Source organism: Oncorhynchus mykiss, chromosome 13 (assembly GCF_057628025.1).
Source record: "Oncorhynchus mykiss isolate SJ-2025 chromosome 13, ASM5762802v1, whole genome shotgun sequence".
In the NCBI taxonomy this organism is placed as follows: Eukaryota; Metazoa; Chordata; class Actinopteri; order Salmoniformes; family Salmonidae; genus Oncorhynchus; species Oncorhynchus mykiss.
In genome coordinates this window covers 35,659,558-35,731,646 of record NC_143034.1, presented here as the reverse complement: position 1 = coordinate 35,731,646, position 72,089 = coordinate 35,659,558, and the positions used below count along the sequence as shown (strand labels likewise).

General features: G+C 42.6%; 3 protein-coding genes and 3 pseudogenes across 5 annotated transcripts; 2 read left to right on the top strand and 4 right to left on the bottom strand.

Annotated features, from left to right (window-relative positions):
* Positions 1-540: 540 nt before the first annotated feature.
* On the bottom strand, positions 541-11,520 carry LOC110487382 (uncharacterized). The gene is made up of 2 exons (XM_021559313.3): positions 9,401-11,520; positions 541-2,852 (listed from the first exon to the last, which is right to left on the bottom strand). Exons 1-2 carry the CDS (start codon positions 9,813-9,815, stop codon positions 2,158-2,160), a joined length of 1,110 nt encoding a protein of 369 aa, XP_021414988.3. The 5' UTR covers positions 9,816-11,520; the 3' UTR covers positions 541-2,157.
* A 2,423-nt stretch (positions 11,521-13,943) lies between these two features.
* LOC149978850 (uncharacterized) lies at positions 13,944-15,337 on the top strand (annotated as a pseudogene). The gene has a single exon (XR_016485466.1). The product of XR_016485466.1 is annotated as an uncharacterized LOC149978850 (transcript).
* Positions 15,338-16,205: 868 nt separating this feature from the next.
* Positions 16,206-24,577, top strand: LOC118938064 (uncharacterized; annotated as a pseudogene). Its single transcript, XR_016485465.1, has 3 exons — positions 16,206-16,560; positions 16,814-17,013; positions 23,271-24,577. The product of XR_016485465.1 is annotated as an uncharacterized LOC118938064 (transcript).
* A 4,425-nt stretch (positions 24,578-29,002) lies between these two features.
* Positions 29,003-29,848, bottom strand: LOC149978849 (uncharacterized; annotated as a pseudogene).
* Positions 29,849-35,658: 5,810 nt separating this feature from the next.
* Positions 35,659-46,741, bottom strand: LOC110485123 (uncharacterized). Its single transcript, XM_090194339.1, has 3 exons — positions 46,575-46,741; positions 46,270-46,448; positions 35,659-37,686 (listed from the first exon to the last, which is right to left on the bottom strand). Exons 1-3 carry the CDS (start codon positions 46,739-46,741, stop codon positions 36,914-36,916), a joined length of 1,119 nt encoding a protein of 372 aa, XP_090050465.1. The 3' UTR covers positions 35,659-36,913.
* Positions 46,742-65,919: 19,178 nt separating this feature from the next.
* LOC110487381 (uncharacterized) lies at positions 65,920-70,187 on the bottom strand. Its single transcript, XM_021559312.3, has 2 exons — positions 69,601-70,187; positions 65,920-68,181 (listed from the first exon to the last, which is right to left on the bottom strand). Exons 1-2 carry the CDS (start codon positions 69,944-69,946, stop codon positions 67,388-67,390), a joined length of 1,140 nt encoding a protein of 379 aa, XP_021414987.3. The 5' UTR covers positions 69,947-70,187; the 3' UTR covers positions 65,920-67,387.
* Positions 70,188-72,089: the final 1,902 nt, after the last annotated feature.

Here is a 72,089-nt window from a genome sequence, read left to right as displayed (position 1 = left end):
ACCAAAGTAACAACTGTTTGGGGTTTTAGGATGGGGTTCTGTACAGCACTTTGAGATATCAGCTGATGTAAGAAGGGGTATATAAATACATTTGATTTGAAATCTTCTTTGGTTTAGTAGTACTCTTCCATTTCAGAGCCTGCAATTTTCACCTGGGGCTAATATCCATATCATGTTGAAATCAATTCATAAGGGGGAAAACGTTTAGGCTTCTACATTGTGAAATCATTCAAATACTCCTACTACAATGTTAAAACATTCTAAATTGTGACATTCATTGAAATCATGAAACAACTCCATGTATGTATTTTCTAATATTTGATCAGAGATCTTTTATCAGGTTCTCTGGTCACAGCTATAAGATTTCTCTCCAGTGTGTGTCCTCTGGTGTACTGTCAGACCGCTAGATGTAGTAAAACTCCTCCCACATTGATCACAGCTATAAGATTTCTCTCCTGTGTGTGTTCTCTGGTGTACTGTCAGACCGCTAGATGTAGTAAAACTCTTCCCACATTGACCACAGCTTGAAGATTTCTCTCCTGTGTGTGTTCTCTGATTAATTTTAATGCCTGATGAGGTGAATCTCTTCCCACAGTCAGAGCAGCAGCGAGTTCTCTTCCCTGTGGATCTCTGCAGGTGTTTTGATCTGGAGAGGCTCTTCTCAGCCTCTTCAGCATCATGAGGTTGTTGAGGCTCCCCAGAGGATCCACAATAGTCCCGTCTCTCTCCTGTGTGAACAACAAAGTCAGATGATTAAAGGCCCACAACAGCGGAAAACCACTGTAAAAGAAAGGTGAGGCCAAGAGAGTAACCATGATGTTGTACAACAATTGATGTCTGTAATAAATGTTACAATTATTTGGCAATTATCTTATAATGAGCAAGAATAGTCATATTTGCCTTGTTTTCACATTAGTAGTAACATTGATGATTGTAGACTAACGAGCTAAAGTCCAACCTCAAAACATAAATGGAAAAATCAAAGCCTGTAACACCTTCCCCCTTAAGACAACAAATATATCCTATATTTTTGTTGGACAAGTTTGTTCACACCCAACAGAAAACAACTTCCATTTCACATAATCAACTACAATGCTTTTACAATATAAACATAGTGAAAAAACACATATTTCTAAATAATATGAACAAAAAATACATACAGTCAAAATAAATTGTGATCCCTGGCAAAGCACTGGCTAAACGCAGAACTTGCTGACTGCCCACCCTTGAGACAATCAGCAACCAACTCCTGCAATATCCGTAGTAACTTTCCACCTAACTTCTCTCTCTTTTCAGGGTTCACTCGATAGGCATGTTGTTGGAACGGGCCCAGTCCCCAATGTCATACATTTGGTTTGGCACATCTGAGAATGAATCCTGATATTCTAAAAGCAGGGCAACATTGTCAATATAATTGTACCCAAAAATGGTCAGCTGGTTGCAAAAATAATTATGATTACTAATTGTAAATATGAAAATCAAAACCAAATGTACACCCCTTTGTTAATTTGTATTGGTAATACTTCACTTAATATTGAGGCATGGAATAATAAAACGTATATTTTGTCAGGCTGGATGTTTGAAATATGAGGTGATTTGAGTCATGCTTCTTCAGTAGTGGAATAAAAACAATTAGCACTTGAATGTTGTCAAGAAATACTGGAGTGATGTCAGATTGTTAATAAAATTGATTATAGACCAATTTATTATACTGCTTTCATGTGTGTATATACACAAACATCTGCAACAATTATCATATTACATGTATTTTTTTAAACAAGCAGCTTTATAAACTTGTAGAAAACAGCTAGCTACATTTTGAAGTCCTGCATTTTGTGTAACACAGTAAGTGTAACACAGCTCTTTTTTTGTTATTCATTTTTTGTTAAATAATGTTCTTTCAATTCAGAGCCTGGATTTTCCCCTGAGGCTAATATCCATATCATGCTGCAATCAATTGAACAGGGCAAACGATAAGGTAGAACATCATTAAAATACTCCTACTACAATGTTAAAACATTCTACATTGTGACATCATTAAAATACTCCTACTACAATGTTAAAACATTCTACATTGTAACATCATTAAAATATTCCTACTACAATGTTAAAACATTCTACGTTGTGACATTTCATTGATATCATGAAACAACTTCTTCATGTATGTATTTTCTGATGTTTGATCAGACATCTTTTATCAGAGTATCTCTTGTCACATTGATCACAGCTATGCGGTTTCTCTCCTGTGTGTGTTCTCTGGTGTGAAGCCAGCTGGCTAGATGTAGTAAAACTCTTCCTACATTGATTACAAAAATAAGGTTTCTCTCCTGTGTGTGTTCTCTGGTGTGAAGTCAGCTGGCCAGATGTTGGAAAACTCTTCCCACATTGATCACAGCTATAAGGCTTCTCTCCTGTGTGTGATCTCTGGTGTACAACCAGATGGCTTGATGTAGTAAAATTCTTCCCACATTGATCACAGATATTTGGTTTCTCTCCGGTGTGAATTCTCATGTGTATTTTTAGTAAATCTGATCTTAAGAAACTATTCCTGCAGTTAGAGCAGCTATAAGGTTTCTCTCCTGTGTGAATTCTCATGTGTATTTTTAGGGTATCTGATCTTACGAAACTCTTCCCGCAGTTAGAGCAGCTATAAGGTTTCTCCCCGGTGTGTGTTCTCTGGTGTATTTTAAGTTCTGATGAAGATTTGCAACCTTTCCCACAGTCAGAGCAGCAATGAGATTTCTTCCCTGTGGGTCTCTGCTGGTGTTTCGACGTGGAGAGACTCTGCTCTGCCTCGTCATCATCATGTTGTTGAGGCCCCCCAGAGGATCCAGGATAGTCACGTCTCTCTCCTGTGTGAGCAAAAAGTCAGACAGATGGTTTAAGGCCCACAACAGCAAAAATCCACTGTAAAAAGGTGATGCCAACAGCGTAGCCATGATGTTGTACAAACAATGACGTCTGTAATGAATGTTAATTATTTGACATTTGTCTTAAGACAGTCAAGTGAACAACAGTCATATTTTGTCTTGTTTTCACATTAGTAGCAATATCGACAATTGTATGCTAGAAATACATTTTTAAAGTTGTTGAAATCCTAAGCAGCTGTGCCAGACAACTTTTGGTCTCCAATATAGGCACCTTTCTGTAGGTCTATGTTTTTGTTAGGTGAAGTTATGGGTCCTACAGTAGGTCTATGTTGTTAGGTCCTACAGTAGGTCTATGGTATTGGTATAACTAGCAGTTTCCGCATCAGCATGGAGGAGTTTCCTACTATCAAGTCTCGGACCGACAGGTGATAGAACTTGAAACAGTGTATCAACTAATGTAGACAGGCCATAAGCAGCCAAAGTGATTTATTTTTATCTGGATATTTTCTAGATGTTTTTATTTGTTGGCTTTATGTAGGCTATTTTTTACATAGTTGGCAATGGCAATAAAAGTTATTTAGATTTGGATAATTTTTTCGATTTATATTGAATATAGATTAATCACAGATAATGAATATGAGATACAAAGACTATTATAATTACTATTATAAATTAAATGAAATTGTTCCAGTAAAATGTGAATATGAAAATCATAACTGGCAGCAGATCAGTAGAAATGGTCAGATAAATTTGCACTACAAATGGAAAACGTTGCAGACTGCCGTTGTAGCCTATTACTGGAAACTTCAGGAGCATAATGTCAGAATTTACGAAGGCCAGCATTAGCGTGAGGAGAATGCTAAGGAAGAGTTTTTTTCTTATGGTTAGGCTATCTTGATCTCTGGTTCCCTCGAGTCATTTGTGCATCTCAATTATTTAATAAAACGGGGGATTCCTATGGTTGATGATGAAAGAATATTTGCTGCTCTGTGGTGTGTAATGAGGAGCAACCAAACGCTGCACGCATTTATGAAATTGCTTATTCTAGTTACTAATGAGCATGCACCCATTAAGAAAATGACTGTAAAAACTGATAAATTCCAATGGATTGATGAAGAGTTGAAAAATGGTATGGTTGAGAAGGATGAGGGAAAAATAACTGATTGGCAAACATCCTGCAAATTGAGAAAGCATGTGACTAAACTGAATAAAAAGAAGATAAATGACAATTTTGGGAAAAAAGACAAACTCTGCTTCATCATTAACTGACTCAGATGGCTCATTCATCAAAGCCCACTACTTTTATGATTTTTTCATTGGCAAGATTAGCAAACTTAGGCATGACATACCAGCAACAAATGCTGACACTACACATCCAAGTATATCTGACCAATTGAAAGACAAGCATTGTAATTTAGAATTCCGTAAAGTCAGTGTGGAAGAGGTGAAAAAAATATTGTTGTCTATCAACAATGTCAAGCCACCGGGGTCTGACAATCTAGATGGAAAATTACGGAGGATAATAGCGGACGATATTGCCACTCCCATTTTCCAGATCTTTAATTTAAGCCTAGTAGAGAGCGTGTGTCCTCAGGCCTGGAGGGAAGCTAAAGTCATTGGACATGCGCTACGCTCTGCATAGTTAGCTCCAGGTAAAATGTTGCACTTATTCAGACATTCTGTGACCAAAAACAAGCTACATATGGACAGTACCAAAATAAACTGACTCTGGAAATGACAAAGCTTCTCGTAACCTTGCTGGAAATGGGACAAACGGATCCCTTCTGTGGTAACAGACTGGGACGATTTGTAGTCAAATCAAATTCCCAGGAACAGGGTTCAAATGAACCACAGAGACTGTGTGGTATAATAACATGGCCGTATCCAACCCTGCTTGTTCCCTCGACTCAACTACCAACCTCCAACAGGGCCCTTAACCTGTATCACTAGACACTTAATAGTGAGCTACAGGTAGGAATCAGCAATGAATCCCAATAATGAGCCACCTATGCGAGGAGTAACACTTTGCGGACAATCTCTCAACGTATTACTGCTACCCCGGGGCGATTGATATACCCCTTGAACACTGGCGCCGACCCTCGTCAGATGAGGCAGGGCTTGCAAACTATTACAGACAACAAAGAGAAGCACAGCCGATAGCTGCCCAGTGACACGAGCCTACAAGACAAGCTAAATTACTTCTATGCTCGCTTCGAGGAAAGTAACACTGAAACATGCATGACAGCATCAGCTTTTCTGGACGACTTTGTGATCACGCTCTCCGCTGCCGATGTGAGCAAGACCTTTAAAACAGGTTAACATTCACAAAGCCACAGGGCCAAACGGATTACCAGGACATGTACTCCAAGCATGCGCTGACCAACTGGCAAGGGTCTTCACTGACATTTTCATCCCCTGTCGGAGTCTGTAATACCAAGATGTTTCAAGCAGACCACCATAGTGTTTTTGGGCACAGGGACTAAGGTAACCTGCCTAAATGACTACCAACCCGTAGCATTCACGTCTAAGGCCATGAAGTGCTTTGAAAGGCTGGTCGTGGCTCACATCAACACCATTATCCCAGAAACCCTAGACCCACTCCAATTTGCATACCGCCCCAACAGATCCACAGATGATGCAATCTCTATCGCACTCCACACTGCCCTTTCCCACCTGGACAAAAGGAACACCCATGTGAGAATCCTATTCATCGACTACAGCTCAGCGTTCAACACCATAGTACCCTCAAAGCTCATCACTAAGCTGAGGACCCTGGGACTAAACACTGAGCACGCCCCCATTCTCATCGAAGGGGTTGTAGTGGAGCATTTGAAAGCTTCAAGTTCCTTGTTATCCACATCCTTGGTGTCCACATTATAGGCATAGTTAACTGGTGAACTGTTGAAATCATGGAACATAATGACGATTCTAATTCTAGATTTGGAATAGAATGTGCAGCACCTTGAATATATTGTGGTTTGACTACCAATTAATAAACCAGGGAGGAATTACTGACAGAGTAGGAGCGTTGTGGAGACATCCAAGAGAGGAAAATCAGGAAGGGAAATGACAGCAAGTAGTGCAGACGAAAGGGATAACAAGTTGGTGAAGGAACAGATGTGCTGGAATGAGAAGAATATAGATGGAATGACAACAATATAGATGCTACTTTGAAAACACAAACTCTCACAGCAAAGAGCGAGGGAGTCCAGGGAAGACTGGAGGAGCAATGGAGGAAGCATTGTGGAATTTCCTTGGCGTTAGTACAGTTGTTGAGACTGCATGGACGATGGTGAAGAACAGTGACTCTGGACAGTTGTTGAGACTGAGTGGACGATGGTGAAGAACAGTGGAGTGAAAAGGGCTAAAGTTGGTAATGAACAGCAGTTTAGGATCGGAGTGGGAATCATCAGCAAGGATGTTTTTGTGGGTGACCTGTTAATGGTCTCAAAGATGGTGAAGGATGAATTGGGTAAAGTGGAATCGGTTCGAGTGGCCAGGAGCGGTATGATACCGATTGTGTGTCAACAGCGCAAAAGGAGAAAGCTTTCTGGGGCAGGGGTTCCGCTAGCGGAACACCGACAACATTCCGCTGAAAAGGCAGCGTGTGAAATTCAGAAATATGTAACTTTCACACATTGACAAGTCCAATACAGCAAATGAAAGATAAACATCTTGTTAATCTACCCATCATGTCCGATTTAAAAAACGCTTTACAGCGAAAACACAACATATGATTATGTTAGATCACCACCAAGTTGGTTTTTGTCTCATCTAGGGTGTTTGTACTGTCTAGGGTTTTTTTGTAGATTTATGGGGTTGTGTTCATTTTAGGTGTTTATATAAGTCTATGGTTGCCTGGATTGGTTCTCAATCAGAGGCAGGTGTTTATCATTGTCTCTGATTGGGAACCATATTTAGGCAGCCATGTTCTTTGGGTATTTTGTGGGTGATTGTTTCCTGTGTCAGTGTTTGTGCCACACGGGACTGTTTCGGGTTTTCACGTTTCTGTGTGTTCATAGTCACATGAAGCATGTTGTAATTGTGATGGGAATCACGTTCCCGAGTTCCCTGTACGGATGAAGGCTGTCACAGTAGCTAGGATGATCAGGCCCATCCAGCAGGTGTCCTATGTGGAGGCAGTGAAAATAGCTGAAGGAGTTGAGAAGGTAGTTCATGTCCCACAGTCTGCAATGCAGTTGAAGGTTACCAACACACTAATAGTGAACAAGGTGGACTTTGTTGTGTTTATAGAGCAAGTGATAAATTGCATTAATAAATTATTAGTAACCTTAATCCAAAACTAGAATTTCCATATTAGCTTGGAGGAGTTTCTAGAACAAAATTGCATTTCCCTCACTGCAGCAGTCATAAATTGCATTAATAATTAACTAATAAAACATATAAAAAGCTAGACATCATTGTGAAGGCTGCAAATAGATTTCTGGATCTCCAGGACTTCAGACAAAATGTTACAGGGAGTACTGAATGAAGACGTTCCCCCTCCCAGGTTCCTGAACCTGTGTAGGGATCTGAATAGTACCATTTTTGTTTGAAATTCAGGGTAGTGAAGTTGGTTTGTGTTTATTTTACGTAATTAGTATGATTTGTTAATCCCAATTTTTTTGCTTTTTGTTATTTTTTTACAACCCCATACAGTAGGTGGCAGCAATACACCTGATGAGTGTAGTCTGATTATACACCTCTGAGAAGAAGACATGGTAACAACCAAAGTGTTGGTCAGTGTTTCCAGTTGACCCTAATTAGATGTTGCATTACATGTTGTTTGCTTACTTCACGTAGCCGGCTAGCTGGCCAACATATTCATACTTCGCTAACTCCTCTCTGATAAGATACCGCTGCACAAACATGCTTATCTAGGCCTACACCAGCACTGGTAGCAGGCAGCATTAGCTAGCTACATTTGCTCTGACTCTTAATACATTTAGCAAGCTAGCTAGCCCGCTAACTAGAGATTAGCATTAGCAGCTAACATTATTTGAGCAACACCTTGCTAAGAAAAGACAATATTTCACCTTTAATGTAATGGCATGAAAATAATTGCCAGAATATTATGATTTTTGACTTTTCAACAGCTGTAACAATTTGACCCCCACAGGAAATTTACACTTGCAGTTATAGAAAGACCCATTTACTATATAACCATTGATTCTTGAAGAATATAACTTATAAATGCCTCAAATGTTTCAACTGTATTACCCCATCAGAAACCAAAACATAAGCTCGTATAACGCCACTGTTTGTAAACTAATACTATAAGGCTGAGGGGTAGGGTCGATCCAAGCGTTCTGACCTCACAATGACAGTAAAGCACCCAAGCTAACTGGCTAACGTTGGATAGCTTGCTAGACACATGAGAGAGAACCTCACTCTTACCATTTTACTTTCCCTAGCAGCGCTGAATAGGCTGTGTTCATGTTATCCAGAGCATTTGTGACTAACTGTGCTGCTGGCAACAATTTAATTTGAGCGTTTTTGCAGATGTTTACTGACACCTGGACATATTCAACGGGTGTTGAACGTTATTAAATTAATCAGTTATTCTGCGCTCTAATCAAGTCAACAAACATTGGGTAGTTAGTTAGAATATAGTTAGTATACTGGCAAGTTTGATGTACAAGTAGCCAACTAACGTTAGGTAGCTAGTTAGTTAACATACCGACATTCTACTGTAAAGATATGCTATGCGTTTTGTAAGGATGGTGTAGCTAACATAACGTGTAACGTAACTTATTTGAAAAGTCATTACTTTATTACATTGCTCAACATTTGTCATAATTATTTAAAGCAGTTAATTTGTATCGGCTCTCTTGTTGGACTTCGGCTGTATATTTTCCCCCAATTTCTTCAAATGTGAAACCGTTGAAGCCACAACCATTTCCTGAAGAATTGCATTATGGGCCCTAAAGTACTGCGTGTATACTTCGTATTTTGGCAAATTTAGTACGACATCCGGGAACTTTTGGCATACTAACTATATCATACTATGGCCAATAAGCAGACTATATATGTATGAGTATTCTAACACAGCTCAGGACTCTGGGCAGCCATTTTATTGCGGTTTAAAAACTAGGTTGCCCTAATTAACTAAGCCACAACAATCAATCTGCAGTTCAACCAATAACAAAGCTGTAATTCCACCACTGTGTTGGTAATAAGATGATGGATGGGGCTGGAGAAATGTAACTAGTCTCAAATTCATAGACAAACCTATTGATGCAAGGACTGAACATCCATGATAACAACATTATAGTTAACCATGTTGAGGCTATACCGTGTTGGGTTACATTGTTTCTAAACATTGGAGTAAAACAAGCTTATTTGGGGATCTGATGGGGTACAACAGTTGAACTAAGCTCATGAGGCATGTGTTATATTCTTCAAGAATCAATGGCTATAAATAAATAAAAGTAAAAATATGGATGTAGCAATTGCACATTTCCCCTTTAACACCACACATCAGTTCAACAATTGCAGTTTTTTTGCTTCTGTTTTAAGACAGTACTTACGAGTGTTAGTCAGGGAACGGTTTCTCAAAACCATATTATGGCTAAGTTCACCGTTTGAACTATTGGATGCCTTAAGATGCGTTTGGGAAACCGGGACCAGATATCCAGTTTCCTCCTCCTCTTCATTTTTCGATGTGACAGTCATCTCCCCCTCCTCTTCTTTCACTGAAACGTCGTATGCCTCCTCTTTCACTCTGAATGCGTCTTCCTCTTCTTTAACTGAAACATCTTCCTCTTCTTTAACTGAAACATCTTCCTCTTCTTTCACTGTAACAGCCTCGACCTCTACTTGTTTTTGTATTGTAACAGCCTCCTCTTCCTCCTCCTCTTTCACGAGAGCTTCTTTCTCCATCCAGCAGACCTTATCTTCTTCAACAGGAATTGGGTTAAGTTTGAGACTGGAGCTATGAGGCATTTACTGAAGTCGCTAAGCGGTATAATTCAAAGCAGTGTCACTTTATCAGCAGCACGTGATCAATGACGTCTGAAGAATCATTTCGTCGAACACCTGATTGGTTTGGTATTGGGCTCGTTCGACATTGCAGCCGACAGTGCAGGTGGCTGCTGACTGACTAATTTACAAATCAGCTTGCGTCATAAATACCTACCTACTCGTTGTTATTTATAAATCTGTCAGCCATTCACAGTTTACCCACAATGCAGCATGGATTTGATGCTCTCGAACACGGCCAGTGGTTTAATAGATGACGTAAAGGCTACTTTGCGGGACTTCATCTATTATAATGTGTCTGTTCTAAATTCAGTGTCGCTCAAAGTCTTGAGTAATGAACCTATTTTTTTTTTTTACACAATTGGCTGGAAAGAGCCAATGCTTCAGGAAGCTTTGTTTCCCCATCACTACTTTTCAGCATGTTTTCTGTGAATTAGACTACGGGAGTTTTGTAACTTTTTCCAACTTGGCTTACTGTTAGTTGGATTCTAACTGGTCTTCGGTAGTTGGTCTCGCTGACCATAACCGTGCTGATTGGCTATGCTGGTTAGGCTAATAGGTAGTTGGCTAAATAGCTAACGTTAGCTGGCTGGCTAAGATAACTTCATAAAGCTAACGTTAGCTGGCTGGCTAAGCGTTAGCTGGCTGGCTAAGATAACAGCATATAGCTAATGTTAGCTGACTGGCTAAGATAACAGCATATAGCTAATGTTAGCTGGCTGGCTAAGATAACAGCATATAGCTAATGTTAGCTGGCTGGCTAAGATAAGTGCATATAGCTAACATTTTTTGATATTTGGTTAGATGGCCTTATGTATTTACAAAACTGTGGTTTACTTTAATTACTCAAGTCATGAGTGGAAACGATTGGTTTAATATGAAGTTCTACATTTGAAGTTATTTATGTTGTAGTTGACATCGTAGGGAATAGGCTGGTCCTCCATTTTACATCACACCTGACTTTGGCATTCTTCTAAATTCTGATTGGTTTAATGTAATAATTCCAAAAATAGAACTGTGAGGTGTTACTTTGCATTGGAAATGTTTTAATATTTGATTTTATATTTTATAAACAATACAAAATATACACATACAAACAACATCATGGAAACATTAACTACATCACACCTGCCCAGACCCACTAGAACACACCTCCATCGCCATTAACTACATCTTTTTAGGCTGGGTTTCTGTACAGCACTTTGAGATATCAGCTGATGTACGAAGGGCTATATATATACATTTTATTTGATTTGGTGATGACGTCCTATTGGATGAGGTCATCCATCGGGATTCCCCCCAAAAATAAGATGCTCTGAATTGATGACTGGAGCCAGATGTGAAGGAGGAGGTTGATCATCAGGAGTCAGATGTGAAGGAGGAGGTTGATCATCAGGAGTCAGATGTGAAGGAGGAGGTTGATCATCAGGAGTCAGATGTGAAGGAGGAGGTTGATCATCAGTGAACCTCTAGGATTGTGGCTGGGCTGGAGTTTACTTGATATTGTGAATCTATGTTATATATTTGTACCTCCTGTTTCATGAAGTGATGTCACTAAGTACTGCCCCTATATATTCAGTGCATTCGGAAGTTTTCAGACCCCTTCACTTTTTCCACATTTTGTTACGTTACAGCCTTATCCTAAAATGGATTCAACAATTTTTTACCCTCATCAATCTACACAATACCCAATATTGACATCACATTGCCCCATAATGACATCACAATACCCCATAATGACAAAGCAAAAACATGTAAATAAATGAAAAAATTTGATTTTCTTAAAAAAACAAGGACATTTTTAAGTGACCCCAAACTTTTGAATGGTAGTGTATGATGTATTGTTTCACCATGTAGGAGCAGTATAGACCTAGTCTGTTCATGATATACATCTACATGATGTATTGTTTCACCATGTAGGAGCAGCATGGACCTACAGTAGCTAGCTACTTATTTAGATTTAGTTTGACTTAATTAAACTGCTTTAAATGTGCTGTAGTAAACATTTTTTATTCTCAATAATCAATCAACACATTCCTGTCTTTTGTATGTCTCAATATAATAGGCGACGCTGCCAGCGTGACGTATAATCTATTGGACGGTTTTTCAGAAACAGCTCGTCAACCACCTCGGTAGCTTGCTAGCCAACATAGCCGAAAGATTCAAGATATTTATATGCTTTCGATGTATTTATATGCTTTCGGTGTACACACTTCTGTCGTATCTACTTGTTAACCTATTTGATATTACGTAGTTTTTTATTAGTCAGCTATAGTAGCTGGCTGGTTAAGTTAGCACTAGCCTAGTCGCTAATGATAGCTAGCTAACATCCCCGACCATGAGCTCCCTAAACTACTCTCCTCCTGTTAAAGAAGAGGAGGATGGACGGAAAAAGAAGCTCAGGGGCTGAACATTGTCGTGAAAGAGGAGGAGAAAGAAGAGGATGTCACAGTAAAACAAGAAGTATAAGGTGAGGCTATTACAGTGAAAGAAGAAGAGAAAGACGTTTCAGTGGAAGAGGAGGAGGATGTTACAGTAAAAGAAGAGGAGGATGCAGTTTTTGGAGGGAAGAAGGAAGGGGAGATTACTGTCACATTGAAAGATGAAGAGGTGGAGATAGGAGATCTGATTAACACCAGTGAGTACCGCCTTAAATTCGTTTTTTAGTTTCGATATTCGGAGTTGGCTCGTCAATACCTCTTCAACGGAGGGCCCTGGGATGATGACTGATATGTCTAGAATCAGACGACGTAGAGAGCAAGCTACCTCTTGTTTTCTCGGTTCCGTTTCCAAAAAGTGACTTAACATATATATTTGAGAAAGGTCTATCTGCAGACTGGGGGGCACGGCAAGTAGTGATTTTAATGTAGTGATGTTTTACTACACACCGAGCCCCCCAATAGTGACATGTGAGAGTTGGGTTGGCTACATCAAAGATTATAGATATACTGACAAGATGTCTTTTCGCCCTAACAAGGGGAGTCGTTGTCCACAAAGCGGCACTGTGGGTTGTCTTTCTCCCGCCTATCCTGTCTTTGGATTGGTGGATACAAATTATTGTAATCTATTGTTTATATTCTATGAGGGTTGTTGACATCAATCGCCTGTATTTAACGGAGAGAGATGCTAAGCTACTAGCATGAATATGCGTAGCGATCTGGAGACAACTCCTATAGTGTTTTTTATCAAAGTTGTGGTATGTCATAACTTAAGCTTTATGAAACTTCTGTTAGATCAAGTAAACCTCACGTAGCAAATAAGCCATTCATTTGGTTGTTGACCAAATTCGACACTTTCCACATTGGGTTGATAATTGTTTCCACTTGGATACAACCTACTGTATCCTACTGGCATGACCTAGAGAGATGTAACCTACTGGCATGACCTATACAACCCCTTGTATACAACCTACTGTAACCTACTGGCATGACCTAGAGAGATACAACCTATTGTAGCCTACTGGCATGACCTAGAGAGATACAACCTACTGTAGCCTACTGGCATGTCCTAGAGAGATACAACCTATTGTAGCCTACTGGCATTACCTAAATAGTTACAACCTACTGTAACCTACTGGCATGACCTAGAGATAAAACCTACTGTAACCTACTGGCATGTCCTAGAGAGATACAACCTACATCCAGAACTATTGGTTTCCTCATTACCAGATATACTACATCCATAACTAGTGGTTTCCTCATTAGCAGATATACTACATCCATAACTAGTGGTTTCCTCATTAGCAGATATACTACATCCATAACTAGTTGTTTCCTCATTACCAGATATACTACATCCATAACTAGTGGTTTCCTCATTAGCAGGGAGGGGTTTCTACAACCAGATTGTTTGCGTTTGCATCGCCCTCGTGCCGCAATTTTATTAAACACAGAAAGAAACCTATATTGGAGACCAAAAGTCGTCTGGCACACCGCTTACAGTTTCAACAACATGAATAACTTATTTCAATTCTACAAGCTTAGATGTTAATACTAATGTGAAAACAAGACAAAATGACTGTTCTTGCTCATTTTAAGACAAATGTCAAATAATCATTACATTCATTACAGACGTCAATTGTTGTACAACATCATGACTACGCTGTTGGCATCACTTTTTACAGTGGATTTCCGCTGTTGTCAGCCTTTAACTATCTGTCTGACTTTGTTGTTCACACAGGAGAGTCGGGACTACCGTGGGTCCTCTGGGGAGCCTCAACAACATCATGATGCTGACAAGGCAGAGAAGAATCTCTCCACATCAGAACACCTTAATAAGAAACACCCGCAGAGATCCACAGGGAAGAAACCTCGCTGCTGCTCTGATGGTGGGAAGAGATTCACCTCCTCAGCAAGCATTATAATTCATCAGAGAATCCACACAGTAGAGAAACCTTATAGCTGTACTCAATGAGGGAATAGTTTTTCTCATTAAACCAGCCTGACATCACACCAGAGAACACACACAGGAATGTTATCTTATATCTGTAGCTGTGGTCAATGTGGGAAGAGTTTTACTCGGCTAAGCAGCCTGATATCACACAAGAGAACACACTCAGGAGAGAAACCGTATAGCTGTAATGAATGTGGGAAGAGTTTTATTAACCTTAGCAGCCTGATGTCACACCAGAGGACACACACAGGAGAGAAACCTTATAGCTGTACTTAATGTGGGAAAAGTTTTGTTCAATCTGGCAATCTGACAGTACACCAGTGAACACACACAGGAGATAAATATTATATCTGTGATCAATGTGGGAAGAGTTATTTTTACAGCTGGCCATCTGACTGCACACCAGAGAGCACACACAGGAGAGACATCTTATAGCTGTAATCAATGTGACAAGAGATACTCTGTCTGATCAAACATCAGAAAATACATGAAAGAGTTGTTTCATGATATCAATGAATTAATGTCAATGTTGAATGTTAAGACTTTGTAGTAAGAGTATTTTAATAATGTCACAATGTAGAAGCCTAAACGTTTGCCCCCTTATCTTTTGATTTCAACATGATATGGATATTAGCCTCAGAAAAAATCCAGGCTCTGAATTGAAAGAGTACTATTTATGTGATTTAACAAAAAGTGACAAACACAAAAAGAGCTGTGTTGCACTCACCATGTTGGTGACCCACTTGAATCAAAATGCAACACTTCTAAATGTAGAGATCTGTTTTATACAAATTGTCCTCTAACCAGTGATGTACACATTATTCCCAGATTACGTGTGGTTTTTGAGCTGTTAGTTTCATCTATATGTGCAACCTCATCTCCCTCATCTTGCACAATTGATTTTAACACGATATCGATGAGTTATGACAAATAAGTGTTGTGTTCTTTGTTTAGCGACCCCTACATATAAATGCATCACTCCAAAATGTAGCTGACTGTCTTCTGCAGGTTGTCTTCTAACCAGTGATCTAAAAGATATCTCCCATTTTTAAATGTTAGTTTCAACAGCAAATACAACCTAATCTCCCCCCTAATCAATATCAGTGAGTTATTGCTACTTGTCAAAACAACAGTGTTTTTGGTGCTTGTGTCCATGGAGAGGACAACTTGGTTTCTGATTGTCTCAAGGTTGGGCAGTCAAAAAGATTTGTGTTTAGCCTGTGTGTTCCATGGAACACAAATTATTTGGAATTTCTGTATTCGAGATGAGTTGTGTTTGGGCTCGTTCCAAGGGGACGAGAGTTCTAGAAGCTAGTGAGTTTTAGGAAGATGAGAGTTCTAGAAGCTAGTGGGTTTTAGGAAAGGAAAAAATACACGTTTTTTTTCTTGTTTTTAATTGTTGATAGCCAGTAGACACCATGTTTATATTGTTGAAGGTGAAGCATTTTAGTTGATTATATTGTGAAATGGAAGTTGTTTTCTGTTGGTGGTGCGCATTCTTTTAAGGTGTTACAGTCTGGTTTTTCCATTTATGTTTTGAGGTTGGACTTTAGCACGTATAGCTCGTTAGCGCGTATAGCTCGTTAGTATGTAGGACGCACTGATTGGTGTCACCTAGTTAGTCAGTATGTGTTACACCTGTGCTGGCTTGTCCATCTCGTTAGTGGGAAGGTGTTTCACCTGAGCTGGTCCAGGTTCTATTTAAGAGTGTCTGGCCCAATGCTCCAGTTGTGTTGATAGATGTGGAGAGTCAACACCTTTAGTTGCTCCACCTTTTTGATTAAAATATGTTTTCATTCCAAGTTGAAGCTTCTTTCTGAAGAGAGCTTATTTTTTTAAATGAATCAATACAAGCAAACAAGATCGGTTCCGGGGATTGGTATGGCAAATACCTTACGATTTGCCTGGACTGAAAATGAGATGGAGCCGTGGAGTAGAGAGACATTTGGAAGGACTATTTTGATGGGATGCCTCAGGATAGAGGTGAAGGAAGTGCTCTGCCTTCAAGGGAACCCGAATGAGAAGGCTTTCGATGTGACGTTTCACAAAGAAGAAAAACACGACGAAGTAATGAAGATGGCAAAGGAAGCTGAGAAAACGGGACCCCTGTGCCATTATGCGGTGACCAGCCTGGCGAAGAACAACTTCAGGGTGGTCACCGTAACCATGTACAATCCGCACGTGAAAGATGAAGAGGTGAGGGCCTTTCTGGGGAGGTACATGGACAATGTCTCCTCAGCGAGGTACCTCAGGGACTTCCTGGGTTTCTGGAACGGGAGAAGAGGGTTCCAGGCGTTACTCAGGGAGTCCCCGAAGAGTGTGGATGGCTACCTCCATCCTCCGGCGATGTTCTCCCTGGGGGCTGACAGGGGAACACTCTACTATGCCCGTCAGCCCCCGTTCTGCAGGCGTTGTATGGCCTACGGCCATATCCTGGCCTCGTGCAGTGCCAAGAGGTGTCGATTTTGTGGGTCGGAAGAGCACGAGGCCAAGGAATGTGACGAGCCCAAGGCTTGCCACGGGTGTGGCTCAAGAGCACACCTGTGGCGTGATTGCCCGGCTCGTCACAGGTCATACGCGTCTGCAGCTGGGGGGGGAGCGGGGGATGGGGGGAGGAAAGAGGACGCATGCGGATTGTACGGATGGCACAGGGGAAAGGACGGAGAAGGACGAAGAGGCGAAAAGAAAGAGGAGAGAAGATGGAAAGAAGGAAAAAGAAGGAGAGATTAAAAAGAAGGTGGAAGAACGTGGAGGAGCAGAGAAGGGGACAGTGGGACGAGAAGGAGTGGAAGAGGGAAGGGGGACAGTGACGGAGAAGGAGGGAGGAGTGGGAGGGGAGGGGGGGGAGATGGGGGGGAAGGAGTGGGGGGACAGCCTGCCAGGCTTCCTCGAGGTCGAAATGAGGGATTTGGTGGAGGGGTTAGTGGGGATGGGACGTTGTGTCTCCCCGCTACCTCCTTCACCAAAGAAGAAAGGGATAAAGAGGGGGAGCTTGGCAGGAAGTGAGAGGGAGGGGGGTGTGGAGGGGGAGGGGGGGGTTAAGAGAGTGGCGGGGGGGGGGGAGGGTAATTTGTCCTCCCGGTTTGCCTCAGCCCCTTGCATTTTAGTGGATGACTCCAGTGAGGGGTCGGTGGGTTGTTTGCTAGAGGGATCCCAACTCCTGTTTGGGGAGATGGGGTCCCCTATATGCAGCCCCGAGGCAAACAGGGAGGGGGGGATGGTGGGTGGGGAGGGAGGACCCAACACACTGCCTGGATCATGGGTTGGGATGGAGGACGGGGGGGCGTCAGGAGAGGAGAGGACGTCCCCGCCGGTGGAGATGGACCAGGGGAGCATCGGGTGAGTCTACTGGTTTTTCTTTGGGTTTTGGGGTTTTTATTTGTTGTAAATAATTAAATGAATAGTTCTGTTTTTTTTTTTTGTCTAAATGTTAGGGGGTTAAGGGATAATGTTAAAAGGAGGGCGGTTTTTTGTTATTTAGAGGGTGTGGGGTTTGATTTCTGTTTTTTACAGGAGGCTCACCTGAGGCATGGTGGGGATGTGTGTAGATTTAAGAGGGAGTGGGATAAGGGGGAATCTTTTTGGGGCATAGGAGGGGTGCACTCAACAGGAGTAGGGATTTTGTGTGGGCATAGAGAGGTTAAAATAGAGAACACTTTTGTAATAATGCAGGGTAGAGTTTTGGGGATAGATGTTAAGTTTAGAGAAGCTAGATATAGGTTAATTGGGGTGTATGGGCCACAGGTGGCGGCAGACAGGAGGGAGATGGTGGACTGTCTGGCGCCCCTGTGTGTTACAAACAGGCACTTGGTGATAGGAGGAGACTTTAATATAGATTTAGGGTTAGGCGGTGATAGCAGTGCAGGTGCCATCTCTGGGCTAATGGCTTGCCATGGTCTGGTTGATGGTGGCCTGCACACTACTCCGGCAATGGTCGGTCCTACATGGCGCAACTCCAGGGGGGTTGCGCGGAGGCTCGACTACATTTTTGTATCCAGGTCTTTGGGTCAGTTGTCTGGGCGACTGTTGCCTGTTTTCTTCACGGATCACGACGGGGTGTTCCTGCAGGTGGGGTCGCCAGTCTGCCTCTTCGGTAGGGGGTACTGGAAGTTAGATCGGGATATACTGGAGGAGCAGGCTTTCGTTGACGCATTTTTTTGTTTCTTTCGGAGGCTTGACGGCCTCCGGTCCATGTGCGAGGGGGTGTTAGAGTGGTGGGATTTAGTCAAGGGGAGGATAAGGGCTTTTATAATAGGATATTGTAGAAGGAAAAACAGGGAGGAAAGGAGGGAGGTGGATCGTATCCAAAGGTTAATTGAACTCGAGTACGAGGCAGGCAACCTCGGCGGGTCGATTGACTGGGAGAGATTCGCAGCCCTAAAGGCGCAGCTCAGGGAGCTGCAGGAGCAGAAGGCTCGAGCTTTCCTGGAGCGTGCGCATAGTGGCTTTCTAGAACATAATGAGACTTGTTCCGCTATGTTCTTTAAGTCGGTTAGGGCCAGACAGAGTAGGAAGGTAATGAAGAGAGTTAGGGAAGAAAATGGTAGTATAGTAAGTAAACCAGAGGAAATGGTCAGGGTGACAACTGATCATTTCCAAGGTTTATTTAAGGAAAGGGAAATAGATGTAGAGCAGGGAAACGTGTTTTTAGAACACTTGTCCCGGCGGTTGCCAGAGGACATTAGAGACGTGATGGAGGCCCAGATCTCACTAGAAGAGGTTGAGAGCGCTCTTAGGAGGATGGGAAAAGGGAAGGTGCCTGGGATGGATGGGCTGCCGGCTGAGTTTTACCTCAAGTTTTGGGGTATACTTGGACCAGTGGTTCTCGAAGTCTTGAAGGCCATCCTTGAGACGGGGGTCCCGGGGGGATCAATGGCTGTTGGTGTGCTGTCACTTCTTTATAAGAAGGGGGAAGCAACTGACCTTGGCAACTGGCGGCCATTGACCATGCTGTGCGTAGATTACAAGATTCTTGCAAAGGTTTTAGCAGACCGGTTGCACACAGCCCTTCCCTACGTCGTCCACGAGGATCAGACGTGCGGGGTAGAGGGCCGCTCTATAAGATGGAACCTACAGTTGATCAGGGATTCCATCGCTTGGGTTGAAGATAGAGGGCTGCCTTTAATGGTAGCAGCGCTAGATCAGGCGAAAGCTTTTGATCGCGTGAATAGATATTTTCTATTCAGGGTGTTAGGTAGATTAGGATTTGGGGAGAAGTTTATAGGATGGATCCGTACTTTATATGTCGGAGCGGGGTGTCGAGTTAGTGTAAATAGTCACTTAGGTGACGTTTTTGACCTCTCGTCTGGGGTCAGGCAGGGATGCCCACTCTCGGCTCTCCTCTTCGTTCTGTACATGGAGCCTCTGGGGGCTGCCATTAGGGCAGACACAGGGGTGGAAGGCTTGTTGATCCCTGGAAGCAGTGGGCTGCGTGTTAAGATGACGCAGTACGCCGACGACACTTCCTTGCTGTTGTGCAAGGACTCGTGCCTGACAAGGTCCCTTGCCATCTTTGGGGATTTCACCCGAGCGTCGGGAGCAGTTCTGAACCATGCAAAGTCTTCCGTCAAGTTTTTCGGAAGATGGCGCGGTAGAACGGATGTGCCTGGGGGGTTATCTCTCTGTGAAGGGGCCCTGAGGATTCTCGGGGTTCATTTTGAGACCTCCGGCTCAGCGACGCTAAACTGGAACATGCGTATCGCAGTGGTACAGAGGAAGCTAGCAATGTGGAAGGCTAGGTATTTGTCTTTTATGGGCAAAGTCCTGGTCCTAAAGGTGGATGTGTTGCCGTCTCTTTTGTATGTGGCATACATCTATCCATTGCCGGCTTGTCTGAGGAGGCCTCTAGTGAGGCTTGTGTTTCAGTTTATGTGGAGTGGCAGGTGCGAGTGGGTCGCCAGGGCACGCATGATCTGTCCCATCGGGGAGGGAGGTAGGGGGGTACCACATTTCCCCCTCAAGCTGGACGCCATTTTTGTTTCTTTCTTGTTGACGGAGCTTGCTCGTCCGGTTATACACCCGTCCGGTTACCTCCTGCGGGTGTTCTTCTCGTATAAGGCGAGAAGCGTAATGGTGTGGTCTAACGCGGGTCCTCGGGCGGAACAGCTGCCGTGGCATTTTGGCCATGCGGCCAAGTGGCTGCGTGCGCACCCCGAGGTTGAAGTTGCCCGAGTAGGTTTAGACCACAGGCACCTGTACGAGGAGGTCAGGCAGGCAGGGAGTCCTGCGCCTGTAGCAGGCATCTCGTCAGTGGTCTGGGAGGGAGTGCAGGCGCGGGGCCTGGACAATAGGCTCAAGGACCTGAATTGGTTGGGCCTCCATAAGCGCTTGCCGGTACGTGCCATCTTGTACCGGTATAGTTTGGTGCAATCCCCCACCTGTCCAAGATCCTCTTGTGGCAGGGAGGAGACTGTGCGCCATGCCTTTTGGGACTGTGCCTTTGCCGGACTAGTCTGGGCTAGGGCACGGGTAATGCTAGGTGTGGTTAGGAGTGATTTTGTTTTGACATGGGCTAGGCTAGAGAGAGGCGTAGGGAGAGCAAAGGGAACGGATAGGGACAGGTTTCTGCTCTGGCTTCTCATGAGTCTCTTTAAAAAGGGACTGTGGGAAGCCAGGCAGAATTTAGTCAAGACAGGGAGAGATTGGGGGGTGGAAGGGATAGTGAGAAGGGTGGAAGGTGATTTGAGGGGGAAGATGAAGAGGGAGGAGAGGAAGTGGGGGAAGCATGCGGCACGGGAGAGGTGGAAAGGGGGTTTAGGGCTGGGAGTGTTAGAGTGAGTTTGGTAAGGGGATAGATTAGGGAAGGGGAGATAGGGAAAGGGTTAGGTATTGGTTAGGTATGACGGGGAGGGACGATGCTCCCCTGAGGTTTGTTTTTGTTTGATGTTTTTGTAAATACAATTAATTAAGAATGAATGAGAATTATGATTTTGTAATAGTATGAATGGTATTGATTGTAATACATTATTTTAACCACCTCGGTAGCTTGCTAGCCAACATAGCCGAAAGATTCAAGATATTTATATGCTTTCGATGTATTTATATGCTTTCGGTGTACACACTTCTGTCGTATCTACTTGTTAACCTATTTGATATTACGTAGTTTTTTATTAGTCAGCTATAGTAGCTGGCTGGTTAAGTTAGCACTAGCCTAGTCGCTAATGATAGCTAGCTAACATCCCCGACCATGAGCTCCCTAAACTACTCTCCTCCTGTTAAAGAAGAGGAGGATGGACGGAGAAAGAAGCTCAGGGGCTGAACATTGTCGTGAAAGAGGAGGAGAAAGAAGAGGATGTCACAGTAAAACAAGAAGTATAAGGTGAGGCTATTACAGTGAAAGAAGAAGAGAAAGATGTTTCAGTGGAAGAGGAGGAGGATGTTACAGTAAAAGAAGAGGAGGATGCAGTTTTTGGAGGGAAGAAGGAAGGGGAGATTACTGTCACATTGAAAGATGAAGAGGTGGAGATAGGAGATCTGATTAACACCAGTGAGTACCGCCTTAAATTCGTTTTTTAGTTTCGATATTCGGAGTTGGCTCGTCAATACCTCTTCAACGGAGGGCCCTGGGATGATGACTGATATGTCTAGAATCAGACGACGTAGAGAGCAAGCTACCTCTTGTTTTCTCGGTTCCGTTTCCAAAAAGTGACTTAACATATATATTTGAGAAAGGTCTATCTGCAGACTGGGGGGCACGGCAAGTAGTGATTTTAATGTAGTGATGTTTTACTACACACCGAGCCCCCCAATAGTGACATGTGAGAGTTGGGTTGGCTACATCAAAGATTATAGATATACTGACAAGATGTCTTTTCGCCCTAACAAGGGGAGTCGTTGTCCACAAAGCGGCACTGTGGGTTGTCTTTCTCCCGCCTATCCTGTCTTTGGATTGGTGGATACAAATTATTGTAATCTATTGTTTATATTCTATGAGGGTTGTTGACATCAATCGCCTGTATTTAACGGAGAGAGATGCTAAGCTACTAGCATGAATATGCGTAGCGATCTGGAGACAACTCCTATAGTGTTTTTTATCAAAGTTGTGGTATGTCATAACTTAAGCTTTATGAAACTTCTGTTAGATCAAGTAAACCTCACGTAGCAAATAAGCCATTCATTTGGTTGTTGACCAAATTCGACACTTTCCACATTGGGTTGATAATTGTTTCCACTTGGATACAACCTACTGTATCCTACTGGCATGACCTAGAGAGATGTAACCTACTGGCATGACCTATACAACCCCTTGTATACAACCTACTGTAACCTACTGGCATGACCTAGAGAGATACAACCTATTGTAGCCTACTGGCATGACCTAGAGAGATACAACCTACTGTAGCCTACTGGCATGTCCTAGAGAGATACAACCTATTGTAGCCTACTGGCATTACCTAAATAGTTACAACCTACTGTAACCTACTGGCATGACCTAGAGATAAAACCTACTGTAACCTACTGGCATGTCCTAGAGAGATACAACCTACATCCAGAACTATTGGTTTCCTCATTACCAGATATACTACATCCATAACTAGTGGTTTCCTCATTAGCAGATATACTACATCCATAACTAGTGGTTTCCTCATTAGCAGATATACTACATCCATAACTAGTTGTTTCCTCATTACCAGATATACTACATCCATAACTAGTGGTTTCCTCATTAGCAGGGAGGGGTTTCTACAACCAGATTGTTTGCGTTTGCATCGCCCTCGTGCCGCAATTTTATTAAACACAGAAAGAAACCTATATTGGAGACCAAAAGTCGTCTGGCACACCGCTTACAGTTTCAACAACATGAATAACTTATTTCAATTCTACAAGCTTAGATGTTAATACTAATGTGAAAACAAGACAAAATGACTGTTCTTGCTCATTTTAAGACAAATGTCAAATAATCATTACATTCATTACAGACGTCAATTGTTGTACAACATCATGACTACGCTGTTGGCATCACTTTTTACAGTGGATTTCCGCTGTTGTCAGCCTTTAACTATCTGTCTGACTTTGTTGTTCACACAGGAGAGTCGGGACTACCGTGGGTCCTCTGGGGAGCCTCAACAACATCATGATGCTGACAAGGCAGAGAAGAATCTCTCCACATCAGAACACCTTAATAAGAAACACCCGCAGAGATCCACAGGGAAGAAACCTCGCTGCTGCTCTGATGGTGGGAAGAGATTCACCTCCTCAGCAAGCATTATAATTCATCAGAGAATCCACACAGTAGAGAAACCTTATAGCTGTACTCAATGAGGGAATAGTTTTTCTCATTAAACCAGCCTGACATCACACCAGAGAACACACACAGGAATGTTATCTTATATCTGTAGCTGTGGTCAATGTGGGAAGAGTTTTACTCGGCTAAGCAGCCTGATATCACACAAGAGAACACACTCAGGAGAGAAACCGTATAGCTGTAATGAATGTGGGAAGAGTTTTATTAACCTTAGCAGCCTGATGTCACACCAGAGGACACACACAGGAGAGAAACCTTATAGCTGTACTTAATGTGGGAAAAGTTTTGTTCAATCTGGCAATCTGACAGTACACCAGTGAACACACACAGGAGATAAATATTATATCTGTGATCAATGTGGGAAGAGTTATTTTTACAGCTGGCCATCTGACTGCACACCAGAGAGCACACACAGGAGAGACATCTTATAGCTGTAATCAATGTGACAAGAGATACTCTGTCTGATCAAACATCAGAAAATACATGAAAGAGTTGTTTCATGATATCAATGAATTAATGTCAATGTTGAATGTTAAGACTTTGTAGTAAGAGTATTTTAATAATGTCACAATGTAGAAGCCTAAACGTTTGCCCCCTTATCTTTTGATTTCAACATGATATGGATATTAGCCTCAGAAAAAATCCAGGCTCTGAATTGAAAGAGTACTATTTATGTGATTTAACAAAAAGTGACAAACACAAAAAGAGCTGTGTTGCACTCACCATGTTGGTGACCCACTTGAATCAAAATGCAACACTTCTAAATGTAGAGATCTGTTTTATACAAATTGTCCTCTAACCAGTGATGTACACATTATTCCCAGATTACGTGTGGTTTTTGAGCTGTTAGTTTCATCTATATGTGCAACCTCATCTCCCTCATCTTGCACAATTGATTTTAACACGATATCGATGAGTTATGACAAATAAGTGTTGTGTTCTTTGTTTAGCGACCCCTACATATAAATGCATCACTCCAAAATGTAGCTGACTGTCTTCTGCAGGTTGTCTTCTAACCAGTGATCTAAAAGATATCTCCCATTTTTAAATGTTAGTTTCAACAGCAAATACAACCTAATCTCCCCCCTAATCAATATCAGTGAGTTATTGCTACTTGTCAAAACAACAGTGTTTTTGGTGCTTGTGTCCATGGAGAGGACAACTTGGTTTCTGATTGTCTCAAGGTTGGGCAGTCAAAAAGATTTGTGTTTAGCCTGTGTGTTCCATGGAACACAAATTATTTGGAATTTCTGTATTCGAGATGAGTTGTGTTTGGGCTCGTTCCAAGGGGACGAGAGTTCTAGAAGCTAGTGAGTTTTAGGAAGATGAGAGTTCTAGAAGCTAGTGGGTTTTAGGAAGGGAAAAAATACACGTTTTTTTTCTTGTTTTTAATTGTTGATAGCCAGTAGACACCATGTTTATATTGTTGAAGGTGAAGCATTTTAGTTGATTATATTGTGAAATGGAAGTTGTTTTCTGTTGGTGGTGCGCATTCTTTTAAGGTGTTACAGTCTGGTTTTTCCATTTATGTTTTGAGGTTGGACTTTAGCACGTATAGCTCGTTAGCGCGTATAGCTCGTTAGTATGTAGGACGCACTGATTGGTGTCACCTAGTTAGTCAGTATGTGTTACACCTGTGCTGGCTTGTCCATCTCGTTAGTGGGAAGGTGTTTCACCTGAGCTGGTCCAGGTTCTATTTAAGAGTGTCTGGCCCAATGCTCCAGTTGTGTTGATAGATGTGGAGAGTCAACACCTTTAGTTGCTCCACCTTTTTGATTAAAATATGTTTTCATTCCAAGTTGAAGCTTCTTTCTGAAGAGAGCTTATTTTTTTAAATGAATCAATACAAGCAAACAAGATCGGTTCCGGGGATTGGTATGGCAAATACCTTACGATTTGCCTGGACTGAAAATGAGATGGAGCCGTGGAGTAGAGAGACATTTGGAAGGACTATTTTGATGGGATGCCTCAGGATAGAGGTGAAGGAAGTGCTCTGCCTTCAAGGGAACCCGAATGAGAAGGCTTTCGATGTGACGTTTCACAAAGAAGAAAAACACGACGAAGTAATGAAGATGGCAAAGGAAGCTGAGAAAACGGGACCCCTGTGCCATTATGCGGTGACCAGCCTGGCGAAGAACAACTTCAGGGTGGTCACCGTAACCATGTACAATCCGCACGTGAAAGATGAAGAGGTGAGGGCCTTTCTGGGGAGGTACATGGACAATGTCTCCTCAGCGAGGTACCTCAGGGACTTCCTGGGTTTCTGGAACGGGAGAAGAGGGTTCCAGGCGTTACTCAGGGAGTCCCCGAAGAGTGTGGATGGCTACCTCCATCCTCCGGCGATGTTCTCCCTGGGGGCTGACAGGGGAACACTCTACTATGCCCGTCAGCCCCCGTTCTGCAGGCGTTGTATGGCCTACGGCCATATCCTGGCCTCGTGCAGTGCCAAGAGGTGTCGATTTTGTGGGTCGGAAGAGCACGAGGCCAAGGAATGTGACGAGCCCAAGGCTTGCCACGGGTGTGGCTCAAGAGCACACCTGTGGCGTGATTGCCCGGCTCGTCACAGGTCATACGCGTCTGCAGCTGGGGGGGGAGCGGGGGATGGGGGGAGGAAAGAGGACGCATGCGGATTGTACGGATGGCACAGGGGAAAGGACGGAGAAGGACGAAGAGGCGAAAAGAAAGAGGAGAGAAGATGGAAAGAAGGAAAAAGAAGGAGAGATTAAAAAGAAGGTGGAAGAACGTGGAGGAGCAGAGAAGGGGACAGTGGGACGAGAAGGAGTGGAAGAGGGAAGGGGGACAGTGACGGAGAAGGAGGGAGGAGTGGGAGGGGAGGGGGGGGAGATGGGGGGGAAGGAGTGGGGGGACAGCCTGCCAGGCTTCCTCGAGGTCGAAATGAGGGATTTGGTGGAGGGGTTAGTGGGGATGGGACGTTGTGTCTCCCCGCTACCTCCTTCACCAAAGAAGAAAGGGATAAAGAGGGGGAGCTTGGCAGGAAGTGAGAGGGAGGGGGGTGTGGAGGGGGAGGGGGGGGGTTAAGAGAGTGGCGGGGGGGGGGGAGGGTAATTTGTCCTCCCGGTTTGCCTCAGCCCCTTGCATTTTAGTGGATGACTCCAGTGAGGGGTCGGTGGGTTGTTTGCTAGAGGGATCCCAACTCCTGTTTGGGGAGATGGGGTCCCCTATATGCAGCCCCGAGGCAAACAGGGAGGGGGGGATGGTGGGTGGGGAGGGAGGACCCAACACACTGCCTGGATCATGGGTTGGGATGGAGGACGGGGGGGCGTCAGGAGAGGAGAGGACGTCCCCGCCGGTGGAGATGGACCAGGGGAGCATCGGGTGAGTCTCCTGGTTTTTCTTTGGGTTTTGGGGTTTTTATTTGTTGTAAATAATTAAATGAATAGTTCTGTTTTTTTTGTTTGTCTAAATGTTAGGGGGTTAAGGGATAATGTTAAAAGGAGGGCGGTTTTTTGTTATTTAGAGGGTGTGGGGTTTGATTTCTGTTTTTTACAGGAAGTTTGAGCACCATTTATCAGGAACGAGTTTCACTCACCTCTTAATTTAAAAAATATATACTTCCGAGGTGTGGTATCCACTCAGCTCGCTGCCTCTCAGATCAAAGGTGGGTCCATCTGCTCCGTTCTCTAAGTGTGGTCTCCCTGAGATTCCAAGTTAGAGGAATCCCTCGTGTACCATTTACCCAGGTCGTCGGGAGCGGTCAGCAAGTGAAGAATAACATCCCCATCGCCAAATGTGGTGGTTAACTTCTTTAATATCAAATGAGGAGAGAAACATATCACACAAGTCAGAGTTATGCCTAAATCTTTATTCACTTAATAAGGGAGCAGGTCAATACAACGTGCACATATAAAGTGAATCAATTGAGTCTCTACGATAATGATGGCTGGTCGACCCACAGGACAAAAGTACAAAGGTCTTTTATAGCCAAGATACTCTCCTTTCAACCTACATGACGAACAACAGATGTATATAACGGGTCACAAGGATAAGATGTATGAAAGATACATACAATTCTCAGCAGACAGTATCTGCTGTAAAAACAGTACTTTGTGTAGAGACCAGGGTCTGGCCCTGGGGTAATCTCTCCCTGGTACCATATAGAACAGAAACATTAACTCATGCTCTGGAATGTGGTCTCTTTAGGTTTCATCACACAAAAGACACAGTAAATCTCCTGTCAGTGTTTTCTCTCAGAGGCCAATCCTCAGTAGAACACACAGACACAATAGTTCTAAGAACCCTCTATTCTGTTGCATAAAACAATCATTTAATGCAATGAAAGTATTATAACATACTCTTGCAATTTCGCTCTCAGTGTCCACAACTGGGACCTAAAATACATCCACCATGAGACCCACTAAATCTGCCCAAGAAGAGGAAAACCCCACAACAAACTTAAAAACAGGACACAAAACAAAACGATAGCGCAACTAATGTTGTTGACTCTCCACATCTATCAAGACAACTGGAGCACTGGGCCAGACACTCTTAAATCGAACCTGGACCAGCTCAGGTGAAACACCTTCACACTAACGAGATGGAAAAGCCAGCACAGGTGTAACACATACTGACTAACGAGGTGACACCAAACAGTGCGTCATACATGCTAACGAGCTAGACGTGCTAAACTATATTTTCCCCCCACTAGTTTCTAGAACTCTCGTCTTCCTAAAACTCACTAGCTTCTAGAACTCTCGTCCCCTTGGAATGAGCCCAAACAAAACTCATCTCCAATACTGAAAAACATGCAGTCAAAATAAGATCCATGGTAACGCACTGGCTAAACGCAAAACACAAAACTTTTTGACTGCCAACCTTGAGACAATCAGAAACCAAGTTGCACCAAAACGCTGTTGTTTTGACAAGTAGCAATAAACTACTGATATCGATTAGGAGGAAAATCAGGTTGTATGTGATGTTGAAACTAACACAACTAAATAAACACATGGAAACGGGAGATATCTTTTACCTCGACTGGTTAGAGGACAACCTGCAGAAGACAGTCAGCTACATTTTGGAGTGATGCATTTAAATGTAGGGGTCGCTAAACAAAGGAACACAACACTTATTTGTCATCACTCATCAATATCATGTTGAAATCAATTGTGCCGAGAGGAGGGACATGAGGTTGCACGTCCTGTTAAAACTAACAGCTCAAAAACTACACGGAATCTGAGAATAATGTGTACATCCCTGATTAGAGGACAACTTGTAAAAAATAGCTAGCTAAATTTTGAAGTATTGCATTTTGATTCAAGTGGGTCACCAACGTGGTAAGTGTAACACAGCTCTTTTTGTGTTAGTCACTTTTTTGTTAAATCTCATAAATAGTACTCTTCCATTTCAGAGGCTGGATTTTCCCTTGAGGCTAATATCCACATCATGCTGAAATCAATAGAACAGGGGGCAAACATTTAGGCTTCTACATTGTGACATCATTAAAATGCTCCTACTACAAAGTGTTAGCATTCTACATTGTGACATTATTTCATTGATATCATGAAACTTCATGTATTTTCTGATGTCTAATCAGAGATCTTTTATCAGAGTATCTCTTCCCACATTGATTACAGCTATAAGGTTTCTCTCCTGTGCGTGTTCTCTGGTGTTTTGTTAGACAGCTAGATCTAGAAAAACTTTTCCCACATTGACTACAACTATAAGATTTCTCTCTTGTGTTTGTTCTCTGGTGTATCGTTAGAGAGCTAGATGAAGAGAAACTCTTCGCACATTGATTACAGCTATAAGGTTTCTCTCCTGTGCGTGTTCTCTGGTGTTTTGTTAGACAGCTAGATCTAGAAAAACTCTTCCCACATTGACTACAACTATAAGGTTTCTCTCTTGTGTTTGTTCTCTGGTGTATCGTTAGAGAGCTAGATGAAGAGAAACTCTTCACACATTTATTACAGCTATAAGATTTCTCTCCTGTGTGTGTTCTCTGGTGTATAGTTAGATTGCTAGATGTAGTAAAACTCTTCCCACAGTGATCATAGTCTAAAGATTTCTCTCATGTGTGAATTTGTTGATGCATTTTAAGGTCTGATGAAGAGTTGAATCTCTTCCCACAGTCAGAGCAGCAGTGAGATTTCCCTCCAATGTGTATTCTCAGGTGTTCTTTTAGTGAATTTGGTATTGAGAAAAATAGCCCACTATCAGAGCAGCAGTTAGATTTCTTCCCAGTGGGTCTCTGCTGGTAATTCTGGAGGAATTCTGATCTGGAGAGAGTCTTCTCTGTCTCGTCAGCATCATGATGTTGTTGAGGTTCCCCAGAGGATCCACGATAGTCACATCTCTCTCTCGTGTGAACGACAACGTCAGACAGATGGTTAAAGCCCCAAAACATCAGAAATCCATTGTTTATTTGAGGTAACAGGTGATGCCCAGAGCATACCCATGAAGTTGTACAACAATTGACATGTGTTAAATGATTTCACAATTAAGACAAGTCAAGATAGCAACAATAGTTATATTTAGTCTTGTTTTCACATTAGTAGTAACTAGAAATAAGTTATTATAGTTGTTGAAATCCTAAGCAGTGTGCCAGACAACTATTGGTCTCCAATACAGGTCCCTTTCTGTGTTTGCTTAAATTGCGTCACGAGGTCAATGCACACACAATTTGATTAACTCCTCCATGCTAATGAGGAAACAGCTAGTTGTGGATGTAGTATATCTGGTCATGAGGAAACCACTAGTTATGGATGTAGTATATCTGGTAATAAGGAAACCACTAGTTATGGATGTAGTATATCTGGTAATGAGGAAACCACTAGTTATGGATGTAGTATATCTGGTCATGAGGAAACCACTAGTTATGGATGTAGTATATTTGGTAATGAGGTAACCACTAGTTATGGATGTAGTATATCTGGTCATGAGGAAACCACTAGTTATGGATGTAGTATATCTGGTAATGAGGAAACCACTAGTTATGGATATAGTATATCTGGTAATGAGGAAACCACTAGTTATGGATGTAGTATATCTGGTCATGAGGAAACCACTAGTTATGGATGTAGTATATCTGGTAATGAGGTAACCACTAGTTATGGATGTAGTATATCTGGTAATGAGGAAACCACTAGTTATGGATGTAGTACACTGCTCATAAAAATAAAGGGAACACTAAAATAACACATCCTAGATCTCAGTGAATGAAATATTCTTATTAAATACTTTTTTCTTTACATAGTTGAATGTGCTGACAACAAAATCACACAAAAATGATCAATGGAAATCAAATGTATCAACCCATGGAGGTCTGGATTTGGAGTCACACTCAAAATTAATGTGGAAAACCACACTACAGGCTGATCCAACTTTGATGTAATGTCCTTAAAACAATTCAAAATGAGGCTCAGTAGTGTGTGTTGCCTCCACGTGCCTGTATGACCTCCCTACAACGCCTGGGCATGCTCCTGATGAGGTGGCGGATGGTCTCCTGAGGGATCTCCTCCCAGACCTGGACTAAAGCATCCGCCAACTCCTGGGCAGTCTGTGGATGGAGCGAGACATGATGTCCCAGATGTGCTCAATTGGATTCAGGTCTGGGGAATGGGCGGGCCAGTCCATAGCATCAATGCCTTCCTCTTGCAGCAACTGCTGACACACTCCAGCCACATGAGGTCTAGCATTGTCTTGCATTTGGAGGAACCCAGGGCCAACCGCACCAGCATATGGTCTCACAAGGGGTCTGAGGATCTCATCTCGGTACCTAATGGCAGTCAGGCTATCTCTGGCGAGCACATGGCTGTGCGGCCCCCCAAAGAAATGCCACCCCACACCATGACTGACCCACCGCCAAACCGGTCATGCTGGAGGATGTTGCAGGCAGCAGAACGTTCTCCACGGCGTCTCCAGACTGTCACGTCTGTCACATGTGCTCAGTGTGAACCTACTTTCATCTTTGAAGAGCACAGGGCCAGTGGGGAATTTGCCAATCTTGGTGTTCTCTGGCAAATGCCAAACGTCCTGCACGGTGTTGGGCTGTAAGCACAACCCCCACCTGTGGACGTCGGGCCCTCATTACCACCCTCATGGAGTCTGTTTCTGACCGTTTGAGCAGACACATGCACATTTGTGGCCTGCTGGAGGTCATTTTGCAAGGCTCTGGCAGTGCTCCTCCTGCTCCTCCTTGCACAAAGGCGGAGGTAGCGGTCCTGCTGCTGGGTTGTTGCCCTCCTACGGCCACCTCCACGTCTCCTGATGTACTGGCCTGTCTCCTGGTAGCGCCTCCATGCTCTGGACACTACGCTGACAGACACAGCAAACCTTCTTGCCACAGCTCGCATTGATGTGCCATCCTGGATGAGATGCACTACCTGAGCCACTTGTGTGGGTTGTAGACTCCGTCTCATGCTACCACTAGAGTGAAAGCACCGGCAGCATTCAAAAGTGACCAAAACATCAGCCAGGAAGCATAGGAACTGAGAAGTGGTCTGTGGTCACCACCTGCAGAACCACTCCTTTATTGGGGGTGTCTTGCTAATTGCCTATAATTTCCACCTGTTGTCTATTCCATTTGCACAACAGCATGTGAAATGTATTGTCAATCAGTGTTGCTTCCTAAGTGGACAGTTTGGTTTCACAGAAGTGTGATTGACTTGGAGTTACATTGTGTTGTTTAAGTGTTCCCTTTATTTTTTTGAGCAGTGTATATCTGCTAATGAGGAAACCGCAAAGATGTTATTTTCACAATGTATTCTGAATATTACAGTGCACTATCAGTGCAAGATCAGGAGTGCTACTCAAGGAAACTCACAGTAAGCTCTGTGTCTATTCACTAATTCACCACCGTGGGGGAAAACTCAGGGGAGTTCTCATAGGCTGATTGCAAAAATAGCCTTCATTTACAGGTTGCGTATGAGTGTATTTCACATTACTTTTGGATTATAATTGTAAGGCTCGCTTGAATGTCCTGGTTAATATGTTTGTGTTACTGTCGCAAATCAACTGCTAAATACTTAAACACAACCAGTAAAATGCTCTTTGGCTAGCTTTAACATCAGCCATAACTTCACCTAACAATAACATAGACCTACTGTAGGACCCATAACTTCACCTAATGATAACATAGACAGACTGTAGGACCCATAACTTTTTGTTAACTGTTTTTGTCAGTATATCCATAATCGTTGGTGTAGTCAACCCAACTCTCACATGGCACTATTGGGGGGCTCGGTGTGTAGTAAATCATCACAACATGAAAATCGCAACAAGCCGTGCCCCCCAGTCTGCGGTCAGCAGATAGACCCTTCTCAAATATATATGTTAAGTCACTTTTTGGAAACGGAACAGAGAAAACAAGGGGTAGCTTGCTCTCTACGTCGTCTGATTCTAGACATATCAGTCATCATCCCAGGGCCCTCCGTCTAAGAGGTATTGACGAGCCAAAGTTAAAAAACTATTTAAGGCGGTTCTTACTGGTGTTAATCTGATCTCCTATCTCCACCTCTTCATCTTTCAATGTGACAGTAATCTCCGCTTCCACCTTCACTCCAATAACTGCATCCTCCTCTTCTTTCACTGTAATAGCCTCACCCTCAACTTCTTGTTTTACAAAGTGAAAGAAGGTTTTTCGAAATTATCGGAAAATACAAATAAAAAACAGAATGACCTTCTTTACATAAGTTGCTATGAAAAATATTACAGACATATTCAATCTCTCTCTATCCCAGTCTACTGTCCCCACATGCTTCAAAATGTCCGCCATTGTTCCTGTACCCAATATATATTTTTATTTAACCTTTGTTTAACTAGGCAAGTCAGTTAAGAACAAATTCTTATTTACAATGACGGCCTACCCTGTCCAAACCCAGGCCAATTGTGCGCTTCCCAATCATGACCAGATGTGATTCAGCCTGGATTCGAACCAGGGACTGTAGTGACACCTCTTGCACTGAGATGTAGTGCCTTAGACCACCATTTAATACACAGCGACTAAGATAGACCAACAACAGTGTAAAGAGCGTGAATGTTGTAGTTGTGTTTGCTAGAAAGCTACCGAGGTGTCTGACTAGCTGTTGTTGTTGAAGGAGCGTCCCGTCCACTAGATTATACGTCACACTGGCAGCGTAGCCTGAACCTAAAAGACGCACATCGCCATCTGCTGACTAGAGTGGGCAACGCAGTTGAGGAACCAAACGTTTATTTTTCATTTATTTCATAAACATTGATTATTATATTAAGTCGTTTAAAGAGAAGCATGTGTTGATTGATTCGTTTTTAATGAGTGAGAATTTAAAACAAACTTTACACCCACTACATATTTTTATTGAACCATACTTCTGACATGGATCATTTTGACCCCAGAGGCATATCTTTTATCATTGCCAAAATGTGGTTTATTTAATTCTTCCAATTTTTCATGACTTTGTCAATCAACTTGTTCTTAATACATCTAAATATGGTTTAGTGTTACCTGGTCTAGTTCATGACATTGAGGAGGACAGAGCAGCTGTAACACAGTACCAGTGGTGTAAAGTACTTGAGTAAAAGTACTTTCAAGTACTATTGAAGTAGTATCTGTATTTATTATTTATTTTTGACAACTTTTACTTTTACTTCACTACATTTCTAAATGAAAATAATGTACTTTTTAATACATTTTCGTTGACACCCAAAAGTACTAGTTACATTTTGAATGCTTAGCAGGACAAAAAAATTGTCCAATTCAGCACTTATCAAGAGAACATCCCTGGTCGTCCCTACTGCCTCTGATCTGACGGACTCACTAAACACAAATGCTTTGTTTGTAAATATGTCTGAGTGTAGGAGTGTGCCCCTGGCTATCCGTAAATAAAAAAAATAAAATGGTTCCGTCTGGTTTTGTTAATATAAGGAATTTGAAATTATTCATTATTTTACTTTTGATACTTAAGTATATTTAAAACCAAATACTTGTAGACTTTTACTCAAGTGGTATTTTACTGGGTAACTTTCTGTTAAGGTATCTATACTTTTACTCCAACATAACAATTTGGTACTTTCTCCACCACTGATCATGAGTCTATTCTGGTATCCTTCAACATGGTGAGCCTCATTATGAGTCTAATCTGCTCTCCTTCAACATGATGAGCCTCAACATGAGTCTAATCTGCTCTCCTTCAACATGGTGAGGCTCAACATGAGTCCAATCTGGTCTCCTTCAACATGGGCAGCCTCATTATGAGTCTAATCTGCTCTCCTTCAACATGGCCAGCCTCATTATGAGTCTAATCTGGTCTGCTTCAACATGGTTAGCCTCATTATGAGTCTAATCTGGTCTCCTTCAACATGGTCAGCCTCATTATGAGTCTTAACTGCTCTCCTTCAACATGGTCAGCCTCATTATGAGCCTCGTTAATTGTCTGATGAAAAAGAAAACCCACACACTGATCAGTATCAATCAGCCTTTTGTTTTCTTTCAAGTTATTAACTAATGATTAGCACACACAAGTTCTCAGATGTGTGAGCGCTTTACCTATTTCTAACAGTATCATTTTAAATGGAGAAAACAACTCAGCAACATGGAAACAATGTGGGAGGATTAGCAAATCCTGTTTCAGTATCGAAATTACAAACCACATGAACAAGTGCATTGGACACGTCTATGAAGCCAAAACTAATCCCATCATGTCTGCATTGGATACGTCTATGAGGTCAATACTAATCCATCATGTCTGCATTGGACACGTCTATGAGGTCAATACTAATCCATCATGTCTGCATTGGACACGTCTATGAGGTCAATACTAATCCATCTTGTCTGCATTGGACACGTCTATGACGTCAATACTAATCCATCATGTCTGCATTGGACACGTCTATGAGGTCAATACTAATCCATCATGTCTGCATTGGACATGTCTATGGGCCAGCAGGTCGCCTAGTGGTTAGAGCATTGGGCCAGAAACCAAAAGGTTGGTGGCTCGAATCCCGAGCTGACAAGGTAAAAATCTGTCGTTCTGCCCCTGAACAAGGCATTGTTCCCCGGTAGGCCACCATTGTAAAGAACTGGTTCTTAACTGTCTTTAAAGTTTAAATTAATAAAATATTTTTTAAACGTAGCAGAATTAAATAATGATTGTGCAATATCATCAGACTAAATTAGAGTAACAACCCAATAAAATAGACAAACAGGGAATGTTCAATGACTCAAAAAGGCCACTATAGTTCGTTCTGTGAATCAGCCCTTTATTTCCTATCATAAAGAACACATGTGGAAATGGGCAGTGGGTTTAGGCATCCATCTGACTCCAAAACAAGACAAGATTGAATAGTTGAATAGTGTCTAATCCAAATAATCAGCACAATGGCAGATGTTAGTGCAGGGCTGGAACAGAAACCTGCACACCCAGTAGCTAGATCTCTAGCAGCAAGGTTGGCCATGTATTTTCTAGGTCTGTGAATCGTGGAACAGTATTGGTGTAGTCATACAACTTATTATAACAGTAAACCAACAGCATATTCAGAGCATTTAGAAAGTATTCAGACCCCTTGACTTTTTCCCACATTTTTTTACATTACACCCTTATTCTAAAATGTATTAAATAATAGTGTGTTCCTCATTAATCTACACACAATACCCCATAATGGCAAAGCGAAACACAGAAATACCTTATTTACATAAGTATTCAGACCCTTTGCTATGAGACTCGAAATTGAGCTCAGGTGCATCTTATTTCCATTGATCATCCTTGAGATGTTCCTACAACTTGATTGGAGTCCACCTGCGGTAAATTAAATTGATTGGACATGATTTGGGCACACACCTGTCTATATAAGGTCCCACAGTTGACAGTGCATGTCAGAGCAAAAACCAAGCCACGAGGTTGAAGGAATTGTCCGTAGAGCTCCGAGACAGGATTCTGTAGAGGCACAGATCTGGGGAAGGGTACCAAAAAATGGGCCTTGGTCAGGGCTCCTTGACAGAGCTCCAGAGTTTCTTTATGGCGATGTGAGAACCTTCCAGAAGGACAACCATCTATACAACACTCCGCCAATCAGGCCTTTAGGATAGAGGCATATGACAGCACGCTTGGAGTTTGCCAAAAGGCACCTAGAGGACTCTGAGACCATGAGAAACAAGATTCCTTGGTCTAATGAAACCAAGATTGAACTCTTTGGCCTGAATTCAAAGCATCACGTCTGGATAAAACCAGGCACCATCCCTACGGTGAAGCACGGTGGTGGCAGCATCATGCTGTGGGGATGTTTTTGAGTGGCAGAGACTGGAGACTAGTCAGGATTGAGGGAAAGATGAACAGAGCAAAGTACAAAGATGTTTCTACAGATGAAGCTCATATCCATAACAAACTGAAATCAATAGAATAGGGTTGTACATTATGACACCATTACAATACTCCTACTACAATGTTAAACATTCTATATTGTGACATTATTTCATTGATGTCATGAAACAACTCCTTCATGTGTGAATTTTCTGATGTTTAATCAGAGATCTTTTACAAGAGTATCTCTTCCCACATTGATCACAGCTGAAAGGTTTCTCTCCTGTGTGTATTCTATGGTGTATCTTCAGATAATTCCATGTAGTGAAACTCTTCCCACATTGATCACAGCTATGAGGTTTCCCTCCTGTGTGTGTTTTCTGGTGTGATACCAGGTTACTTGACTGAGTAAAACTCTTCCCACATTGATCACAGCTATGAGGTTTCTCTCCTGTGTGTGTTCTCTGGTGTATAGTTAGATAGCAGGATGTAGTAAAACTCTTCCCACATTGAATACAGCCATGAGGTCTCTCTCCTGTGTGTGTTCTTTGGTGTCTAGTCCGACTGCTAGACATAGTAAAACTCTTCCCACATTGAGCACAACTATAAGGTTTCTCTCCTGTGTGTGTTCTCTGGTGTACAGTCAGAACTCTACATGAAGCAAAGCTCTTCCCACATTGAGCACAGCTATAAGACTTCTCTCCTGTGTGTGTTCTCTGGTGTGCTGTCAGGCCACCAGATGAAACAAAACTCTTCCCACATTGGTAACAGCTATAAGATTTCTCTCCTGTGTGTGTTCTCTGGTGTGATATCAGGCTGATTACCAGAGTAAAACTCTTCCCACATTGATCACAGCTATAAGGTTTCTCTCTTGTGTGTGTTCTCTGGTGTGATATCAGGCTGACAGGTTGACAGAGTAAAACTCTTCCCACAGTAAGAGCAGCAGAAAGGTTTCTCTCCCGTGTGATTTCTCAGGTGTATTTTAAGTTCTGATGAAGATTTTAAACATTTCCCACAATCAGAACAGCAGTGAGATCTCTTCCTTGTGGATCTCCGCAGGTGTTTTTTGAGGTGTTCTGATGTGGAGAGACTCTTCTCTGCCCTGTCAGCATCATGATGTTGTTGAGCCTCACCAGAGGATCCACAGTAGTCAATTCTCTCTCCTGTGTGAACAACAAAGAAAGACAGATGGTTAAAGGCCCACAACAGCAGAAATCCACTGTAAAAGGTGATGCCAACAGCGTAGCCATGATGTTGTACAAACAATGACATCTGTAATGAATGTTAAAATGATTTGACATTTGTCTTAAGACAGTCAAGTATGCAACAATAGTCATATTTTGTCTTGTTTTCACATTAGTGAAACGATTGTAGGCTAGAAATACGTTTTTAAAGTTGTTGAAATTCAAAGCAGTGTGCCAGACGACTTTTGGTCTCCAATATAGGCTCCTTTCTGAAGGTCTATGTTATTGTTATGTGAAGTTATGGGTCCTACAGGGGGTCTATGTTATTGTTATGGGTCCTACAGTAGGTCTATGGCAAGACTTGAAAATTGATTTCTAGATCAACAACCAAATTGACAGAACATGAAGGATTTTATAAAGAATATTCACATGAAGATCAGTCGCCTATTGGATGACATCACGACTTCCCATCAAGCCAACTCCTTGAATGCCTTACTGTGACATCACTCACTCCTTCTAGTTTCCAGTTGTCTAAAAAAAAACACTATTTTGCTCAAAACATTTATTTGTTTATTTTTAGTGTGTTTATACTTGAATGTATCACTTTTCAACAGGAAAAGTTTTTTTTAAATCACTGGAGGACGTCATGAACAATTCCGACAGTACAAAAACATATCTAAGTGTAGAACGCCCTTTTAAAAATTGCACATTAGCACTCTTTCCTCTGGTCTAAAAAAATATCCCAATGCCCCAGGGCAGTAATTGGGGTCACTGCCCTCTGTAGGGTGCTGTCTTTTGGATGGGACATTAAATGGGTGTCCTGACTCTCTGAGGTCTCTAAAGATCCCATGGCACTTATTGTAAGAGTAGGGGTGTTAACCCCAGTGTCCTGGCTAAATTCCCAATCTGGCCCTCAAACCATCACAGTCACCTAATAATCCCCAGTTTACAATTGGCTCATCTCTCCCCTGCAACTATTCCCCAGGTCGCTGCTGCAAATGAGAACATGTTCTCAGTCAACTTATCTGGTAAAATAAAGGATAAATAAAAACTATATTTACTGGTGTTAATCAGATCAATGTCCCTGTTTTATAAAATAGTACTCACTGTATTTACTGGTGTTAATCAGATCTCCAGTCCTCTCTTCTTCGTCCTCCTCTAATGTGACAGTAATCTCCCCCTCTTCATCCTTCATCCCAAAAACTTCATCTTCTTTCACTTCATCCTCCACTCCAAAAACCGAATCTTCCTCCCCTTCTTTCACAATAACATCCTCCTCCTCTTTCACTCTGAAGGCGTCTTTCTCTTCTTCTTTCACGGTAACAGCCTCAACCTCTACCTGTTTTTGTATTGTAATAGCCTCTTCTTCCTCCTCCTCTTTCACGAGAGCTTCTTCCTCCGTCCAGCAGACCTCCTTTTCTTCAGCAGGAGAGTAGCTTAGTGAACTCATGGTCGGAGATGTTAGCTAGTTAGCATTAGCGACTAGACTAGTGCTAACTTAACCAGCCAGCAAGTTGACTTACAACTAAATGGGGTAGCTAGTTGTTTCCACAATCATTGTGGCAAATAAATCACGAAATTGTCTAAAGAACGTGAATGTTCCGACTTTGTTGTCCAGCGAGCTACCGAGGTGGCTGCAGTTGTTGAAGAAGCGTTCCGTCCACTAGATTATACATCTCAGTAGAAACATCGCCTGAAAGACACATATCGCCATCTGCTGTCTGGAGGGAAAACGTATTTTTTTTATCTTCAATTAATTATAATATTATAAAGCAGTTTAGGGAAACGTTTTTTTTCTCTCCATTAAAAAATAATAATATATCAACACGCACAAAGAGCAACAACATTTTTTACGAGAATTTAAAACCGACTCTTACATCTACTCCACATGTGTATTTCTGATTCAGTCAAATTACTAGATATCAAAGTAAGCACCTAGTTATTGATACCCTTGATAAAGATGAGCAAAAATGACTGTATAAAATAAATAAACTTTACTTTACCCACTACCAGGATATTTTAGCCCAAAACCTGGTTACCTCTCTGCTAGGAGGCTGAAACTTGGCCAGAAGTGGATCTTCCAGCAAGACACATCAACACCCACGAAGAAACGGTTAATTGGGCACAAAATCAACATTTTCAACGGCCATCTCAGTCTTCGGACTTCAACTCCATTGAAAACCTGTGGTTTGAATTGAACAGGGCAGTCCATAAGCGCAGACAAAATAAATCAAGGACCTGGAGAGATTCTGTATGGAGGAAGGGTCTAAGATCCCACCCAATGTGTTCTCTAATCTCATAAAACATTTCAGTGTCGTTATCCTCACAAGGGGAGGGTGCTAGAGTATTGAAAACATGGGTGGCAATAATTCAGACCCCTACCTTTTTAGAATTACATGTTAAACTAAATCTCTTTCTCTGAGCAATTGTATCAGTATAAAACAATATAATTTCCCTTTATTTGTTGGTGTAACAATACATCATGCAGATGTATATAATTAACAGACTAGGTCTATACTGCTCCTACATGGTGTAACAATACATCATGTAGATGTATATAATGAACAGACTAGGTCTATACTGCTCCTACATGGTGTAACAATACATCATGTAGATGTATATAACGAACATAATCGGTTTCTATCCTATGTCTATGCATTACTCATCTCATATGTATATTGTATTCTATTCTACTGTATGCCACTCTGACATCGCTCCTCAATATATTTATATATTCTTATTCCATTACTAGGTATTTGTTGTGAAATTGTTAAATATCACTGCACTGTTGGAGCTAGGAACACAAGCATTTAGTTAGATATTACTGCACTGTTGGAGCTAGGAACACAAGCATTTAGTTAGATATTACTGCACTGTTGGAGCTAGGAACACAAGCATTTAGTTAGATATTACTGCACTGTTGGAGCTAGGAACACAAGCATTTAGTTAGATATTACTGCACTGTTGGAGCTAGGAACACAAGCATTTAGTTAGATATTACTGCACTGTTGGAGCTAGGAACACAAGCATTTAGTTAGATATTACTGCACTGTTGGAGCTAGGAACACAAGCATTTCGCCACACCCGCAATAACATATGTATGTGACAAAACTTTTGATTTATGAAGGTCACTTGTGTAAATTGTACTTTTCCCCACTCATCTTTTGACATTGCATTTTGCATATTCAGTGGCCTGGCTACTTCCAGACTATGTCAAAGACCCATCCTGGTCGATCTGAACCTAATGCAGCTTGGAGTGATCGGATGACAGAAGTCACATTTAGGTGCCAGGTTTAACTGAGGCCATAGATTCTCCATATCCATTACTTTGAGTGTTCTAGATAATATGACTAAATGTGTTTCTGTGTTGCAGGGGCAGTCAAGAATTGGAACATGACAGAAGCAGAGCTGTGGGAGACCACCTCAAGCCCCTGGTAGAGCCGGGGGTTGTGTTGACCACTCCACCACTCCTTCAGCGGGCTGGAAAAGTGGGATTTATACTGTTTTTCATATTAAGATGGACCAAGAGTCTGTTGATTGGTCAGTCATTGGGATAATTTGTTTTGCAATATGTTCAAATCAAATCAAGCTTTATTTATACAGCACATTTCAGACATGGATGCAACACAATGGCTTCACAGGAAAAAACTATTAAAATAAACAGAAATATTTAGTACACAAACATAAGAGGATAAAAAAAACAATAACTTAAAGACTAATGAGCATCCTAAGGAAATACCATTGATTAAAATGTTAAAAATATCCAACCCAAAATATAAGCTTCTTTTGTTTGGATGGGCTCTGAAAGACACTATAGGAGTATCCAATGAAAGTTGACTAGTAACAACAACTGGTACCTAAAATACACCCACCATGAGACCCACTAAATCTGCCCAAGAAGAGGAAAACAAAAGAAAAACACACCAAACTTAAAGACAGGAAGCAAACCAAAAAGGTGGTTAAAATAATTTATTACAATCAATACCATTCATACTATTACAAAATCATTTCTCATTCATTCTTAATTAATTCTATTTACAAAAACATCAAACAAAAACAAACCTCAGGGGAGCATCGTCCCTCCCCGTCATACCTAACCAATACCTAACCCTTTCCCTATCTCCCCTTCCCTAATCTATCCCCTTACCAAACTCACTCTAACACTCCCAGCCCTAAACCCCCTTTCCACCTCTCCCGTGCCGCATGCTTCCCCCACTTCCTCTCCTCCCTCTTCATCTTCCCCCTCAAATCACCTTCCACCCTTCTCACTATCCCTTCCACCCCCCAATCTCTCCCTGTCTTGACTAAATTCTGCCTGGCTTCCCACAGTCCCTTTGTAAAGAGACTCATGAGAAGCCACAGCAGAAACCTGTCCCTATCCGTTCCCTTTGCTCTCCCTACGCCTCTCTCTAGCCTAGCCCATGTCAAAACAAAATCACTCCTAACCACACCTAGCATTACTCGTGCCCTAGCCCAGACTAGTCCGGCAAAGGCACAGTCCCAAAAGGCATGGCGCACAGTCTCCTCCCTGCCACAAGAGGATCTTGGACAGGAGGGGGATTGCACCAAACTATACCGGTACAAGATGGCACGTACCGGCAAGCACTTATGGAGGCCCAACCAAATCAGGTCCTTGAGCCTATTGTCCAGGCCCCGCGCCTGCACTCCCTCCCAGACCACTGACGAGATGCCCGCTACAGGCGCAGGACTCCCTGCCTGCCTGACCTCCTCGTACAGGTGCCTGTGGTCTAAACCTACTCGGGCAACTTCAACCTCGGGGTGCGCACGCAGCCACATGGCCAAAATGCCACGGCAGCTGTTCCGCCCGAGGACCCGCATTAGACCACACCATTACGCTTCTCGCCTTACACGAGAAGAACACCCGCAGGAGGTAACCGGACGGGTGTATAACCGGACGAGCAAGCTCCGTCAACAAGAAAGAAACAAAAATGGCGTCCAGCTTGAGGGGGAAATGTGGTACCCCCCTACCTCCCTCCCCGATGGGACAGATAATGCTTGCCCTGGCGACCCACTCGCACCTGCCACTCCACATAAACTGAAACACAAGCCTCACTAGAGGCCTCCTCAGACAAGCCGGCAATGGATAGATGTATGCCACGTACAAAAGAGACGGCAACACATCCACCTTTAGGACCAGGACTTTGCCCATAAAAGACAAATACCTAGCCTTCTACATTGCTACCTTCCTCTGTACCACTGCGATACGCATGTTCCAGTTTAGCGTCGCTGAGCCGGAGGTCTCAAAATGAACCCCGAGAATCCTCAGGGCCCCTTCACAGAGAGATAACCCCCCAGGCACATCCGTTCTACCGCGCCATCTTCCGAAAAACTTGACGGAAGACTTTGCATGGTTCAGAACCGCTCCCGACGCTCGGGTGAAATCCCCAAAGATGGCAAGGGACCTTGTCAGGCACGAGTCCTTGCACAACAGCAAGGAAGTGTCGTCGGCGTACTGCGTCATCTTAACACGCAGCCCACCGCTTCCAGGGATCAACAAGCCTTCCACCCCTGTGTCTGCCCTAATGGCAGCCCCCAGAGGCTCCATGTACAGAACGAAGAGGAGAGCCGAGAGTGGGCATCCCTGCCTGATCCCAGACGAGAGGTCAAAAACGTCACCTAAGTGACTATTTACACTAACTCGACACCCCGCTCCGACATATAAAGTACGGATCCATCCTATAAACTTCTCCCCAAATCCTAATCTACCTAACACCCTGAATAGAAAAGATCTATTCACGCGATCAAAAGCTTTCGCCTGATCTAGCGCTGCTACCATTAAAGGTAGCCCTCTATCTTCAACCCAAGCGATGGAATCCCTGATCAACTGTAGGTTCCATCTTATAGAGCGGCCCTCTACCCCGCACGTCTGATCCTCGTGGACGACGTAGGGAAGGGATGTGCGCAACCGGTCTGCTAAAACCTTTGCAAGAATCTTGTAATCTACGCACAGCATGGTCAATGGCCGCCAGTTGCCAAGGTCAGTTGCTTCCCCCTTCTTATAAAGAAGTGACAGCACACCAACAGCCATTGATCCCCCCGGGACCCCCGTCTCAAGGATGGCCTTCAAGACTTCGAGAACCACTGGTCCAAGTATACCCCAAAACTTGAGGTAAAACTCAGCCGGCAGCCCATCCATCCCAGGCACCTTCCCTTTTCCCATCCTCCTAAGAGCGCTCTCAACCTCTTCTAGTGAGATCTGGGCCTCCATCACGTCTCTAATGTCCTCTGGCAACCGCCGGGACAAGTGTTCTAAAAACACGTTTCCCTGCTCTACATCTATTTCCCTTTCCTTAAATAAACCTTGGAAATGATCAGTTGTCACCCTGACCATTTCCTCTGGTGTACTTACTATACTACCATTTTCTTCCCTAACTCCCTTCATTACCTTCCTACTCTGTCTGGCCCTAACCGACTTAAAGAACATAGCGGAACAAGTCTCATTATGTTCTAGAAAGCCACTATGCGCACGCTCCAGGAAAGCTCGAGCCTTCTGCTCCTGCAGCTCCCTGAGCTGCGCCTTTAGGGCTGCGAATCTCTCCCAGTCAATTGACCCGCCGAGGTTGCCTGCCTCGTACTCGAGTTCAATTAACCTTTGGATACGATCCACCTCCCTCCTTTCCTCCCTTTTTTTCCTTCTACAATATCCTATTATAAAAGCCCTTATCCTCCCCTTGACTAAATCCCATCACTCTAACACCCCCTCGCACATGGACCGGAGGCCGTCAAGCCTCCGAAAGAAACAAAAAAATGCATCAACGAAAGCCTGCTCCTCCAGTATATCCCGATCGAACTTCCAGTACCCCCTACCGAAGAGGCAGACTGGCGACCCCACCTGCAGGAACACCCCGTCGTGATCCGTGAAGAAAACAGGCAACAGCCGCCCAGACAACTGACCCAAAGACCTGGATACAAAAATGTAGTCGAGCCTCCGCGCAACCCCCCTGGAGTTGCGTCATGTAGGACCGACCATTGCCGGAGTAGTGTGCAGGCCACCATCAACCAGACCATGGCAAGCCATTAGCCCAGAGATGGCACCTGCACTGCTATCACCGCCTACCCCTAAATCTATATTAAAGTCTCCTCCTATCACCAAGTGCCTGTTTGTAACACACAGGGGCGCCAGACAGTCCACCATCTCCCTCCTGTCTGCCGCCACCTGTGGCCCATACACCCCAATTAACCTATATCTAGCTTCTTTAAACTTAACATCTATCCCCAAAACTCTACCCTGCATTATTACAAAAGTGTTCTCTATTTTAACCTCTCTATGCCCATACAAAATCCCTACTCCTGTTGAGTGCACCCCTCCTATGCCCCAAAAAGATTCCCCCTTATCCCACTCCCTCTTAAATCTACACACATCCGCCCTCCTTTTAACATTATCCCTTAACCCCCTAACATTTAGACTAAAAAAAGAAACAGAACTATTCATTTAATTATTTACAACAAATAAAAACCTCAAAACCCCCCAAAAAACCAGGAGACTCACCCGATGCTCCCCTGGTCCATCTCCACCGGCGGGGACGTCCTCTCCTCTCCTGACGCCCCCCCGTCCTCCATTCCAACCCATGATCCAGGCAGTGTGTTGGGTCCTCCCTCCCCACCCACCACCCCCCCCTCCCTGTTTGCCTCGGGGCTGCATGTAGGGGACCCCATCTCCCCAAACAGGAGTTGGGATCCCTCCAGCAAACAACCCACCGACCCCTCACTGGAGTCATCCACTAAAATGCAAGGGGCTGAGGCAAACCGGGAGGACAAATTACCCCCCCCCGCCACTCTCTTAACCGCCCCCTCCCCCTCCACACCCCCCTCCCTCTCACTTCCTGCCAAGCTCCCCCTCTTTATCCCTTTCTTCTTTGGTGAAGGAGGTAGCGGGGAGACACAACGTCCCATCCCCGCTAACCCCTCCACCAAATCCCTCATTTCGACCTCGAGGAAGTCTGGCAGGCTGTCCCCCCACTCCTTCCCCCCATCTCCCCCCCTCCCACATCCACTCCTCCCTCCTTCTCCGTCACTGTCCCCCTTCCCTCTTCCACTCCTTCTCGTACCACTGTCCCCCTTCCCTCTTCCACTCCTTCTCGTACCACTGTCCCCTTCTCCCTCTTCTCAGCTCCTCCACCTTCTTCCGTCCCCTTTTTCTTCTCTCCTTCTGTTCCATTCTTTTCTTCTCCTCGCCTCTTTCTTCTTCCCATCTTCTTCCTGCGCCGTCTTTTCTCCTGTGCCGTCTTTTCTCCTGTGCCATCCATGCAATCCGCACGCATCCTTTCTTTCCTCCCCCCATCCCCCGCTCCCCCCCCCCCCCCCCCCAGCTGCAGACGCGTATGACCTGTGACGAGCCGGGCAATCACGCCACAGGTGTGCTCTTGAGCCACACCCGTGGCAAGCCTTGGGCTCGTCACACTCCTTGGCCTCGTGCTCTTCTGACCCACAAAAACGACACCTCTTGGCGCTGCACGAGGCCAGGATATGGCCGTAGGCCATACAACGCCTGCAGAACGGGGGCTGACGTGCATAGTAGAGTGTTCCCCTGTCAGCCCCCAGGGAGAACATCGCCGGAGGATGGAGGTAGCCATCCACACTCTTCGGGGACTCCCTGAGTAACGCCTGGAACCCTCTCCTCCCGTTCCAGAAACCCAGGGAGTCCCTGAGGTACCTCGCTGAGGAGACATTGTCCATGTATCTCCCCAGAAAGGCCCTCACTTCTTCATCCTTCACGTGCGGATTGTACATGTTTACGGTGACCACCCTGAAGTTGTTCTTTGCCAGGCTGGTCACCGCATAATGGCACAGGGGTCCTTTTCTTTCCGCTTCCTTTGCCATCTTCAATACATCATCATGTTTCTCTTGCTTGTGAAACGTCACATCAAAACCCTTTTCATTTGGGTTGCCTTGAAGGCAGAGTACTTCCTTCACCTCTATCCTGAGGCATCCCATCAATATGGTCCTTCCAAAAGTTTCCCTGCCCCAAGGTTCCATCTCCTTTTCAGTCCATGAAAATCTTACGGTATTTGCTATACCAATCCCCGGAACCGACCAGGTTTGCTTGTTTGTGTTCATTTTTCTTCAAAAAAAAAAGCTCTCTTCAGAAAGAAGCTTCAACCTGAAATGAAAAACATCTTAAACCAAAAAGGTGGCCCAACTAAAGGTGTTGACTCTCCACATCTATCAAGACCTGAAATCAAATCTTCATTTATACAGCACATTTCAGACATGGATGCAACACAATGGCTTCACAGGGGAAAAAAAACTAATTTAAAAAAATGAAAATAAAACAGAAATACTTAGTACATAACAAATAGAAGACGAACAACTGAAAGAATAATGAGCATCCTAAGGAAATGCCATTGATTAAAACTATTAAATCAGATGCAATATCCAATCCAAAATGTAACTTTGTTTTTTAGGAGGGGCACTGAAAGTTGACTAGTAATAACAACTGGAACCTAGAAGACACCCACCATGAGACTCACTAAATCTGCCCAAGCGGCAAACAAAAGAAAAGCAACTAAAGGTGTTGACTCTCCACATCTACCAAGACAACTGGAGCACTGGGCCAGACACTCTTAAATAGAACCTGGACCAGCTCAGGTGAAACACCTTCCCACTAACGAGATGGACAAGCCAGCACAGGTGTAACACTTACTGACTAACGAGGTGACACCAATCTGTGCGTCCTACGTGCTAACGAGCTATACGTGCTAAAGTCCAACCTCAAAACATAAATGGAAAAACCAAAGCCAGTAACACCTTCCCCCTTAAGACAAGTTTGCTCACCACCAGAAAACAACTTCCATTTGACATTATAATCAACTACAATGCTTCACCTTCTCCAATATAAACATGCTGTCTGGCTGTCAACAATTAAAAACAAGAAAAACACGTATTTCTAAATAATATACAATCGTATCTTTTCTCATTTTTCTTTCTATAGAATCCTAAAACTCACTAGCTTCTAGAACTGTCGTCTTCCTAAAACACACTAGCTTCTAGAACTCTGGTCCCCTTGGAACGAACCAAAACAAAACTCATCTCCAAAACGGATAAACATGCAGTCAAAATAAATTGTGATCCATGGCAACTCACTGACTAAACGCAAACATTTTTGACTGCCTACCCTTGAGACGATCAGCAACCAAGTTGTCCTTAACACTCCTGCAATATCCGTAGTAACTTTCCACCTCACTGTGGAGCTTCTCTTTTCAGGGTTCACTCGATAGGCATGTTGTTGGATCGGGGCCCAGTCCCCAATGTCATGCATTTGGGTTGGCACATCTGAGGATGAATCCTGATATTCTAAAAGCAGGGCAACATTGTCAATATAATTGTACCCAAAAATGGTCAGCTGGTTGCATAAATAATTATTACTAAATGTTACAAACTGTAAATATGAAAATCAAAACCAAATGTTCACCCCTTTGTTAATATGTGTTGGCAATATAAAAAAAATATTTATCTTTTGTCAGGCTGAAGGTTTGAAATATGAGTAGGTGATTTGAGTCATGCTTCTTCAGTAGTGGAATAAAGACAATTAGCATTTGAATGTTGTCAAGAAATACTGGAGTGATGTCAGATTGTTAATAAAATTTATTACAGACCAATTTATTATACTGCTTTCATGTGTGTATGTACACAAACATCTGCAACAATTATCATATTACATGTATTTTTTTTAAACAAGCAGCTTTTTCAACTTGTAGAAAACAGCTGGCTACATTTTGAAGTCCTGCATTTTGATTCAAGTGGGTCACCAACGCAGTAAGTGTAACACAGCTCTTTTTTTTTTGTTGTTAGTCACTTTTTGTTAAATAATACTCTTTCAATTCAGAGCCTGGATTTTCCCCTGAGGCTAATATCCATATCATTATGCAATCAATTAAACAGGGCAAATGGTAAGGTAGAACATCATTAAAATACTCCTACTACAATGATAAAACATTCTACATTGTGACATCATTTCATCGATTTCATGAAACAACTCCTTCATGTATTTTCTGATGTTTAATCAGAGATCTTTTATCAGAGTATCGCTTGTCACATTGATTACAGCTAAAAGGTTTATCTCCTGTGTGTGTTTTCTGGTGTCGAATCAGAGTGCTAGATGTAGGAAAACTCTTCCCACATCGATCACAGCTATAAGGCTTCTCTCCTGTGTGTGTTCTCTGGTGTCGAATCAGAGTGCTAGATGTAGTAAATCTCTTCCCACATTGATCACAGCTATAAGGTTTCTCTCCAGTGTGAATTCTCATGTGTATTATTAGTGAATCTGATCTTAAGAAACTCTTCCTGCAGTTAGAGCAGCTATAAGATTTCTCTCCAGTGTGAATTCTCATGTGTATTTTTAGTGAATGTGATCTTAAGAAACTCTTCCCGCAGTCAGAGCAGTAGTATGGTTTCTCTCCTGTGGGTCTCAGCTGATGTTTCTTGGGGTGTTTTGATGTGGAGAGACTCTTCTCTGCCTCTTCAGCATCATGAGGTTGTTGAGGCCCCCCAGAGGATCCAGGATAGTCACGTCTCTCTCCTGTGTGAACAACAAAGTCAGACAGATGGTTTAAGGCCCACAACAGCATAAATCCACTGTAAAAAGTTTATGCCAACAGCCTAGCCATGATGTTGTACAAACAATGCCATCTGTAATGAATGTTAATTATTTGACATTTGTCTTAAGACAGTCAAGTGAACAACAGTCATATTTTGTCTTGTTTTCACGTTAGTAGTAAGATCGACGATTGTATGCTAGAAATACGTTTTTAAAGTTGATGAAATCCTAAGCAGTGTGCCAAACAACTTTTGGTCTCCAATATAGGCACCTTTCTGTAGGTCTATGTTGTTGTTGTTAGGTGACGTTATGGGTCCTACAGTGGGTCTGTTGTTGTTGTTGTTGTTGTGTGACGTTATGGGTCCTACAGTGGGTCTGTTGTTGTTAGGTGACGTTATGGGTCCTACAGTGGGTCTATGTTGTTGTTAGGTGAAGTTATGGGTCCTACAGTGGGTCTATGGTATTGGTATAACTAAAGATTTCTGCATTAGCATGGAAGAGTTTCTGCAACCAAATTGCATTTTAGCAAACAGAGGGCAGAGAGTGATGCAGAGAGCGATGCACGTATTTGGGGATGTCTGATAGTATTTACGCAATATTTTTTTTCCCTCACCTCAAACAGCAAGTAAACAAAGTCTTACAAATACTTTGAGGAACTATTGATTTTAGTAAAATATTTCCAGCTCTCACTCTTGATAACCACTCAACATGAAAGGGAACAATGTAATGCTCTGATGCAGTGGAAATGTCATACAATACCTGATTACTTCTCATCTCTTTCACAAAAGCCTACAGCTGTGTCTGTCCCAAACTCACTGGCGCGGGAAACTCTTGAGGGCCCAGAATATTTTATATCAAGTTTCAGACTGACCCAGGTGATAGAACTTGAAACATTATATCCACTATGTAGACAGGCCATGCTCAGCCAATGTGATTTATTTTTATCTGGATATTTTCTAGCTGTTTTTATTTGTTGGCTTTATGTATGCTATTTTACATAGTTGGCAATGGCAATAAAAGTTTAGATTTGCATTATTTTTCATTTCTATTTATATACAGTGGGGCAAAAAAGTATTTAGTCTGCCACCAATTGTGCAAGTTCTCCCAATTAAAAAGATGAGGCCTGTAATTTTCATCATAGGTACACTTCAACTATGACAGACAAAATGAGAATATTTTTTTTCCCAGAAAATCACATTATAGGATTTAATGAATTTATTTACAAATTATGGTGGAAAATAAGTATTTGGTCACCTACAAACAGAAAAAAAGATTTCTGGCTCTCACAGACCTGTAACTTCTTCTTTAAGAGGCTCCTCTGTCCTCCACTCGTTACCTGTATTAATGGCACATGTTTTAACTTGTTATCAGTATAAAAGACACCTGTCCACAACCTCAAACAGTCACACTCCAAACTCCACTATGGCCAAGACCAAAGAGCTGTCAAAGGACATCAGAAACAAAATTGTAGACCTGCACCAGGCTGGGAAGATTGAATCTGCAATAGGTAAGGAGCTTGGTTTGAAGAAATCAACTGTGGGAGCAATTATTAGGAAATGGAAGACATACAAGACCACTGATAATCTCCCTCGATCTGGGGCTCCACGCAAGATCTCACCCCGTGGGGTCAAAATGATCACCGTTCGATAAGCAAAAATCCCAGAACCACACGGGGGGGACCTAGTGAATAACCTGCAGAGAGCTGGGACCAAAGTAACAAAGCCTACCATCAGTAACACACTACGCCGCCAGGGACTCAAATCCTGCAGTGCCAGACGTGTCCCCCTGCTTAAGCCAGTACATGTCCAGGCCCGTCTGAAGTTTGCTAGAGAGCATTTCGATGATCCAGAAGAAGCTTGGGAGAATGTCATATGGTCAGATGAAACCAAAATATAACTTTTTGGTAAAAACGCAACTCGTCGTGTTTGGAGGACAAAGAATGCTGAGTTGCATCCAAAGAACACCATACCTACTGTGAAGCATGGGGTTGGATTTTGAGTGAAAACCTCCTTCCATCAGCAATGGCATTTAAGATGGAACGTGGCTGGGTCTTTCAGCATGACAATGATCCACAACACACCGCCCGGGCAACGAAGGAGTGGCTTCGTAAGAAGCATTTCATGGTCCTGGAGTGGCCTAGCCAGTCTCCAGATCTCAACTCCATAGAAAATCTTTGGAAAGTCCGTGTTGCCTAGCAACAGACCCAAAACATCACTGCTCTAGAGGAGATCTGCATGGAGGAATGGGCCAAAATACCAGCAACAGTGTGTGAAAACCTTGTGAAGACTTACAGAAAACGTTTGACCTCTGTCATTGCCAACAAAGGGTATATAACAAAGTATTAAGATAAACTTTTGTTATTGACCAAATACTTATTTTCCACCATAATTTGCAAATAAATTCATTAACAATCCTACAATGTGATTTTCTGGATTTCTTTTCTCATTTTGTCTGTCATAGTTGAAGTGTACCTATGATGAAAATTACAGGCCTCTCTCATCATTAAGTGGAAGAACTTGCACAATTGGTGGCTGACTAAATACTTGTTTGCCCCACTGTAGAATGTAGATTAATCACAGACAATGATTTGGAGATAGTTTATTTTATAATCGTTCCAGTAAAATGTGAATATGAAAATCATCACTGGCACCAGTTGAGTAGAAATGGTCAGATAAATTTGCACTCCAAAAAATGTTGCTGACTGCTGTTGTAGTCTATTACTGAAAACTTCAGGAGCAAAACATCAGAATTTACGAAGGCCATCAGCAGCGGGAGGAGGAAGAGTTTTTTTCTTATGGTTAGGCTATCTTGATCTCTGGTTCCCTCGAGTCATTTGTGTGTCTCAATTATTTAATAAAACACGTGATTCCTATGTTGATGATGTAAAGAATATTTGCTGCTCTGTGGTGTGTAATGAGGAGCAACCAGACGCTGCACACATTTATGAAATTGCTTATTCCAGTTACTAATAAGCATGCACCCATTAAGAAAATGACTGTAGAAACTAAAATCTCCTTGGATTGATGAGGAATTGAAAAATGTTATGGTCGAGAGGGATGAGGCAAAAGGAATGGCAAGTAAGTCTGGCTGTAAAACCGATTGGCAAATATCCTGCAAATTGAGAAATCATGTGACAAACTGAAGGAAAACAATAAAAAAAACAATGAAACAAAGATAAATGACAAAGAATAATAGTAAAAGGCTTTTTAGAACCTGACATACAATTTTGGGGATTATTTTTTTTTACTGAATCAGATGGCTCATTCATCACAAAGCGCACTACTTTTATGATTTTTTCATTGGCAAGATAAGCAAACGTATGCAATACATACCAGCAACAAACGCTGACACTACACATCCAAGTATATCTGACCAAATTATGAAAGACAATCATTGTAATTTAGAATTCCGTAAAGTCAGTGTGGAATGGGTGAAAATATTATTGTTGTCTATCAACAATGACAAGCCACCGGGGTCTGACAATCTAGATGGAAAATTACTGAGGATAATAGCAGACTATATTGCCACTCCTATTTTCTGTATCTTTAATTTAAGCCTAGTAGAGAGCGTTTGTCCTCAGGCCTGGAGGGAAGCTAAAGTCATTGGACATGCGCTATGCTCTGCATAGTTAGCTCCAGGTAAAATGTTGCACTTATTCAGCCATTCTGTGACCAAAAACAAGCTACATATGGACAGTACCAAAATAAACTGACTCTGGAAATGACAAAGCGCCTCGTAACCTAGCTGGAAATGGGACAAACGGACCCCTTCTGTGGAAACAGACTGGGACGATTTCTAATCAAATCTAATTCCCAGGAACGTGGTTCATATGAACCACAGAGACTGTGTGGGATAATAACATGGCCATGTCCAACCCTGCTTGTTCCCTCGAATATGCTACCAACCACCAATCTCCAACAGGGCCCTTTACCTTTATCAATAGACACTTCATAGTGAGCAACAGGTAGGAATCAGCAATGAATCCCAATAATGAGCCACCTATGGGAGGGTTAACAAACCTTTGTGGACAAATCTCAACGTATTACTGCTACCCTGGGGAGATTGCTATAGACCTTGAACATTTGCTCCAACCCTCGTCGGATGTGGCAGGCTTGACACAGACAACAAAGGGAAGCACAGCCGATAGCTGCCCAATGGCACGAGCCTACAAGATGAGCTAAATACCTTCTATGCTCGCTCGAGGAAAGTAACACTGAAACATGCATGAGAGCATCAGCTGTTTTGGACGACTCACGTTCTCCGCAGCCGATGTGATTAAGACCTTTAAACAGGTTTATATTCACAAGACCGCATGGCCAGACGGATTACCAGGATGTGTACTCCAAGCATGCGCTGACCAACAGGCAAGGGTCTTCACTGACATTGTCATCCCCTGTCGGAGTCTGTAATACCAAGATGTTTCAAGCATACCACCATAGTGTTCATGGTCACAGGGACTAAGGTAACCTGCCTAAATGACTACCGACCCATAGCACTCACATCTGTAGCCATGAAGTGCTTTGTAAGGCTGGTCATGGCTCACATCAACACCATTATCCCAGAAACCCTAGACCCACTCCAATTTGCATACCGCCCCAACAGATGATGCAATCTCTATTGCACTCCACACTGCCCTTTCCCACCTGGACAAAAGGAACACCCATGTGAGAATGCTATTCATCGACTACAGCTCAGCGTTCAACACCATAGTACACTCAAAGCTCATCACTAAGTTAAGGACCCTGGGACTAAACACTGAGCACGCCCCCATTCTCATCGAAGGGGTTGAAGTGGAGCAGGTTGAGAGCTTCAAGTTCCTTGGTAACCACATCCTTGGTGTCCACATTATAGGCTTAGTTAACTGGTGAACTGTTGAAATCATGGAAACATAATGACAATTCTAATTCTAGATTTGGAATAGAATGTGCAGCACCTTTAATATATTGTTGTTTGACTACTAATTAATAAACCAGGGAGAAATTAAAGTAAAAAGAGGCTATTCTTTTAGTACAGTTCTCAAACACAGTAAGGCAGTTTGATTATGCTTACTATATAACTAAAACTCTGTTTTCAGAGTAGGAGCGTGGTGGAGACATCCAAGAGAGGAAAATCAGGAAGGGAAATGACAGCAAGTAGTGCAGACAAAAGGGATAACAAGTTGGTGAAGCAACAGGAATGAAAACAATATAGATTGAATGAGAACAATATAGATGCTACTTTGAGAACACAAACTCACATCTTTCACAGCACAGAGCTAGGGAGTCCGGGGGATGACTGGAGGAGCAATGGAGGAAGCATTGAGGGATTATTTTAGCGTGAGTACAGTTTGAGACTGAGTGGACAATGGTGAAGAACAGTGGAGTGAAAAGGGCTAAAGTTGGAAATGAACAGCAGTTTAGGGTCGGAGTGGGAATCATCAGCAAGGATGTTTTTGTGGGTGACCTGTTAACGGTCTCAAAGATGGTGAAGGATGAATTGGGTAAAGTGGAATCGGTTTGAGTGTCCAGGAGAGGTATGATAATGATTGCGTGTCAACAGCGCAAAAGGAGAAAGCTTTGTGTGGTTTAGGTTAAACATTTCAGGTAGATGCACGTGGATTAAAATGACTGATAGACGGAAGGTTTTACTGTGGTTTGGTGAAGTGGTTCTTCCATCTTATGTAAAACCTGGGTAAGTGAGATATACAGGAGCCGCTGCAGTGTTACAATTGTAAAAAAGTTTGGACATGTGGCAAGTGTTTGTTGAAGGAATAAATATGTCGTAGTCAGATGAAGCATGTTGTAATTGTGATGGGAATCACGTTCCCGAGTTCCCGGAGTGCCCTGCACGGATGAAGGATATCACAGTAGCTAGGATGATCAGGCCCATCCAGCAGTTGTCCTAAGTGAAGGCAGTGAAAATAGCTGAAGGAGTTGAGAGGAGAAGGTAGCTCATGTCCCACAGTCTGCAGTGAAGCCATGCAGGAGAAGGATCCCAACAGACAAATAGTGAAAGAGGTGGACATTGTTGTGTTTAAAGAGCAAGTGATAAATTAAATTAATAAATTACTAGTAACCTTTGTCCAAAACTAGGAGTTTCCGCATTAGCTTGGAGGAGTTTCTACAACAAAATTGCATTTGCATTGCCCTCACTGCCGCAGTGATAAATTGCATTAATAATAAACTAAGTAAACATCTAAGAAGCTAGACATCATTGTGAAGGCAGCAAATAGATTTCTGGAATTCCAGGACTTCAGACGAAATGTTACAGGGAGTACTGAATGAAGACGTTCCCCCCTCCCAGGTTCCTGAACCTGTGTAGGGATCTGAATAGTGCCATTTTTTTTTAAATTCAGGGTACTGGAGTGGATTTGGTTCGTGTTTATTTTTTATTTTACGTAATTAGTATGATTTGTTAATTGCAATTTATTTTGCGTTTTGGTTATTTTTTACAACCCTGTACAGTAGGTGGCAGCAATACACCTGATGAGTGTAGTCTGACAATAAACCTCAGCGAAGAAGACATGGTAGGAACCAAAGTGTTGTCAGTGTTTCCAGTTGACCCTAATTAGATGTTACATTACATGTTGTTATCTTACTTCATGTAGCCTGCTAGCTAGCCAACATATTCATACTTCGCTTACTCCTCTCTGATAAGATATAGCTGCACAAACATGCTTATCTAGGCCGACAACAGCACTGGTACCAGGCAGTATTAGCTAGCTTTGTTTGCTCTGACTCTTAATACATTTAGCAAGCTAGCTCGCTAACTAGCGATTAGCTGCTAACATTATTTGAGCAACACCTTGCTAAGAAAATACAATATTTTGCCTTTAATGTAATGGCATGAAAATAACTGCCAGAATATTATATAATGACTTATCAACAGCTCTAACAATTTGACCCCAACAGGAAATCTACACTGGCAGTTTATAGAAAGACACATTTACTATATAACCATTGATTCCACTGATTCTTGAAGAATATAACTTAGCAATGCCTCAAATGTTTCAACCGTATTACCCACCAGAAACCAAAACATGAGCTCATAACGCCACTGTTTGTAAACTAATACTATATGGCTGAGGAGTAGGGTCGATCCAAGAGTTCTGACCTCACAATGACAGTAAAGCACCCAAGCTAAATGGCTAACGTTGGATAGCTTGCTAGACACAACTCAGGGAAAACCTCACTCACCATTTTACTTTCCCCAGCAGAGCTGGTTAGGCTGTTTTCATGTTATCCAGAGCGTTGGTGACTAACTGTGCTGCTGGCAACAATTTAATTTGAGCTTTTTTTGCAGATGTTTACTGACACCTGGACATATTCAACGGGTGTTGAACGTTATTAAATTCATCAGTTATTGTGCTCTCTAATCAAGTCAAACATTGGGTAGTTAGTTAGAATATAGTTACTAAACTGGCCTGTTTGGTGTATAAGAAGCCAACTAACGTTAGGTAGCTAGTTTACATACCGATACGTACTGCTATGCGTTAAGTAAGGAGTGTATTTAACAAAGTGTAACGTAACTTATTTGAGAAGTCATTACTTTATTACATTGCTCAACATTTGTCATAATTATTTAAAGCAGTTCATTTGTATCCGCTCTCGTTGGACTTCGGCTGAATATTTTCCTCCATTTTCTTCAAATCTGAAAACGATATGAAGCCACGCCCATTTCCTGAAGAATTGCATTATAGGCCCTAAAGTACTGCCTGTATGTGTCATATTTTGGAGAATTTAGTACGACATCCGGGAACTTTTGGCATACTAACTACATCATAATATAATAAGCAAACTATATACTCAATTAACATTAGTATGAGTATTCTAACACAGCTCAGGTCTCTGGGCAGCCATTTTGTTTGTTTAAAAACTAGGTTGCCCCTTGAAAAAAGCCACACAATCGATCAACCAATCTGCAGTTCAACCAATAACAAAGCTGTAATTCCACCACTGTTTTGGTAATAAGATGGATGGGGCTGGAGAAATGTAACTACTCTCAAATTCATAGACAGACCTATGGATGCAAGGACTGACCATCCATGATATCAACATTAGTTTTAACCATGTTTTGAGGCTATACAGTGTTGGTTTACATTCTAAACATTGGAGTAAAAAAAAGCTTATTTGGTGTTCTGATAACAGTTGAACTAAGTTCATGAGGCATGCGTTATATTATTCAAGAATCAATGCCTATAAATGAATAACTTAAGTCTAAATATATAGATGTAGCCATAGCAAATTTCCCCTTTAACACCACACATAAGTTCAACAACCGCAGAGTTTGTGCTTCTGTTAAGACAGTACTTACTAGTGTTAATCAGGGCACATTCATCGTTAGAACCATCGACCGCCTTAAAATGCGTTTGGGAAACCGGCCCCAGATATCCAGTTTCCTCCTCTTCTTCATTGTTCGATGTGACAGTCACCTCCCCCTCCTCTTCTTCTTCTTCTTCTTCTTCTTTCACTGAAACGTCGTCGTCCTCCTCTTTAACTGAGACCTCTTTCTCTTCTTCTTTCACGGTAACAGCCTCAACCTCTACTTGTTTTTGTATTGTAACAGCCTCCTCTTCCTCTTCTTCTTCCTCCTCCTCCTCCTCCTCCTCTTTCACGAGAGCTTCTTTCTCCATCCAGCAGCCCTCCTCTTCTTCAGCAGAAACGGGGTTAAGTTTGAGACTGGAGCTATGAGGCATGTCCTGAAGTCGCTACGTATAATTCAAAGCAGTGTCACTTTATCAGCAGCACGTAATCAACGACGTCTGAATAATAATTTCGTCGAACACCTGATTGGTTTGGTATTGGGCTCGTTCAACATTGCAGCCGACAGTGCAGGTGGCTGCTGACTGCTGACTGACTAATTTACAAATCACCTTGCATCATAAATAACTAATCATTATTATTTATAAATCAGTCAGCCAGTCACCGTTTACCCACAACGCAGCATGGATTTAATGCTCTCGAACAGGCCAGTGGTTTAATATATGACAAAAAGGCTATGCTGCTGCGGTGTGGGACTTCATCTATAAAAATGTGTCTGTTCAAAATTCTGTGTTGCTCAAAGCCTTGAGTAATGAACCTATTTTTGACACAATTGGCTGGAAAGAGTCAATGCTTTTCGGCATGTTTTCTGTGAATTAGACTACGGGAGTTTTGTAACTTTTTCCACCTTGGCTTTCTGTTAGGTGGGTTCTGGTTAGCTGGCTGGCTAAGATAACTGCATATAGCTAACATTCTTTGATTTTTGGTTAGATGGCGTTATGTGTTTCCAAAACTGGTTTACTTTAATCACTAAAGTCATGAGTTCAAATGATTGGTTTAATTTAACGTTCTACATTCAAAGTTATTTCTGTTGTAGTTTACATCATCGGTAATAGGCTGGTCCTCCATATTACTTCACACCCGACTTTGGCATTATTCTAAATTCTGATCGGTTTTATGTAATAGCTCCAAAAATAGAACTATGAGGTGTTACTTTGCATTGGAATTTTGTATTTATTTTATTTGATATTTTATAAACAATACAAAACATACACATACAAACAACAACAGCATACAAACATTAACTACATCACACCTGCCCAGACCCACTAGAACACACCTCCATCTCCATTAAGTCCATGGAGAATAAGAGCACCCCCTCCCAGCTACCCACTGCTCTGAGGCTAGGAAACACTGTTACAACTGACAAATCCACTATAATTGAAAATTTCAATAAGCATTTTTCTACGGCTGGCCATGCTTTCCACCTAGCTACCCCTACCCGGTCAACTGCCCGGCACCCTCCACAGCAACCCGCCCAAGCCCCCACCATTTCTCCTTCACCCATATCCAGATAACTGATGTTCTGAAAGAGCTGCAAAATCTGGACCCCTACAAATCAGACGGGCTTGACAATCGGGACCCTCTCTTTCTAAAATTATCTGCCGAAATTGTTGCAACCCCTATTACTAGCCTGTTCAACCTCTCTTTTGTATCGTCTGAGATTCCCAAAGATTGGAAAGCTGCCGCGGTCATCCCCCTCTTCAAAGGGGGAGACACTCTAGACCCAAACTGCTACAGACCTATATCTATCCTACCCTGCATCTCTAAGGTCTTCGAAAGCCAAGTTAACAAACAGATTACTGACCATTTTGAATCACATTGTACCTTCTCCGCTATGCAATCTGGTTTCCGAGCTGGTCATGGGTGCACCTCAGCCACGCTCAAGGTCCTTAACGATATCATAACCGCCATCGATAAGATACATTACTGTGCAGCTGTATTCATCGACCTGGCCAAGGCTTTCGACTCTGTCAATCACCACATTCTTATTGGCAGACTCAACAGCCTTGGTTTCTCAAATGATTGCCTTGCCTGGTTCACCAACTACTTCTCTGATAGAGTTTAGTGTGTCAAATCGGAAGGCCTGTTGTCCGGACCTCTGGCAGTCTCTATGGGTGTGCCACAGGGTTTAATTCTCGACTCTCTTCTCTGTATACATCAATGATGTTGCTCTTGCTGCCTGTGACTCTCTGATCCACCTCTACGCAGACGACACCATTCTGTATACTTCTGGCCCTTCTTTGGACACTGTGTTAACTAACCTCCAGATGAGCTTCAATTCCATACAACTCTCCTTCCGTGGCCTCCTACTGCTCTTAAACGCAAATAAAACTAAATGCATGCTATTCAACCGATCATTGCCCGCAAATGTCCGCCCATCCAGCATCACTACTCTGGACGGCTCTGACTTAGAATACGTGGATAACTACAAATACCTAGGTGTCTAGCTAGACTGTAAACTCTCCTTCCAGACTCACATTAAGCATCTCCAATCAAAAATGTAATCTAGAATCTGCTTCCTATTTCGCAACAAAGCTTCCTTCACTCATGCTACCAAACTTACCCTTGTAAAACTGACCATCCTACCGATCCTTGACTTCGGCGATGTCATCTATAAAATAGCCTCCAACACTCTACTCAGCAAACTGGATGTAGTCTATCACAGTGCCATCCGTTTTGCCACCAAAGCCCCATACAACTACTCACCACTGCGACCTGTACGCTCTCGTTGGTTGGCCCTCGCTTCATACTTCTCGCCACACCCACTGGCTACAGGTTATCTACAAGTCTCTGCTAGGTAAAGCCCCGCCCTATCTCAGCTCGCTGGTCACCCCCAAAGCCAATTCCTCTTTTGGTCGCCTTTCCTTCCAGTTCTCTGCTGCCAACTGCAAAAACCGCCGAAGCTGGAGATTCCCAACTCCCTCACTAGCTTTAAGAACCAGCTGTCAGAGCAGCTCACAGATCACTGCACCTGTTCATAGCCCATCTGTATACAGCCCATCTATCGACCTCATCCCCATACTGTGTTTATTTATATTGCTCCTTTTGCACCACAGTATCTCTACTTGCACATCCATATTTTGCACATCTACCATTCCAGTGATTAATTGCCATATTGTAATTACTTCGCCACCATGGCCTATTTATTGCCTTAACTCCCTTATTTGACCTAATTTGCACTAACTGTTTATAGACTTTGTTTTATTTTTTTTCTGCTGTATTATTGACTGTATGTTTTGTTCAGTCCATGTGTAACTCTGTGTTGTTGTATGTGTCGAACTGCTATGCCTTATCTTGGCCAGGTCGCAGTTGCAAATGACAACTTGTTCTCAACTAGCTTACCTGGTTAAATAAAGGTGAAATAAAAACATTAAAAAACTACATCACACCTGCCCAGACCCACTAGAACACACCTCCATCTCCATTAACTACATCACACCTGCCCAGACCCACTAGAACACAGCCCCATCTCCATTAACTACATCACACCTGCCCAGACCCACTGGAACACAGCCCCATATCCAATGCCCGCATCAGCACCATTTTATTTCTCTCCGTTGCACACTCACTTTCAACTTTTATATAATAAAGCATTTTACCATTCTATTGAATTAACAACAGAGGATTGGTTGATTTCCAGGTTTTAACTATAATATTTAAGATGACTGATTAGAAAAGTATCATCCAACCATCGGGTATCTCATTGCATTCTCATATGCCATGTCTTGAAATATGCAGACAGACGGATTAAAAGTAAGTTTACATTATAATACTGTACTTCTGACAGCCAACTTTCTAACTCCTCCCATAACTTTATGACATCATAACATTCCCAGAAGGCATGGATTATTGAGTCATTGTTAGTTTTACACTTAAGACATAACTGTAGAATTTGTGAATTTGACATGTCAGTTGGAATAATTATAGATTTTTGGAGGGACCCTTGTCACTACAGCCAATCAGTGAGCAGCTTCCCTTCCCCCATATCTCAGGCAGTTCTGTTACTCTCAACACTTCCCCTGCTTTCATCAACAATGGAAAAGCCCACTGAGCTAAAGCCTTGCCATTTTTTTACAATTAGGAAATAATATTTCATGTTTTACTCGTACCTCAGCCAACATTGTGAATGGTTAGGAAATAATGTCATGTTTTTCTCGTACCCCAGCCAGCATTGTGAATGGTTAGGAAATAATGTCATGTTTTTCTCGTACCTCAGCCAGCATTGTGAATGGTTAGGAAATAATGTCATGTTTTTCTCGTACCTCAGCCAGCATTGTGAATTGTTAGCAAATAATGTGCTGTGTTTTACTCGTAACTATGCCAACATTGTGAATGGTGAGGAAATAATATGCCATGTTTTACTCGTACCTCAGCCAGCATTGTGAATGGTGAGGAAATAATATGCCATGTTTTACTCGTACCTCAGCCAGCATTGTGAATGGTGTCTGAGGCAGTGACAAACTAGACCATGGCAGTAAATCTAATACTTAGGTGTTTTTAGTCATGCATGAACGGTCTGGGGTGGTTCTGTGGTTATAAGTTACTGACTGACCTTGGAATACATTTCTGGCAATGTTGGCAGGGTCTGAATCAAACCCAATGACCACCTGGCACACTGGAAGGGTCTGAATCAAACCCAATGTCCACCTGGCACACTGGCAGGGTCTGAATCCAACCCAATGTCCACCTGGCACACTGGAAGGGTCTGAATCAAACCCAATGTCCACCTGGCACACTGGCAGGGTCTGAATCAAACCCAATGTGCACCTGGCACACTGGCAGGGTCTGAATCAAACCCAATGTCCAACTGGCACACTGACAGGGTCTGGATCAAACCCATTGTCCACCTGGTACACACTGGGCTTAACGTTGCTGTCTCTTTCCATGAAACATGGACAACAAATTAAAGTGCTTGGGAACCTCACAAGTCTTCAGGCAAGGATACTGATGTGGTTAACCAAACCACCTCTAATAGACTTCACCTCCTTGGACCTCATCTCAGTGAGTTTAGGGAAACCGTGGAGGAGAGGGCTTTATACCTCATCTCAGTGAGTTTAGGTTGGGGAAACCGTGGAGGAGAGGGCTTTGGACCTCATCTCAGTGAGTTTAGGTTGGGGAAACCGTGGAGAGGGCTTTATACCTCATCTCAGTGAGTTTAGGTTGGGGAAACCGTGGAGGAGAGGGCTTTGGACCTCATCTCAGTGAGTTTAGGTTGGGGAAATATTGTCATTTCGAGCATTTATTTGCAGAAAATGACAATTTTTAAACAACACAATACTAATGTTTTAACTTGGGAGTTTAGGTGAGTTTAGGTTGGGGAAACCGTGGAGGAGAGGGCTTTATACCTCATCTCAGTGAGTTTAGATTGGGGAAACCGTGGAGAGGGCTTTGGACCTCATCTCAGTGAGTTTAGGTTGGGGAAACCATGGAGGAGAGGGATTTGGACCTAGTTCATGACATTAAGGAGGAGAGAGCAGCTGTAACACAGTACCTGGTCTAGTTCATGGCATTGAGGAGGAGAGAGCAGCTGTAACACAGTACCTGGTCTAGTTCATGACATTGAGGAGGAGAGAGCAGCTGTAACACAGTACCTGGTCTAGTTCATGACATCGAGGAGGAGAGAGCAGCTGTAACACAGTACCTGGTCTAGTTCATGGCATTGATGAGGAGAGAGCAGCTGTAACACAGTACCTGGTCTAGTTCATGGCATTGATGAGGAGAGAGCAGCTGTAACACAGTACCTGGTCTAGTTCCTTGCATTGAGGAGGAGAGAGCAGATGTAACACAGTACCTGGTCTAGTTCATGGCATTGAGGAGGAGAGAGCAGCTGTAACACAGTACCTGGTCTAGTTCATGGCATTGAGGAGAGAGCAGATGTAACACAGTACCTGGTCTAGTTCATGGCATTGAGGAGGAGAGAGCAGCTGTAACACAGTACCTGGTCTAGTTCATGGCATTGAGGAGGAGAGAGCAGCTGTAACACAGTACCTGGTCTAGTTCATGACATTGAGGAGAGAGCAGCTGTAACACAGTACCTGGTCTAGTTCATGACATTGAGGAGGAGAGAGCAGCTGTAACACAGTACCTGGTGTAGTTCATGGCATTGAGGGGGAGAGAGCAGCTGTAACACAGTACCAGTGGTGTAAAGTACTTGAGTAAAAGTAGAAGTAGTTGTTTTGTGGTATCTGTATTTATTATTTATTTTTGACAACTTTTACTTATACTTCACTACATTCCTAAAAGAAAATAATGTACTTTTTAATCCATACATTTTTCCTGACACCCAAAAGTACTCGTTATGTTATGAATGCTAAGCAGGACAGGAAAAGGGTCCAATTCAGCACTAATCAAGATAACATCCCTGGTCATCCCTACTGCCTCTGATTTGACGGACTCACTAAACAGAGAACATCCCTGGTTGTCCCTACTGCCTCTGATCTGGAGGACTCACTAAACAGAGAACATCCCCGGTCACTCCTACTGCCTCTGATCTGTAGGACTCACTAAACAGAGAACATCCCTGGTAGTCCCTACTGCCTCTGACCTGATGGACTCACTAAACAGAGAACATCCCCGGTCACTCCTACTGCCTCTGACCTGACGGACTCACTAAACAGAGAACATCCCTGGTCATCCCTACTGCCTCTGATCTGGAGGACTCACTAAACAGAGAACATCCCTGGTCGTCCCTACTGCCTCTGATCTGGAGGACTCACTAAACAGAGAACATCCCTGGTCGTCCCTACTGCCTCTGATCTGGAGGACTCACTAAACAGAGGACATCCCTGGTCATCCCTACTGCCTCTGATCTGGAGGACTCACTAAACAGAGGACATCCCTGATCATCCCTACTGCCTCTGATCTGGAGGACTCACTAAACAGAGGACATCCCTGGTCATCCCTACTGCCTCTGGTCTGACGGACTCACTAAACAGAGAACATCCCTGGTCGTCCCTACTGCCTCTGATCTGGAGGACTCACTAAACAGAGAACATCCCTGGTCGTCCCTACTGCCTCTGATCTGGTGGACTCACTAAACAGATAACATCCCTGGTCATCCCTACTGCCTCTGATCTGGAGGACTCACTAAACAGAGAACATCCCTGGTTGTCCCTACTGCTTCTGATCTGGAGGACTCACTAAACAGAGGACATCCCTGGTCATCCCTACTGCCTCTGGTCTGACAGACTCACTAAACACAAAGTATTCGTTTGTAAATGATGTGAGTGTAGGAGTGTGGCCCTGGCTATCCGTAAATAGTAAAAAACAAGAAAATGGTTCTGTCTGGTTTACTTATTAGTATAAGGAACTTGAAATGATTCATACTTTTACTTTTGACACTTAAATATATTTAAAACCAAATACTTTTACTCAAGTAGTATTTTACTGGGTAACTTTCTATGAAGGTATCTATACTTTTACTCAAATATGACAATTGGGTACTTTCTCCACCACTGATAATGAATCTATTCTGATATCCTTCAACATGGTGAGCCTCATTATTAGTCTAATCTGGTCTCCTTCAACATGGTCAACCTCATTATGAGTCTAATCTGGTCTCCTTCAACATGGTTAAATAAAATTATTTTAAAAAGTAGCAGAATTAAATAACCACAACATTCATTCTGTGGGAACAGGATGGACTCAGTTCACAGACTGTCAGCCAGACAGTGATTGTGCAATATCATCAGACTAAATTAGAGTAACAACCAGATAAAACATCTATTGGAAATAATGTGGGAGGATTAGCAAACCACATGTACAAGTGCATTGGACACAGCTATGAGGTCAATACTAATCCCATCATGTCTGCATTGGACACGCCTATGGGCCAGCAGGTAGCCTAGTGGTTAGAGCATTGGCCCAGAAACCAAAAGGTTGGTGGATCGAATCCCGAGCTGACAAGGTAACAATCTGTCGTTCTGCCCCTGAACAAGGCAGTTAACCCACTGTTCCCCGGTAGGCCATCATTGTAAATAAGAATTGGTTCTTAACTGTCTTGCCTAGTTAAATAGAGTTTAAATTAATAAAATAATTTTTAAACGTAGCAGAATTAAATAATGATTGTGCAATATCATCAGACTAAATTAGAGTAACAACCCAATAAAACAGACAAACAGGGAATGTTCAATGACCCCAAAAGACACTATAGTTCATTCTGTGAATCAGCCCTTTATTTCCTATCATAAAGGACACATGTGGAAATGGGCAGTGGGTTTAGACATCCATCCCCCATGATTGAATAGTGTCTAATCCAAATAATCAACACAATAGGTGTTAGTGCAGGGTTGGAACAGAAACCTGCACACCCAGTAGCTAGATCTCTAGCAGCAAGGTTGGACATGTATTTTCTAGGTCTGTGAATCGTTGAACAGTATTGGTGTAGTCATACAACTTATTCTAACAGTAAACCAAAAGCATATTCAGAGCATTAAGAAAGTATTCAGACCCCTTGACTTTTTACACATTTTGGTACGTTACAGCATTATTCTAAAATGTATTAAATAATATTGTGTTCCTCATTAATCTACACACCATACCCCATAATGACATAATACCCCACAATGACATCACAATACCCCATAATGACATAATACCCCATAATGACAAAACAGAAATACCTTATTTACATAAGTATTCAAACCCTTTGCTATGAGACTCGAAATTGAGCTCATGTGCATCTTGTTTCCATTGATCATCCTTGAGATGTTTCTACAACTTGATTGGAGTCCACCAGCGGTAAATTCAATTGATTGGACATGATTTGGGCACACACCTGTCTATATAAGGTACCACAGTTGACAGTGCATGTCAGGACAAAAACCAAGCCACGAGGTCAAAGGAATTGTCCGTAGAGCTCCGAGACAGGATTCTGTAGAGGCACAGATCAGGGGACCAAAAAATGGGGTACCAAAAAATGGAAACCAAAGGGTACCAAAAAATGTCTGCAGTATTGAAGGTCCCCAAGAACACAGTGGCCTCCATCATTCTTAAATGGAAGAGGTTTGGAACCACCAAGACTCTTCAAACAGATCAGTCAGGGGAGAAGGGCCTTGTTCAAGTATGTGACCAAGAACCTGCTGGTCACTATTATGACAGAGCTCCAGAGTTCCTCTGTGGAGATGGGAGAACCTTCCAGAAGGACAACCATCTATATAGCACTCCACCAATCAGGCCTTTATGATCAAGTGGCCATGGGGAAGCCACTCCTCAGTAAAAGGCACATGACAGCCTGCTTGGTGTTTGCCAAAAGGCACGTAAAGGACTGACCTTGAGAAATAACATTCTCTGGCCTGATGAAACCAAAATGTAACTCTTTGGCCTGAATGCCAAGTGTCACGTCTGGAGGAAACCAGGCACCATCCCTACGGTGAAGCACGGTGGAGGCAGCATCATGCTGTGGGGATGTTTTTCAGTGGCAGGGACTGGCAGACTCGTCAAGATCAAGGGAAAGACGAATGGAAAGTAAAAAGATTTTCCCACTGATATCCATATCATGCCGAAACCAATTGATAAGGGGGCAAACATTTAGGGTTCTACATTGTGACATCATTAAAATACTCCTACTACAATGTTAAAACATTCTACATTGTGACATTATTTCATTGATATCATGAAACAACTCCTTCATGAATGTATTTTCTGATGTTTGATCAGAGATCTTTTATCAGAGTATCTCTTGTCACATTGATCACAGCTATAAGGTTTCTCTCCTGTGTGTGTTCTCTGGTGTACCGTCAGATCACTAGATGTAGTAAAAATCTTCCCACATTGGTCACAGCTATAAGGTTTCTCTCCTGTGTGTGTTCTCTGGTGTGATATCAGGGTGCTTAACTGAGTAAAACTCTTCCCACATTGATTACAACTATGAGGCTTCTCTCCTGTGTGTATTCTCTGGTGTGATACCAGGGTGCTTGACTGAGTAAAACTCTTCCCACATTGATTACAACTGTAAGGCTTCTCTCCTGTGTGTGTTCTCCGGTGTCGAATAAGATGGCTTGATGTAGTAAAACTCTTCCCACATTGATTACAGCTATAATATTTCTCTCCTGTGTGTTTTCTCTGGTGTGATAACAGGTTGCTTGACTGACTAAAACTCTTCCCACATTGTGTACAGCTATAAGGTTTCTCTCCAGTGTGACTTCTCATGTGTACTTTTAGTGAATCTGATCTTAAGTAACTCTTCCCACATTGATTACAGCTATAAGGCTTCTCTCCTGTGTGTGTTCTCTGGTGTATTTTAAGTTCTGATGAAGAGTTGCAACCTTTCCGACAGTCAGAGCAGCAATTAGATTTCTTCCCTGTGGGTCTCTGCTGGTGTTTCTTGAGGTGTTCTGATCTGGAGAGACTCTTCTCTGCCCTGTCAGCATCCTGAGGATGTTGGGGCCCCCCAGAGGATCCACGATAGTCACATCTCTCTCCTGTGTGAACGACAATGTCAGACAGATGGTTAAAGGCCCAAAACAGCAGAAATCCACTGTAAAAGGTGATGCCAACAGCGTTGCCATGATGTTGTACAAACAATGACATCTGTAATGAATGTTAAAATTATTTGACATTTGTCTTAAGACAGTCAAGTAAGCAACAAAAGTTATATTTTGTCTTGTTTTCACATAGTAGTAACATCAATTATTGTAGGCTAGAAATACGTTTTTAAAGTTGTTGAAATCCAAAGCAGTGTGCCAGACGATTTTTGGTCTCCAATATAGGCCCCTTTCTGAAGGTCTATGTTATTGTTATGTGAAGTTATGGGTCCTACAGTGGGTCTATGTTATTGTTATGGGTCCTACAGTAGGTCTATGGCAAGACTTGAAAATGGATTTCTAGATCAACAACCAACTTGACAGAACATGAAGGATTTTATAAAGAATAATGAATATTCACATGAAGATCAGTCGCCTATTGGATGACATCACGACTTCCCATCAAGCCAACTCCTTGAAGGCCTTACTATGACATCACTCACTCCTAGTTTGCAGTTGTCTAAAAAAAACACTATTTTGCTCAAAACATTTATTTGTTTCCCTTTTATGTGTTTATACTTTAGTGTATTTATTTATATATCACTTTTCAACAGGAAAAGTTTTTTAAAAATCACTGGAGGACGTCATGAACAATTCCGACAGTACAAAAACATATTTAAGTGTAGAACGCCCTTTTAAAAATTGCACATTAGTTCAACAACTGCAGAGTTTGTGTCCCTGTTTTATAAGACAGTACTCACTGTATTTACTGGTGTTAATCAGATCACTGTCCCTGTTTTATAAGATAGTACTCACTATCTGTCAGCAGCATACCACTGCTGGCTTGCTTCTGAAGCTAAGCAGGGTTGGTCCTGGTCAGTTCCTGGATGGGAGGCCAGATGCTGCTGGAAGTGGTGTTGGAGGGCCAGTAGGAGGCACTCTTTCCTCTGGTCTAAAAAATGATCCCAATGCCCCAGTGCAGTGATTGGGGACACTGCCCTGTGTAGGGTGCCGTCTTTCAGATGGGACGTTAAACGGGTGTCCTGACTCTCTGAGGTCATTGAAGATCCCATGGCACTTATATTGTAAGAGTAGGGGTGTTAACCCCGGTGTCCTGGCTAAATTCCCAATCTGGCCCTCAAACCATCACGGTCACCTAATAATCCCCAGTTCACAATTGGCTCATTCATTCCTCTCCCCTGTAACTATTCCCCGGGTCCTTGCTGCAAATGAGAACGTGTTCTCAGTCAACATACCTGGTAAAATAAAGGATAAATAAAACCTATATTTACTGGTTACTGATTAACACCAGTAAATATAGTTTTTTTATCCTTTATTTTACCAGGTAATGTCCCTGTTTTACAAGATAGTACTCACTGTCTTTACTGGTGTTAATCAGTTCTCCAGTCCTCTCTTCTTCATCCTCCTCTAATGTGACAGTAATCTCCCCCTCTTCATCCTTCATTCCAAAAACCTCTTTATCTTCTTTCACTTCATCCTCCTCTCCAAAACCCGAATATTCCTCCTCTTCTTTCACAGTAACATCTTCCTCCTCTTTCACTCTGAAGGCGTCTTTCTCTTCTTCTTTCATGGTAACAGCCTCACCCTCTACTTGTTTTTGTATTGTAATAGCCTCCTCTTCCTCCTCCTCTTTCACGTGAGCTTCTTTCTCCGTCCAGCAGACCTCCTCTTCTTCAGCAGGAGAGTAGCTTAGTGAACTCATGGTCGGAGATGTTAGCTAGTTAGCATTAGCGACTAGACAAGTGCTAATTTAACCAGCCAGCAAGTTGACTTACAACGTAACTATTAAATTCAATGGGATAGCTAGTTGTTTTCGCATAAGTATGTTTAAATCATAGTGGCAAACAAACCAGGAAATTGTCTAAAGAACTTGAATGAACCGACTTCGTTGTCTAGCGAGCTACGGAGGTGGCTGCAGTTGGTGAAGAAGCGTTCCGTCCACTAGATTATACGTCACAGTACAAACATCGCCTGAAAGACACATATCGCCATCTGCTGTCTGGAGGGAGGAAACGCAGTTGAGGAGGGAAAACTTTTTATTTTCTTCATTGAATTATAATATTATAAAGCAGTTTAGGGAAACGTTTTATCCTCTCCATTAAATAAGAATATTATATCAACACGTACAAAGTGCAACAAGTGTTGTTTGATTAGTTCAGATTTTTTTTATGAGAATTTAAAACAAACTACATCTACTCCACATCTGTATTTCAGATTCAGTAAAATAACTAGATATCGAAATAAGCACCTACTTATTGATACCCTTGAAAAAGATGAGCAAAAATGTATGTATAAAATAAGTAAATAAACTTGACCCACTACCAGGATATTTTAGCCCAAAACCTGGCACCCTCTCTGCTAGGAGACTGAAACTAGGGCCATAAGTGGCTCTTCCAGCAAGACACATCAACATCCATGAAGAATTGGTTAATTGGGCACAAATTCAACATTTTCAACGGCCATCTCTGTCTTCGGACTTCAACTCCATTGAAAACCTGTGGTTTGAATTGAACAGGGCAGTCCATAAGCGCAGACAAAATAAATCAAGGACCTGGAGAGATTCTGTATGGAGGAATGGTCTAAGATCCCACCCAATGTGTTCTCTAATCTCATAAAACATTTCAGTGTCGTTATCCTCCCAAGGCGAAGGTGCTGGAGTATTGAAAACATGTTTTTTATTTTTTATTTTTTACATACAATATATCTCAGTATTTGAAATATTTTTTTTTGTCATTTGTCTCATCTTTATCAAAGGTGTCAACAATTTGTCCCCCACTGTACCTCCATACTGCTGCTACATGGTGTAACAATACATCATGTAGATGTATCTAATGAACAGACTAGGTCTATACTGCTCGTACATGGTGTAACAATACATCATGTAGATGTATATAATGAACAGACTAGGTCTATACTGCTCCTACATGGTGTAACAATTCATCGTGTAGATGTACAGTGGGGCAAAAAAGTATTTAGTCAGCCACCAATTGTGCAAGTTCTCCCACTTAAAAAGATGAGAGAGGCCTGTAATTTTCACCATAGGTACACTTTTTCATTGTTTGTTTTTGAATTTTACCCCATTTTCTCCCCAATTTCGTGGTATCCAATTGTTTTAGTAGCTACTATCTTGTCGCATCGCTACAACTCCCGTACGGGCTCGGGAGAGACGAAGGTTGAAAGTCATGCGTTTATTTGCAAATTATGGTGGAAAAATAAGTATTTGGTCACCTACAAACAAGCAAGATTTCTGGCTCTCACAGACCTGTAACTTCTTTTTTAAGAGGCTCCTCTGTCCTCCACTCGTTACCTGTATTAATGGCACCTGTTTGAACTTGTTATCAGTATAAAAGACACCTGTCCACAACCTCAAACAGTCACACTCCAAACTCCACTATGGCCAAGACCAAAGAGCTGTCAAAGGACATCAGAAACAAAATTGTAGACCTGCACCAGGCTGGGAAGATTGAATCTGCAATAGGTAAGGAGCTTGGTTTGAAGAAATCAACTGTGGGAGCAATTATTAGGAAATGGAAGACATACAAGACCACTGATAATCTCCCTTGATCTGGGGCTCCACGCAAGATCTCACCCCGTGGGGTCAAAATGATCACAAGAACGGTGAGCAAAAATCCCAGAACCACACGGGGGGACCTAGTGAATGACCTGCAGAGAGCTGGGACCAAAGTAACAAAGCCTACCATCAGTAACACACTACGCCGCCAGGGACTCAAATCCTGCAGTGCCAGACGTGTCCCCCTGCTTAAGCCAGTACATGTCCAGGCCCGTCTGAAGTTTGCTAGAGAGCATTTCGATGATCCAGAAGAACCTTGGGAGAATGTCATATG

Bases quoted from the DNA above. Each gene is read 5' to 3' on its own strand.
- LOC110487381 (XM_021559312.3), bottom strand. From the start codon at position 69,946: ATGAGTTCACTAAGCTACTCTCCTGCTGAAGAAGAGGAGGTCTGCTGG. The intron at 68,182-69,600 runs GTGAGTACTATC...TCGTTCACACAG, and splicing joins GATTAACACCAGTAAAGACA to GAGAGAGATGTGACTATCGT.
- LOC110487382 (XM_021559313.3), bottom strand. From the start codon at position 9,815: ATGCCTCATAGCTCCAGTCTCAAACTTAACCCAATTCCTGTTGAAGAA. The intron at 2,853-9,400 runs GTAAGTACTGTC...TTGCTCACACAG, and splicing joins CCGTTCCCTGACTAACACTC to GAGAGAGACGTGACTATCCT.
- LOC110485123 (XM_090194339.1), bottom strand. From the start codon at position 46,741: ATGGCAAAGGAAGCGGAAAGAAAAGGACCCCTGTGCCATTATGCGGTG. The intron at 46,449-46,574 runs GTACCTCAGGGA...GGGGGCTGACAG, and splicing joins GACAATGTCTCCTCAGCGAG to GGGAACACTCTACTATGCAC. The intron at 37,687-46,269 runs GTGATTGCCCGG...AATACACCTGAG, and splicing joins CTCAAGAGCACACCTGTGGC to AAATCACACGGGAGAGAAAC.